The 72,089-nt window shown below is 47.2% G+C and overlaps 1 protein-coding gene and 1 pseudogene across 1 annotated transcript; both read left to right on the top strand.

Annotated features, from left to right (window-relative positions):
* Positions 1–15,111: 15,111 nt before the first annotated feature.
* LOC119443133 (uncharacterized) lies at positions 15,112–16,590 on the top strand. Its single transcript, XM_037708287.2, has 4 exons — positions 15,112–15,515; positions 15,603–15,728; positions 16,207–16,366; positions 16,537–16,590. The coding sequence occupies exons 1-4, from the start codon at positions 15,316–15,318 to the stop codon at positions 16,588–16,590; spliced, it is 540 nt and encodes a 179-aa protein (XP_037564215.1). The 5' UTR covers positions 15,112–15,315.
* A 23,080-nt stretch (positions 16,591–39,670) lies between these two features.
* LOC119443123 (serine/threonine-protein kinase PLK1-like) lies at positions 39,671–66,328 on the top strand (annotated as a pseudogene).
* Positions 66,329–72,089: the final 5,761 nt, after the last annotated feature.

Genomic DNA, 72,089 nt, shown 5'->3' with positions numbered 1-72,089 from the left:
CGTTGTATTAAAGTCGCGTACAATGCTCCGGAGGGAGGGCATAGGGAGGTGGAGCCACAGAACACCCATACAAACTTAGAGAAGGGAAACTGTACCTTCCACAGTGCAACGAAAATAAGCGTAGCGGTGGCGTTGTGAACTAAAGTATGCGACCGAGAGATGGCGCTGGCAGAATCGAAACTAATATCATCATCATTAGGTAGTGAGCAATATGGCTGCTACGGTAGCGGTTCGTAGGGCTGGTCGCGCTGCTCGCTCGCTGGTTTGGGGCGTTTTGTTACCGCTTTCGGGGAGGTATTCGTGTGTACTGTACTCTAACATGACTACAGATATCTTCATTATGTCGCCAGGTGACCGAGAGGCCTCAACTGGCAATAAAACACTTGAAACAAGTAAGCTCACATTGTTTATTGTCAATGATGAATGAGGCAGTACATGATCACAATTTTCGTACAGCTCAGGTGGACTTAATGTTGTCCGTCACTGAGTTTACAACGTACAGAAACACAGATAACCATCTATTTATTGGGACCCAAAGCTGAAATCGAGCGAAGTTTTCTCATCATGTTCGGCGTGCCGTATAGCAGGGAGAACGAAGGTTCAGACAGTGATATTTATGCCGAGCTGCCCTCGTACTTGTATTGCGTACAGTGCTGCTTGACGTTTTATATTCTCTGCGTTCGACGATTTCCGATAGATTAAAGAAAGGAACACAAGAAGTTACTCGGCAAAAATGTACTGTCAGCAAGATAAGCTCGAGCTGCAATGTCTCATTGCTCTCATAACACATTGGCGAGAGGCACGAAGTGTGGGAGGGGGGCGTTATGCCAAATTTGCATCACATTTTCTGCTCTTGATATTTTTCTGCTGCACATTTAGTGTTCAGGTGCGGCAGCAAAGGCTTTGACACAAGTGGAGTACTCGTAGGGAAACCAAGGAACGTTATGGAGACAGCAGTGCTTACAAGGACTTCTGGAAATATTGTGTGAATAAACAAGGACACTAAATCAACATATAAGCAGGCCCAATTAATGCTCACAGATCCTTGGAAAATGGAATTTGTGGTTTCATGTTGAAAAAGAATCTCGGTATAGGTATTCAAACACAGCAAAGAGGTTGCAAGGAGATGAACACTTCAGTTGAGTAACAGAGGTGACCAAGGGAGGCCTCAGCTTGAAGCCAACGTTTCACCAAGCAAACATATTTGTGAGGGCCGAGACGAAGACAAGTTCCCACGCTGAGGTTTCCCTTGCTCGTTCACTGTTGATTACTCGAATGTTAAGCTGAACTTATTCTGCGAGTACATTTCAAAATATTTTTGGGAGCACACTGTGCACAGGTTTTGTCATCTGCTGTTTGAAGAGACAGAAAATTTGCTTTTAGTGATTTCTCAAGTTTGTGAAGTGTGAAATAGGCTGGCCGGTTGTGTGAGCTTGCCTTTTCTAGCTATCTCTTATGGTGCAGTACTAGCCTAGTTATTGATTTCATGCAAACTGTATATGAGCCACTTGTAGTAAACAAATGTAAAATCATGCGCATTTCCAGATCTAATTCTAATCCTAGCACTTGCCATGCTAACGTTCCCTTAGGTTTTGTCATGTCATATAAATAACTTAAATTGGAGCAATAATATAGAGTACGTCATTAGCAGTGCTAATCACAAGCTCGGGTACTTATGGCGCAACCTTTCCAAAGCACCGTCTACTTTAGAACTACAGCTTTACAAGACTAATTCGCTGGAAACTTGAATATGCATCTGCAATATGGGATCCCAGTCGTGTTAATCTTATTACTGCACTTGAACTAGTACAAAATAACTATACTTTTATTTCTAATTATAACCGTACCACGAGTATGACTTCAATGTAAACTGGCCTAGCACTCATTCCACTAGCTAATCGCCGCAAAGTCGGCCATCTTTTGCCATTTCATAAAATTTTCTATCGCACCACACTTCATGACGACTTCATACTGTGCCCTCAGTGCATTTGAAACTGCGTCGATCATCGCAGTAAGGTAGGAAATGATTTATGGAACACGAAGTCTTTCTTTCATGCCCCGTACGTCTCAGAAATGTAACCACCAAGTATCGTGCCATCACAGATAACAAACTTTTTTGCAAAACATTAGCTAACATTGTATAATCAGGAGAATCATTATGTTACAAGAACTCACTGCACGTGTTTGTTTTACTCTACTACTTTGTAACCACTCCCCTCTTTAATACCTGTGGCCCTGAGGGTACTTTAAGCAAAAAATAAAATGAGTTTCACTCAACATGAAGTGTCATTTCCTTAAAATTGCATTAAGCGCTTTTGATCACTTTAAAATTCTTTGCATTTTCATGTAACAAATTATTGTTGTGAGGGAGCATGTGATAATTCGTGGTACTATATAATGCCCGTCAAATTGATTTGCAAAGAGCAGATGACAGAGTTTGTGCATTAGCAAGTAGGAGCTTGCTACATTGTTTCTGTTCTGATCGTCATGGCTATAATGACTGCAAAAGAAACAAGTTGGGACTGAACATGTTACTTCTCCGATCGTCATAAAGCGCCCTTAAAAGCAACTAAGCTTGTATGTCAAATTTCTCATTCCCGCTCAGTATGATACAGAACTGTAGACTGCTGTTTTCCTAATAGGGCTCACATCTCTCTATCTGGTAAACTTCCAAACATTTCATAGTGAGGCACGTAGTTCAAGAGGACCTGTTGTCATTGTGGTGACAGTTGAGCATCTTGTGGCTTAGCGTGGGCAGCTTGCCGACCAATAATCTCTCTTTTGTCCGTCTTCCTGAAAAGAGAAATGACAAAGCCATGACACACATGTAAGCAAAAAATGGTGAAACAAAAGTTAGTCCCATAAATGAAGAGAAATCACGGTTCTAGTTGAAGTGTTCAGAAACATACCCTGTGAGGATTCTGGCCCTTGATGTTACTTCCAGTGGAGACACGTTCCCAGTTGACTTCTATGTCCAGAGACAATAGAGTCCAAAGGGATGAGTACAAATATGAGCAGCGTCTTGGAGGCTGGAATCGAAAGAAAAAAGAGCCTCAATTACTATGCTGGAAGTGTGCGTGAGTTTGTGATTCATGTATGACAGAGAACAGTGCACGAAACGCTTCATGACAGAAAAATGCACAAACACACACACACAACACTGTTTTGAGTGTGCATTTCTTTCAGTGGTGTCCTTGTGTGGGCTGTGCTTAGTCAAGTCTCGATTAGATGACAATTGTTTCTGCCAGATACTAGTAATAAACACAGTCATTTTATTATGTCTCAAATGCAGTTAATCTAACTGTATCACCGGAAGTACACTTGTCACTAATGTGCAGTGAATTTAACGCGATGTATCATTTATGCAGAAACAGCCAAAACTTTTATTTATGCTGTACTCATGTTAGCAATTTTAGCAACTTGGCAAAGTAGCAAGAGCCTCGTTTGAATTGCTTTGGAAGGGCAATAACTTTAGAATTATTACTATTTTCTACTTTTAAGAGATGACGACAGGAATCTGCTTTATTTGCCTCGCATGCAAAGAAATTCAAAGTTGAAAATGCGAAGCACTGCTTTTTTACTCACCGGCTGCAAGGTTAATCCGCTTTCGTGGGTAGTTTTCAAGCAGACTGTGCTTGGTTCCAGCGATGAATTTTCGTGCTGGCCAGCACTTTTTTTTTCGAGCAACCAGACGCAACGCGGCCAGACGCGGCAGATCACAAACAGCGGAAGCCGTGCATGCAGCCGCCAGTGAAACGCCGCAGCTGAGAAAGTTCACCGTCTTTAAACACGTTCGCTTGGTGGCAGCTATCGAATGTTGGACGCATAAACTGGCTGAGGTATTATTGATATCTAATTAAAATGAACCTGCGTGATGCTGCGCAAAGGAAACAACCACCCCGTTCGCAAATATAACCGCCGTACAATTTGAATCGATAAACGGCACAGACTGCAATCGATACCAGTGGGCTGCCGCTAATCACATGTCAGTGAGGCCTCAAAACCTTTATTCAAGTAACAAAGCACGGACTTTAATAACAGAAGTCCAATAAAAACAATAGACTCCTTATTTTGTAAAAAAGTGACACTGTAATTGTGTTTGTCGATTATTATATGTACATTAATAGCTCAAATATTGAGTCGTGTTCAGCGCCCCTAGCAGAAAAAATACAAACTAAAGTATTCGACCAAATTACAGTAGCTCCACTTGCGCGCTTAGGCTGGAACGCGCCGTGGTTGATTTTTCGCCCTCTGTGGCCATTTGGTGAACTCGAGAGTTTCAGGGGCCTGGTGGAGCGTCTTCGCGTTACGGCGGCCGCGCGGTCCGGCCGAGCTGGAAGGCTCCGGGGGGAAGGTAGGGAGGAGGAGGCCGCGTACTACGCCGCGCGCTTCCGCGCGGGCGGCTGTATAGACGGTTTCATGCTCGCGAAAACAGCAGAGAGCGTGCCGCCCCCAAGAAACTTCCGGTCACGTGCCTGATCAGTCTGCTATGTCTTAACGCATGGTTGTTTCTTTGCCAGTTACATTTATCAGCTACGTCAGTGGGCAAAACCGGAAGCAGTGCAGGGCCTATGTTTGTAATCAGTGAAAAGGTCTATATTGAAAGGCATCTGCGCCGCGGGCACAGTCCGCCTTCCATGTGTTTTGCCGCTAATATCGCGTTGATGCGAGCGCCGGCACGAAGCTCAATTCGCTAGCTGCTGCTGCTGCTGCGCTTACTCACTCAAGTGAGTTTCCGCGGTCATCGAGTGAGATGCGTTCATGTTTACTTATGCGCGCATGACACCATGCTTGTTAATTTAGTTTGTGTGCCTATATTTACAAGTTTACAGGCCGATAAAACTATTGTCCTTACTTTCTATGCGGTTCACTAATTTGCTATCGCAATGGATGCTTCGCCTTTCGGGCGAAACTGCGACTTTTCTTTTTTTATTATTACATACTAAAACTTGCAAGGCGACACGCAAGGAGCGTTCTACTGCAAGGGTTTAGGGCTAGGCGAGAAAAAATTTAATTAAATGTTAGGTTACAAGGAATTGGCGAAGCAGTCTAACTCCCTCCACGAAGCAAATCAAGGATCTCCCCCGTTGCATCGAACCGCCCCCTGCAGGTGACATTCCTCTCTAGCATTCTCCCATATTTGAACCAAGCGGTCACCTTTTTTTTAGAGCGCAGCTCTCAGGCTCCCGTTCCTGCGTTTCGCGTAGGCGTCGTTCTTCGTCGTAGCCGAGCGAACGAGCACAGCGAAGGATGGATGAAAGAGCGAACGCGGATCGCAGCGGGGGATGAAATAGGGTGATAGCGAAGAAAGCGCTAAGAGCAAAGTGGAGGAGGAGGACGGTATGGCGAAAGCGTGTGAAGAAAAGGGTGGTCCCGCTCAAGACGAGCTCCGTGGCGACGAATGATACGAGATGTCGCCAGAGTAGCGCGCCGTATGCTGTTCACAGATGGCATGCGGCGAGCGCGTCTACCGATACCATATATGGAAACAAAGGGCTACATGAGAAGAGGTCTTTCGGCGGCGGCTGGAGTGAATCGCGCCCACGCGTCACCGACACGTTGCCTCTCGCGATCTCCCGATTAGCGAGGCAGTCCCGTCGCGCTTCGCTCCGTTTGCAATGTGCCGCATAAGACAGGTGGTCCGCGCCACCCAACATATTGTCGCGAAGAACGTATGCCGCGGCCGACCTGGAGGAATCCCGAAACGGGTTTTAACGAGTGTGTGCACGTGTATAGCGCGGTCGCTCCACGCGCGGCTGTCGGGGGGGGGGGGGGGGGAAGGTTCATTAGGCATGGTCAAATTTGTTATTCACGGTCTATTGTCGCGACCATGTCGGCGTGGTCCCCACAACTCTGGCCCCTATTGCAGCATGACGGCTTGCCTGATTGACTAGAATTGGCGATTGGTGCAGAGGCTTGCGTCTCCCACGGGTCCGCGGGCCCCGTGAATGCTGTAGAAACACATTTAAGGAAGGGGTTTTGGGTCATTTTGAGTGAGCAAGGACACAGCAGCCCACGGCGCCACTTCACCACGGGAGACCAGGCCGGTCAGGCAGGCCGTCGACGATCGGTATGACATCGTTTCGTGTATAAGATGTTTGTGTACAGTTTTAATAAACTAAGTTAATGCCAAGTTAAATAAATCTAGTTTCTTCAAATGTTACTTCTTGTTGTCGTCGTACCTGCCGATCTGCACCTGCCGCTGCCAGAGCTCATCCCCTTTCATCGTCGTCTCCCTGGTGAGCTGATGCAGTCCGAAAACTAACTGCTGCGTCACTTCGCTACAAAGTGGTGGAGGTTGCTGGGTAGCGAAGTCCACGCTCTAATATCATGGGCCGGGGTAACAAACCTCAGGAACCTACCTCTGAGAGCTCTACTATGACCGAAGCCCCTACTTTTATCGCTACCATGTCCGCCCCTCAAGTTAAACCTTTCGTCGGACCGCCAGTCTTTAGAGGCACGCCGGAAGAATCAATCTCCGAGTGGCTGCTTTGCTACGAACCTGTAGCCTCACTCAACAGCTGGGATGAAGTAACCAAAGTAAAATTTTTCTGGATTGTATCTAGCATTGGACGGGGATGCAAAAAAGTGGCACACAACTCAAATTTTAACGGGTGCCCCTAATTCGTGGGTAGAGTGGGCGACTCTCCTAAAAACGTCGTTTACGAGTCGTCACTCAGTTGAGATTGCCCATTTGCGACTGCAAAACAGGACCCAGCTGCTATCAGAGTCCCCTGAGCAATATTACTATGACGTTGTGCAGCTGTGCGCTAGAGTTAACCCGTCCATGACTGAAGAGGAGCGGTTGCGGCACCTCATACGCGGTCTGCGTCCGGACGTGCAGGAGAAAATAAACATCGCAAACCCGGAGAGCTGTTCTGCCTTCCTCCAAATTCTGCAGCGTATTAATCAGGCTGCTTTGATGACCCGTGCGTCCCAGCCACAATCAATCGGCACGCAGTTCTCTGCCGGCCCGCAGTCATGGATCCCATATGGCTCGACACCTCCCGTTGGAGTGACACCCGCTGTAGCAACAATGCCGTCGCTTCCGACTTATTTCACTACCTGCGCCGCAGCAGAGCGTCATTGCCCGCGAGAGGCCATATAACGCGACAGGGACCTAAAGGCGATCGCGGATTCCATAGCCTCGTTATTCGATCGTCTGAAGGCTATTGAAGAAGACGTACGTCGCCCTCCCTTGCTTTGACCAGCGAGAAGTTCCGCTGACGACGACAGCCGACCAAGATGCCAGCTGTGCGGCCGGATCGGCCACCTCGCGCCCCAGTGCTGGCAACGGTTCCGAGAAGACGGACCCCAACTGAGGGAGCAACGCGTTACTCACAGTGAGCAGTTCTACCCCTCGGGAAACGGGGACGGCCGGGCGTAGGGGGCCCGTCCGGCCTACCATTTTGTAGTCTGTCGAAAAGTCCACCCCTCGCGTTACCTGGCCGAGCTAAGGGGCCTGACCCAAAGTTACGGCAGCGCTCTAGCTACGAGCATGGAAACCCCGCCACGCTTGCCCACCTTCCGCATGATTCCGCACCAGTAAGCGAAGAAAACCCGTTACCGTTGCTCGTGCTGGATCACGTGGAGGTTGGAAAAAAGCAGAGGGAAGACTTATGGATGAAGGAAGTGATACAGCACCTAGAGCAGCCGCGTGCGCCCGTTGTCAGAAAAACGAAAAGAACAGCACGGAGCTTTCGGTTAGTCGAAGGTGTTTTGCACAGACGGGCGAACGGCTTTCATGAAAGTCGTACGGCACTCGTTGTCCCATCGTGTTTGAGGCCGGAGGTTTTACGGAACTGTCACGTCGACACTACGGCGGGGCACCTCGACTTCGGGCGCACATGGGGAAAATTCGCCGCCGCTATTTCTGGCCAAAGATGTTTTCGCATGTCAGCAAGTACGTTCTATCCTGCTCTGACTGCCAGAATCAAAAGCTCGCACGCAGAAAGCCGGCCAGTGTCAACCCCTTTGTGGCCTCCAAGAATGAACCGATGCTGCAGGTAGATATAGGACAAGGCGCGCTACGCCGAATGGAAGACGCCAGAAAAGAATCCCACGAACTGCAGCCTCATAAAAAACTAGTGGACGAAACCAGGAAAAAACGTCACGTTGTGAATGTTGCGTGGTTAAAACCTTCCCACGTCCGAAAGTGCTCCGATGATGACGACGCAGACGACGAGTCTGTTGACGAACGTCGTAAGAAAAATAAAATGTGTGATCTTCGTTGTGCTGTGCGCAAGTGACCGTCGCGTGCTGACCAGAGGCTTGCCTCGTGTGATCGTGTGTGTGAGATAGTGGACAACGACAACGACAGAGTGCGCGTAGCAGAAAGCTTGGACGCTGTGACTGAACTTTGCTCCGACTGGAGGACATTCGCTGCTTAGGACACGGATACTGATGTATATTACAGCGCAAGTGAATTAACTTTAGTGATACTTTTCTTGTGTTTCACGGTTGTTCGGGTTTTTCCCAATTTGTTATAACGCGCTTGTTCATTTTTGTTTTATTCTTTCCATTTCTCTTGCACGAACCCCTTATGTATGTGTTTAATTTCTAGAGCCATAATTTTCTTTTCACGTTCGAAGTGCTCTGTAAAAACGAGTGGGACACTCTTTTTCGTAGGGGGAAGGTGTCGCGAAGAACGTATGCCGCGGCCGACCTTGAGCAATCCCGAAACGGGTTTGAACGAGTGTGTGCACGTGTATAGCGCGGTCGCTCCACGCGCGGCTGTACCGGGGGGGGGGGGGGGGGAGAGGTTCATTAGGCATGGTCAAATTTGTTGTTCACGGTCTATTGTCGCGACCATGTCGGCGTGGTCCCCAAAACTCCTGGCCCCTATTGCAGCACGACGGCTTGCCTGATTGGCTAGAATTGGCGATTGGTGCAGAGGCTTGCGTCTCCCACGGGTCCGCGGGCCGCGTGAATGCTGTAGAAACACATTTAAGGAAGGGGTTTTGGGTCATTTTGAGTGAGCAAGGACACAGCAGCCCACGGCGCCACTTCACCACGGGAGACCAGGCCGGTCAGGCAGGCCGTCGACGATCGGTATGACATCGTTTCATGTATAAGATATTTTTGTACAGTTTTAAGGAACTAAGTTAATGCCAAGTTAAATAAATCTAGTTTCTTCAAATGTTACTTCTTGTTGTCGTCGTACCTGCCGATCTGCACCTGCCGCTGCCAGAGCTCATCCCCTTTCATCGTCGTCTCCCTGGTGAGCTGATGCGTCCGAAAACTAACTGCTGCGTCACTTCGCTACAATATCGCGAAACGAGAACACGTATAAAGCTGTGCTCAAATTTCGCATTAGAGAGTATCGTAATTGTTGGTGAATTTTTCTCTCTCACTTCTTGCAGCGGAGCGCATCAGCATTTCGCTGTAATCCCCAAGTGGTTCGCGCTGCGACTGGCTATTTGTACGCTATAGGGGCAATGCACGTGACGCCAAAGCTCGTATCTGTCACATCATCTCCTGAGTCTGCTGAGTTGCTTCATCGAGAAAACGGGTCCGCCTGCTTTTGTTGGTTTCTTCTTCTTCTTTCTGGGGTTTTACGTGCCAAAACCAGTTCTGATTATGAGGCACGCCGTAGTGGAGGGCTCCGGATTAATTTTGACCACCTGGGGTTCTTTAACGTGCACTACAACGCAAGCACACGGGCGTTTTTGCATTTCGCCTCCATCGAAATGCGGCCGCCGCGGCCGGGATTCGATCCTGCGATCTCGTGCTGAGCAGCGCAACGCCTTAGCTGACTGAGCCACCCCGGTGGGTGATTTTGTTGGTATTTTCTGCTATTTTTGTGGCACACATCGGCGTATAACAATAGTACTTTTCCAAAGCGATCGTCACGGCTTGATCAACACGCTTGTACTTTGTAGCGATGCCATTTCCGATGCTACTCCATTTCGCCGACGCTCCGCCGCCGTTATCAATGGTGTCATCGCAGCCCTACGCACCACGCTTTTCTTTTTGCAGTTCCTAGACCTGGTAAAGGGCTCTTTGGGTACCAATATTAGAGTACTAGCGGAAGTTTTTATGTACGCACATACACAAATAGAAAATGAAACAGTGAGTCTGACGTACAGTACTCACGGATTGAAATAGGACACTCGGACCGCGTGGCCGCTGGTACATGCAGCGCCGCCTGTGGGTGCTCATGGAACCAAGGTGTTGCATTGTGGTATAGCGCGAGGGGAAGAGCATCTACGGTGCAGAATTGTTCCTTCCGGTCGCCAACGAGCCGGCCTGTAGTTCACCACACTGCCAGCGAGGCGTGACATTAAAGTCCCTATATAAGAAAAGTTTTCTTCTTACTGATTTCATGCTGCGTCCATATTTTACGGCTTCCTCAATTTTTCCCACGTTATAATTTCGAATATCCCTTACTTTCTTCTTGTTGATGAGTTTTGACAGTTCAGCGAATTCTATCTGATCTCTTGAGTTGGACACATTCATGTTTTGTCGTTTCTTTATTAGGTCCTTTGTTTTTTGGGAGAGCTTCCCTACAGGTTGCTTTGGTGCGTTACCTCCCACTTCAATTGCTGCTTCTGAGATCAGCCTAGTTACGGTTTCATTCATTAGCTCTATGTTATCTTCATCTTCCTGTTCTAAAGCTGCATATTTGTTTGCGAGCACCAGCCTGAATTGGTCTGCTTTCACCCTTACTGCGTCTAGGTTGGCCTGTTTCCTCTTGACTAATTTCACTCTTTCTCTCTTCCAATTGAGAGAAATCCTAGACCTCACTAACCTATGGTCACTGCACTTTACGTTACCTAACACTTCTACATTCTGCACTATGCTTGGATCGGCATAAGTAAGAAGTAAGAAGTAAGTAAGTAAGTAGAAGTAAGTAGAAGTAAGAAGTAAGAAGAAAACTAGGCATAGGACAAGCCAAGATGTATGCACTGAAAGATAAGCATGGTAATATCATCAGCAATTTCGATGACATAGTAAAAGCAGCAGAAGAATTCTATACTGACCTGTACAGTAGCCAAAACAGCCAAGCTGCTTTAATTCGAAATAGTGATGAACCGGATACAGAAGCTCCTTCTATAAGTAACGATGAAGTTAGAAGGGCCTTGAAAGACATGACCAGGGGAAAAGCGCCTGGAGAAGATGGAATAACAGTAGATTTAATCAAAGATGGAGGAGATATCATGCTTGAAAAGATTGCGGCCCTTTATACGCAATGCCTCACAACTTCAAGTGTACCAGAGAGCTGGAAGAACGCCAACATTATACTTATCCATAAGAAGGGAGACATTAAAGAATTGAACAATTACAGACCCATTAGCTTGCTTTCCGTATTGTATAAAATATTCACCAAGATAATTTCCAATAGAATCAGGACAACACTTGACTTCAGTCAACCAAGAGAACAGGCTGGCTTCAGGAAGGGATATTCTACGATGGACCATATCCATGCCATCAATCAGGTAATCGAGAAATCTGCGGAGTACAATCAACCTCTCTATATGGCTTTCATAGATTATGAAAAGGCATTCGATTCAGTAGAGATACCAGCAGTCATAGAGGCATTGCGTAATCAAGGAGTAGAGGAGGCATACGTGAATATCTTAGCAAATATCTACAAGGATTCCACAGCTACCTTGGCTCTCCACAAGAAAAGTAGAAAGATACCTATCAAGAAAGGGGTCAGGCAAGGAGACACAATCTCTCCAATTCTATTCACTGCATGCTTAGAAGAAGTATTCAAGCTCTTAGACTGGGAAGGATTAGGAGTGAGGATCGATGGCGAATATCTCAGCAACCTTCGGTTTGCAGATGACATTGTCCTATTGAGCAACAATGGAGAGGAATTACAAGAAATGATTGAGGACCTTCATCCAGAAAGTGCAAGAATTGGGTTGAAGATGAATATGCAGAATACAAAGATAATGTTCAATAGCCTGGCAAGGGAACAAGAATTCAGGATCGCCAGTAAGCCTCTAGAGTCTGTAAAGGAATATGTTTATCTAGGTCAATTACTCACAGGGGACCCTGATCATGAGAAAGAAATTTACAGAAGAATAAAATTGGGTTGGAGTGCATATGGCAGGCATTGCCAAATCCTGACTGGGAGCTTACCACTGTCGTTGAAAAGAAAAGTGTACAATCATTGCATTCTACCGGTGCTAACATATGGGGCAGAAACTTGGAGGTTAACAAAGAAGCTCGAGAACAATTTAAGGACCGCACAAAGAGCGATGGAACGAAAAATCTTAGGAGTAACGTTAAGAGACAGGAAGAGAGCGGTGTGGATCAGAGAACAAACGGGGGTAGACGATATTCTAGTTGACATTAAGCGGAAGAAATGGAGCTGGGCAGGCCATGTAATGCGTAGGATGGATAACCGGTGGACCATTAGGGTTACAGAATGGATACCAAGAGAAGGGAAGCGCAGTCGAGGACGGCAGAAAGTCAGGTGGGATGATTAGGTTAGGAAATTCAAAGGCGCAAATTGGAATACGCTAGCGCAAGACAGGGGTAATTGGAGATCGCAGGGAGAGGCCTTCGTCCTGCAGTGGACATAAATATAGGCTGATGATGATGATGATGAGGATGATGATGATGATGTTGATGATGATAAAAGTACCGCCATCTACTCTTTCCTCCGCCGCCTCCTCTCCTAATGCGCTTGATTTTTTCTTTACTTTTTGCTTGCGAAAGCCAAGTCGACGGTGGCGCACCTAGAAAGTCCATGTTGAAGCTTTCAGGCCGGGCGCGCGCCGCCGCCTCCGCCGGCGACTGCGGCTGCGCAGAGGACTTTCAACATGGCTCTGAGGCGGAAGAAAAGAAAATACAAAGAAGTGAAAAGCGCGTGCTATCATCGTCCAATTGGAGATACAGCAGAGAGAGAAGTGGCGTTTATGAAAGGATGGCGGTACTTTTCTTATATAGGGACCTTACGTGACATGGCAGCAAGGTGCGTCTTGTGTTCGCCATATATAACTACCGGTGGCTCGGCTTCTGCTGACGTCAGTACGACCAACAATGTCGGGAGTTATCGTTTCCAGGCTGAAATTAAGAAGGCGCTTTTTTGTCGGCCGCTCCACAGGTGTTCGGTGTCCGCACAAAGAAAACTTTCCGTTCTTTTGTGCAGATGTTATCATGTCTACGAACGCACGTAAGGCGCAATCTCGTAGCTGAATCCTGTGTCCTGCTTGCACAGCATGCGTGCCGCATCGCCAAAGCGCGTGTAACGGGAGCGTCGTGCGCTCGCGCAGGCGCGCAAGCAGACGACGCCGCAATATGGGCGGTAAGCACCGCCGATAGCGGAGCCATTTCGGTCGGCATGCGCAGGCGCGCTTTAAGAGCGCAAGCCTTGCTGCGCAACGCTGGCAGTGTGGTGAACTACAGGTTGGCTCGTTGGCGACCGGAAGGAGCAATTCTGCTCCGTGGATGTTCTCCCCCTCGCGCTATACCACAATGCAACACCTTGGTTCCATGAGCAACCACGGGCGGCGCTGCATGTACCAGCGGCCACGCGCTCCGAGTGTCCTATTTCAATCCGTGAGTACTGTACATACTTTCATCCTTCCAGCTTAACACCAACCAAGATGTCGAACGAAACGATCACCTAAACCGAAAATTCCACTGAAACCGCAATGAAAGCTGGAACTAAATCCTAACCAGTTGTGATATTTTTGTACCTAGACGAACACGAAATGAACTATGCAAAAGTAATGCCGGGGACAGCTTCATAAAGACAAAGCAGATTCATGTCTGCAATTGATCTATTTAATTAGCATTCGTTTACGTATAGCACAACGGTTCACGATCTCGAATCGGCGCAGGCGCTGTGTAGTATCGGAAGCGTAAATTGTTGAAGCGGGGACGAAACTCCTTCGCGGCGTTCTTTTACGGTGGCGCTCCTGGGTTGTAGATCCAGTCATTCCGGTATCATTGTGCAGTCACGTCCTATTACCGTGAACAGCAGACATGAGCTAAGAAACAGGCTGAACTTGTCCGTCCATTCGCAAAGCCCACAACATTTTGTATTTCGCGATAATGTGAAGAAGGTCAGCAGAAAAAAAAGTGGTATCCGTATTCTAAGCTTCTAATGAGTACTGCATGTCCTTTTGCTGCGATCAACATTTGTAAACTACGATATATACCAGGAGTTGAAAATAAAGCTTTACGGAATTTTTAAAAATGGCCTGTGGCATCTAACATAATTCATATTGTTGAGCTGGGTGTTTCGAAGAGCTGGTCATTAGTAGCAAAAATTCCCTAATGAACTTCTTAGTTAATTACTTTACGACACAAATTGCAATTTACGAATTGTATACGGTAAGTTTCCAAGATGCATCCACTTGAAATGAATTTCCAGGATGACACCAGTTTCGAGATATTATTTCCCAAATTGTGGGACGAAATATAGGGGCGTTTGAATTACTTTGGTGCTTCAATGTATAAAACAGCATTTTGGTAAAAAAGTAAGTGGAACAAAGGGCATTTTGACGGCGTGTTTGATGGCGCATATCTCCAAACTGGCGTCATTCTGGAAATTCCTTCCAAGTGGATACGCCTGACAAGCTCACCGTCTACAATCCGTACCTTGCAATATGTGTCGTAAAGTAATCAACTGAGAAGTTATTTAGTGAACTTTTGGTAATAGTTGAATATGAGTTTCGAGTTATCGTGCGACTAATGTCGGCCTAATCGAATAACCCAGCACAATGATAAGAATTAATCTAGCTGCCACAGGCCATTTCTAAACATTCCATAAAACCATAGTCCCTAATAGATTTTTCTGGTCAGGAAACTCCCACGTCACCTTAATATAGAGCCAGCGCCTGCCCCTAGGGGGCGCCATAGCATAAGAAAGGCCACCTAGCCGAGTGACCACCGCGGGCGGCGGCGGTATTTTGTAGCGTTAGCTACACTGGCCTAGCCAAGCCCGTTTCGCGCGGCACATCAAGAGCCGTGCGGCGCATGCGCAAGGATCAGTGATGTCACACGGCTTGCGCACCGGAGCCGGCACCTCTCGCGCACTCCGCCGCCGCCGGGCGCGACTCACCGCCGCCGGTCTGCGCATTCCAGAGGAGTGACGTCGTAGCCGTGGTAAGGTACGTCCACACTAGCGACAAAAACGCGCGCGACACGCCGCGCGCGGCAAGCGCCCGCGCGGCAGACGCGCCCGGGCAAGTCCACATTCGCGTTTTGCGGCACGCGACAACGGCGCGTGGAGTCCCGCGTTGTCTCGTTCCATTCGATACTTCTCGTGACAACACGCTCTCCCTTCTGCCGATTTCGTGTTCCATTGGAAGTGTCTGTGTTTCTTTGCGCCACTGCCGGTCACGCTCAGGCATGTCGGATCCGGACGAGGAGCTACTGGTGACTGTGAACACTATAATACTTGTTTGTTCTTTACTTGTGCGACGTCGACGTGCCAGACAGCGGACGAGAAAGTTTTGGGTGCGCCCTATATGGCGGTACAGGGACACTGAGAGCCATGCGCACACTCTGCTTCCCCGCCTGCGCGCGAGAGACGAAAGATACTTCAGAGAGTAAGTGATCGTTAACTACTTCTTCAATTCAGTGCTTGCAACCTGCATATCGTAGAGGCTCACAAAAGATTGTGCCGTTTCTTGTAGCTACCTGCGAATGCCGCCGAGTGTCTTCGACACTTTGCTCGGTCTCGTGCGGCCCCTGATTGAGCGGCAGGTGACACCGTTCCGCGATCCCATTTCTGGTCATGATCGACTAGCAATGACGATACGGTAAGATTTATTTAAACCCTATTTCTTTCTGTAACGCGGGAATACCGAATATCTATGCTACACTTGTACTGACACCTAAATGAAATCTTATTTACTCGCGGGAAACTTAGCGCACAGCGCATAGTTTCATTGCGAGATCGACGCACCGAAATGCCTCTGTACCGTGCATTGGTGCACGCTCAAGAACCGTAGGCGACCAAAAATGCCCCCCCCCCCTTTTCTGCACGCTTGCACACACTTACTTATGGCGTGCCACATTATCAGTTCGTTGTTCTCGCACGTCAAGCCCGAGTTTATCTTCATTCAGTGTTTTCGGTTGTGCAAAAATGAACAGGCCAGTCCGTAATTATTTACTTAGCTGTTTATGTTATTATTGAAACTATATTTGCATTTTTAGTGTGGAATACCCAGAAAATATTTTGTAGAGCACAGTACTGAGTGTTAATTTAAAAATAAAAGTTTAAATGATTTTTTACAGGTTCCTTGCGAATGGAGACACCTTCAGGAGCTTATCCTACAATTTTCTAACAGGGAGGTCAACAGCATGTGAAATTGTCAGACAAACAACTTCCGCCCTTTGGGACGCTCTTCAGTCAACGTATTTAAGATTTCCAGCAACTTCCCAGGAGTGGCTAAAGGTAAGCAGAGAAGCGGTGTAATTTATGTTGTCTGGAATCTGAGCAACCAAGGTATAGCAGTGCTTTCTAAGGATACCGTGCAATAGTTCAATATGACACCGTTCTGTATTATGAGTTTGTGCTGGTCGAGTGCGTAATATGGGTGATAAATTTGGCTTTGCTATTTTCAGATCGCTGCAGACATGGAAGAATTTTGGCACTTTCCCAATTGCATAGGTAGGTAGCATCGACGGCAAACATGTGCACATCCAATGCCCAGACAACTCAGGATCGAGGAATTTAAATTATAAGAAAACATTCAGTGTTTTCCTCCTTGCTGTGTGTGATGCACATTACAAGTAAGTGAATTCTGTCAATGCTTTGAACTTTACTGTGTTGATTTCCTCCGCTTGCACTCAAAAGGTCTCATGTTACCACAGCAAGCTCAACTGTCAGTGTGCTCTAATTTGCAACAGACGCCTTTGCGAACTTTGTGTGTTTATTATAAACTTAGAATAACGAATGTATTACACAATTCCGTAGACAACTGCAAAATAAATAGAGAATGTACAGGGGTGTGTTCTTCATTGTACTAATGTGTGTCTACTTCTAGGTTCACCTATGTAGACATTGGCCATTACGGCGGTGAAGGTGACAGCGGTATATTTCAGCGATCTCCTCTACTGGAAGTGCTGGAAAAGGGTTTGTTGGGCATTCCTCAGCCAAGGAGCATTGGCTCAGTAGGTCCCATTCCATACCACATGGTTGGCGATGAAGCTTTTCCGCTGAAGCCATTCATGATGAGGCCCTATCCAAGACGAGGTCAGTTGGAAGTTATTTTCACTGCATATCTCTGCCATTAACACACTATTTATGCTGCTTTTCTGGTAAATTATGGTGTTCTGCTCCGTTTTTATAATGTTAATTAAAGCTACATTGAACTCTGCATGTAAATTGCAACGTTTTCAATTGACATAAATCAATGAGATATTAGCGTACACCATAGATAACACTGGTTTAGCTACTTAGCACGTGGCCAAATGACGAATGGCCTGTGATGTACTGTTTCTCTTTTTGTCAGATCTGCAGAAGTTCAGGAATGACCCAGCTCAGCGGCAAGAGTACCTGAAAAGGGCAACGTTCAACTATCGCTTGAGCCGAGCAAAACGGTTGATTGAAAATGCCTTCGGAATCATGTCAAGCAGATGGAGAATTTTTCGGCGACCGTTTCGTGCATTGGAGGAAACGACACAAAATATTGTGAAGTCATGCGTTGTATTGAACAACTTCCTGCTGAGTTCGCCGCAATCGCGATCTGCATACAGCCCTCCGGGTTTCACTGATCATGAGGACTGGGAAGGCAACATCGTAGAAGGATCCTGGAGAGCTGGCAGTGACAGCCTGCCGGGCATGGGGGATCTCGTCACTATGTCTGGATATCATTTAGCAAGGTAAACTATCTCTCAAGTGAAAGCATGCACAATCAAGATTCCCTTGTTGGGCCACTGATGGTGTTGCATTTTGTTGCTTTTGCAGGACAGCTATGGATATGCGCAACCACTTGGCAACCTACTTTATGAATGAAGGACGAGTGCCATGGCAGGAGAGGATAGTGACCCGCGCGGGAATAGAGGTAATGATGCAGTTTTTGAATCATTTGCTCAAAAGATATGTTGCAGGCGCATAAATTCACAATAATGCTGCACAAATTGGAGTGCGTTCTTTATTGCTGGAACATAGCTCAATATACACGTATTCACTCGGGAAGCTCCATCTCGGCCTCAAAAATAAGGGAATGAATTTTAAACAGTATTTCAGAACGTTTTCTTGGCGGAAGCTTGCGCAGTTTTGTGGCCATCCAAGTGGCCGCCTCCTGGCATTCATCTGGTGGGCTTTGGCCACTGGGAAATGCAAGCTCCCTTGCGCTCTGAATTCTACTTAATGTGGTGCTGCAGCTCCCCAACGCTTCTTGAACAGCTTGTTCAAATGTGTCATTCTTTCTTCTTTTACGTTAATGACAACGCCGCAGTTTTAGTGAACAGTTACACAGACGTAAAATATTTTGCAGGAAAAATGAACAGCAGAGCTACCCTTACTGTGGTGCCACGGAAAGTCGCGCTTGGGAGGGCTGCGCTGGTGGCTTCGCTGGTGGCTGCACTCCGTTCGTGCCACTGCTGGACCTTGGTGGCGCATGAAAAGAAAATTATCATCTGTTAGGAGAGGTACAACGTAGCATACCTTGAGACAAGCTCACCCGGAAGATGCTTCAGCCTCACTCAGTGTTGGACTGAGCAAGCTGAAATACATAGAGAATGTGTTTCGATAAGACAACAGGATATGAAGCGTCCAGTATGTGGTGCACAGCATTTTACTGCCAGCAAGACAATTTATGCTATACATTGTTATCCGTCTTTGTAAGTAATAAAATATTTCATTTAGCAAGTGTGTTTCATGGATGTGTGTTCTATGATTGATCATTCATAATAAATTCACAAGTACCCACCCACAGCTCTCCTGGTCGTCCGAGTGGCACATAGGTGTTCTCCCGGAGCATCTGCATTAACATCAACAAATAATAAACACAAGTACACAGACGTGTTAGATGGTAGTGCAAACAAAATGTGACAAAGCATACATTTCATCCAGCAGTTCTTCAGCAGGCGATGGGCTGGGCCAACTGCATATAAGATTTATTTATGCTGAATCAATATTTGTCAGAGTACCTCATGCAGTTCCAAGTACGTAAACAAAGAAACAAAATACCAATCGCCTGCAGCACTACTAGTTGGGAGTGCCTCTTCGGCCTGCTGCAGGTGTCTGTGAGGGCAGGAATCATTGTGTAAACACCTAATTTAAGTCTTCAAGGACATCTTTAAATATAGGATTACTACCTACCCATTCTGTAGCAGTGGGATATTCGTGGTTAATCTGAAAAGCAACCATACATCGAGTATTGTATTCCACGATACACGCACATAGGTTAACATTTCTCAATTATGCAGCTATATCTAAATAATAAAACCTGTTCTGCATCGTACAGTAAAACCCCCGAGCAACAAAATAAGGAAACGAAAAAATGACAGTAATTTAGTAACTGCTTCGATAATGTCGGCTATGCGAGAGCAGCGAATTAGGAGTTTGCAAGCACGGGATATCGCAGCCACAGACGAGGGCAGGAAAATATTGAAAATTGGAGTGATAGGTAACAAATGCAGTCACTAAATGCTGCAACATGAAGAAAGGTGGCGGGCATGGCCGGCAGAAAACAAAACCGCGAGCTGTTATTCAACCGCGTTTAATATTTCTACGTGAAAATGATATGTGTGAATGTGTTCTAGGATCAAAACTCCTTATTTAACGAAGAAATACAGAAATACGTCCGGCCGTGCGCTGCACGAATTCGCTTCGTGCACGGCGCGCGTCGGTCACATGCCTCTTCGAAGTATTGAACAACACAGCACCATTTTTGAGCATGATAAGAGATCGGCCGTATTCAGAAATTAATTTCGCGACTGGACTTGGTCTACAAAAGATTAAGAATCGCCTGTAATGAACATGTCCGAGAGGGTCATTTCGTTTCCTTCGGCGCGTCAGCCTTTCACGTGAGCCACGGCAAAACTAAGTCGCATTTCTGAACACGGTAGTACATGTACCCGTGCACTAGCGAGCATACATTTACGCAGGGAGCAAATATTGCAATATATGCATCAGAGAGGTGAACGACACTTCACAAGTGCACCTTACTTTTCCGCGTAGTACGGTGTGCTCCGCAGGATGCTGTCGACAATATCAAAGTACGTCCACTCAGTCTTCACTTTCCCATCCTTGCCGGGAGCACCACTCTTGCAGGCTTTCTTTTTTTCAAGGGCTATTTTGAGCCAGCGGTCGCGGAAGTTCTTAAATTTCCCCGCTGCTTGCTCGCCTGCATGGTATGTACAAACACAATGACATGCTCGCACATGTTCCGCAACATTAAGAAAATTTCACCAATTACTCACCTGTCATGCCAAACTGCTGTCCAATAATGTGCCAGCGGTTGGCGCGCAGATCCTTGTCTTTAAAATCGCCGTTCGACTTGTCATACAGGCACGGATATCCCCGAACTGTTTCCAAAAAAGCCTCCTTGCCAGGCGACTTCTTCGTCGACGTCTCGGTGGCGGTGTGGGAAGGCTTAACAAAAACAGCCCCCTTGACTGGAAATGGCCTCTGAGATTTTACGGCGTGTTTGTCACTGTTCGATCTCAGAGCCCATACATTATGATTCTACGCTTGTGCGACAGCTGGCGCCACAACAGCGCGGCGCGCTTCTGATTGGTGCTCGTTTCGCGGCTGCCGCGAAAAAATGGGTCTCGCACCCATTCGCGCGTTTGCCGCGCGTTGCTGCCGCTTTTCGTGAATCTTGCCGCGCGCGACAGCACCGCTTGCCGCGCGCGGCGTGTCGCGCGCGTTTTTGTCGCTAGTGTGGACGTACCTGTAGACGCACTGGCGCCGGCGCGCGCTCGCTGTGCTAGGGTGCCTCGATGCCAGTGCCGCCGGCGGCGCTGGGCATCGAGGCACCCTACGCTGTGCAGTCGCCGTCTGACACTGCGCTGGAGCCGCTGCGCTTCTGACTGGCGTTTGTGTGTGTCATTGGAGCAGCAGTAAGCATGACAATCAAGTTAATCCTTGACAATCTAGACAACCAGGAAAGCTAAGAATAATCAGCTGAACCTTTGCTAACGCTACGTATATCCTGGCATAGCCGAGCTAAGCCACTGCAACATTTTTTTCTTCTCTGGTCACGTTGCGGCCTAAATCCCAGCTTATTTTCAGATTTATTTACATTATATTTTGTCGTAGCAGTTACAGTATCCGAACTTGAACATCTCAGAGTGTTTTCTAACCGAAATCAAGGCACGTACGAAAAGTAAACAATCTCAAAGTCAGCTGGCGGCTCCGTGTCAGCAGACGACGCGCGTTGAATTCTTCTTACTGAGAAATATGTCGTTAGTTGATCCAACCGGCTTCGATTAAAAACTTTTAAGCGACTTTTATGCGCTGTACAAAGAATAAGACATTAGCGGCGTGGCATTGCCAGTAAACGACAACCTGACTTCAAGGTCGTGTGCTAGCTGTTACCGAATTCCGATTGCACTCGAGCCGTTCAGGCGATGGTGACATATTCTAATCGCACATACCATAAAATGATCTAGGATGTCAGAATAGTTTAGAACAGGTACATCTGGAGATCGTAGCCGTGAATGAAACGGTTTCTTCAAAGAAAGTAGTGTCATTTTCGTGTATCGCAACCTTTGCTAGTTTTCGTGCGTATTATTCCAAATGTGCGACAAAGTTTTCAAACCCGATTGTCGTTGTCCATATACCCTATAAAAACACATACGGATTAATAGGCCCGACTGACTCAGCACTGACCTTATTAATCTCTAACTCGCACGAGCAGAGTGACGATGGTGACGGCCCGTTGCACTCAGTACCATACCTCCTTCGCCAACTGCGACGCATAATAGTTTTTGAATCGCGAGCTTTATTTGAAGCAAATGTAGAATCACGCACGCACACGCGCGCGCGCACACACACACGCATGCTTGCGCACACACACACACACACACACACACACACACACACACACACGCACGCACGCGCACGCACGCAAACGCACGCACACACACCCAAATATATGTGTGTATATACAGTGCGTGTGTGTGTGTGTGTGTAAACATGTTTCTTTATTATGCGTCTGTAATTTTTGCGGACCTTCGTATAGCGAGTTGAAGCTCAGATTTGCCATTGAATTGGGTTCTCGAATGCAATAGTCCAATTTTCAAAATACGGATGCTTACTGAACGGTTTTAGAATACTTTACGCCGTCGACTGTATACAAATAAGCATGAAATTAAAGCAAAACTGTGATATTTTACATCCTATTCACAGTTGACATAAGATACTAGAGCAAACTGCGCCGTTTAATCAGGCGGGCTTTTCTTGCTTTGCACGATCACCACTCATTATAACATGTTGTTTACACACTACATTCGGCCATGCTTATTTTTAGGCATTGTGTAAAGATGCGGCACCTTTGTCCTCCTATCGGAATAACATAGAATAAGTTTCATTGAAACATACATTATTCAATTGTGGCAACAATGGCTGCAACTATGCGAAACTGTTCTTTTTTCTTGTCTTTTGGCGTTACCGCAAGACGACAGCACTGCCTGGTCGCCACGGTATATACAGATATCAATTCAAACACAAGGTCATAGCTCTATAAGAATTATACGCTAGTGCATTAGCACGTACTCTCCTAAGGCCCCCAGTTTGCGAACAATCTGCTTAGTTGTTAATGATGAATTTGTGCACTTAATGAAAGACGGTTAATAATGTTCTTCTTCTTTGTGGGGTTTTAGGTGCCATGAAATGTGCAATTTATTTGCAGCACATTTCTAATTCGCGGTTGTACTCACTATTGTGCACTCACTATTGGCATATGATGTGTTTCATTTGCCCAAGCCGTCTCCTCTTTCCGATTCAACGAAATAACCTGTTTGTCAGCTCCGTATTTCAATTCTCGTGCCAAGCGATCAGATTACGAGGCGTCTTTGATATTCACGGTGATAATCCACAGATGCAGCTGCCCTTCGTCGAGTGTGAACAGATGCAGCCAAAATTATTCGCAGCCTTATTCACGCGCAATGACAGGTGATACGTGTAGCACGCTTGCACAATATACTGCGTTCTCTTTCCGTAGTATTGTCGGAGCTAAAATCTAACACAGTGGTTCCCCCGATGGCCTTTATATGAACTGGATTCACGTACCTATTTCACTGAACAAGCTAAAGCATCTCCAAATGCTGCACACTACGCCATTGAAACGATTTTGCACGTTGCTTTTATTATAGTGTGTTGCTTGGCTCGTTGAGCACAAGTTCGCCCAATAATGGATTAGATTATATATTCACTATTTTCTTAGTGTTTCTCCCTCTTGACCGTTCCTAAATCGTTTTAATAGAAACGCGGTTGTAACGAAGTAGGTTGATTGGTCATACGCTAGATGGGGGTACTTCGACCTTACTTTTTAAGGTTGCAGGATCGTGACGAACATACGTTTTTCTTTCTTGTCTGCGTAATCTGCTGTTGGACACTTGGAGTATTTTTGGGCTCATTGCTGTTCGGGAACGCATGCAAGGGTTTGGAAGGTTACCGGAGCATAGAAAAATTATGACACACGTTGGACCCAGCATTGCGTGTTTTAACACTTTAAATTAAATTTAATAAATATGGTTAGAAAATAATAAAAATAAAAGAAATAATGTCAATCAACTGGAAGGGCATAATAGAATCCACGCGACATACGGTCCTGCATAGCGGCGTAGGCACCCCGAACTTGCCCCATCTGCGGGACGCACGCAGCCAGAAAACCGCGCCGCTGTGGCGAGCGGGTGCCGCCCGTAGTATCAATCTTAGATTTCCTTGGTCAAAACATGGGCGCTTGCATGAGGCTTGTGCGCATCACGAGCACCGCGAAGGTCATCTTCCACCATGGACACTTTTGCCACCGCAAAAGAGCGGGGGCCCATGCGAAGGCAGTCGGTCTTGGTGACGTCACCCTTGTGGTCGCACTCGCACATCCGACACTGACGATGGCGTCTTGGCCCCGACAGCTCAGGTAGGGCCTCTGCACGAGGCGATGCACGACGTCGCAGCAGGATGGTCAGAGCCGGACAAGTTGTGTCGACCCTGTACACCGGCTGCGACTTCCCTTGGGGTCGAGTGTTGTGCCGAGCGGCCACCGACCAGTGACGCCCACAGTCATGGACTCGGTTGGTGGCTCGCAGCAGTCGTCCATTTTGCGCAGGTAGAGAAGGCTGATGGCGATCCTTCCGACAGTTCTTGTGTCGATAAGATCCAGCATCCGAAGGCCACTGGCGGAACCAGGTCTGCACTGCGGCGGACATCCTATCTTTGATCGCTTCCACGAAGTACCTCGCTGTCCTGGAGAGGCGGGGCGACGGCCTTTTTCGAAAAGGAATGGCACGATTCAGTTAGACAGGCAGCTCGACGCGGCTGAGAGTTCCATTCCTTGTCGTCTTTATCGTCCCCTACAAAAAAGCGCGTGAGGAACGCCGCCTTCCAGCTAACGCTCGTAGTTGTACTGATAAATAAAGAAATAACAAAAATTTCATAACTAACTACAAAAGCATCAATTAAGTTATTTTTTGCAAGCACTTCGTATTTTGTCAATCCCATAATATGGCCCATTATTGCAGACCCTGGGACCCTGCAAACCGTTTTTGGGGGAAACACAAAAGCCGAAACAAGGTTGTTTTCAACAAGGCTTTAGTGAAATTCATTCTCAAAAAAGGCGATTATTTTCTGTGCTGCAAAACGCCGTGTAGAACACCAACAGTTACGTGCGCATTACTACGAAGGGAAACAGCACAAATCTTTCTGATGGAAAATCAACGCGAAACGTTTTGTGCACGCAGTTGTTAATAAAATGATATTGCAGGCGTCATTGTAGCTCTAATTTGCATGTTATTTATTTCAAACATTTCAAGAGGCCTTCGCTTGACCTAGAGATTTCAGCAGGTCCTTTGGATGTGCCGACTTATTCCACATATATTACTTCGAAATCATTGCGACGTCGTCAAAGTGGAAAATATTGTCTGTCATTTTTTCATGCAAACTAAAGATTTTCTTTTGCGTGTGGTAAAGAAGATAGGATACGGGTGAATATTCTTTATTGTCAGATAGGCATGCCTTGACGATGGCTATTATTTACCCTTTTTTAAACTGTGGCAATTGACGATTACTCTTTTTTAGTTACCATTTTGGATGCCTTACGGTCCTTGTGCTGAAGACGCCCATTATGGTAATTGCAATGACAATAAAGGCATATTTTGTAAATGAAACAAAGGAAATTACCCAGACAAACTTCAATAACGCTATGTACCTAATATTTCATTACCTCTGAATAAGGATTGAAGTTTGATTGTGTTTGAACTTCATCGCTAAGGATTAGAACCAGGACGTCGAACGAAACCTGTATTTGCGCCAAAAACCAGCTGAACCAAACCGTAATCTGAGCCGAAGAGTGATATTGACCGGAACAGATATTTTTGGAAAGTGTCTCTATAAGAACTGGGTTGAAGAGAAAAAAGTGATTGCAAACTGACGTTGCATGATCCCTGCTGATAGCCTCGTATATTAGGTTTCGCATTAAATTAAATTATTCAGTTTGTCGAGTATAATACAAGAAAAAATAAACCCTTTATAAAAGTGCACACTTTAAAGTGTTGTGGCTTTATTGTCATCTAAAAAATATTTACTTGCCATTTCTCAACATAACAACACTGAGCCATTTATATCAGCAATGCAAAAACACAACCCTGAGGTCGGAGGGGGGAGGGGTGACCCTTTTTTCAAAATATTATGACCCTCAAAGGGTCAAACGCGTTATTCCCGCGCTCACGACGCCATGTCGGTGGTGAGGGTGGCATTATCACGAAAGGCCGGCAAGAGCGAGATCAATGTCACGCTCTGTCTGAAAATCAATTTCTATTTCTGTGACAGCCTCAAGTTGAAATAATTGTTCACCTGAGACCCTCGAGAAGTCTGAAATTCTAAATTTATTTTTTGGCTAGATAATGCTTTAGACGGGCACAAAACTGCTCGAGTGCATTAGCCATTAAAAGTATCATTACTTAAAAATTACATTTATGTAACTAATTGCTATAACCCGCCATGGTTGGTCAGTGGCTATGGTGTTGGGCTGCTGAGCACGAGGACGCGGGATCAAATCCCGGCCACGGTGGCCGCATATCGATGGGGGCAAAATGCGAAAACACTCGTGTACTTAGATTAAGGTGCGCGTTAAAGAACCCCAGGTGGTCCAACTTTTCGGAGTCCCCCACTACGGCGTGCCTCATAATCAGAACTGGTTTTGGCACGTAAGACCCCATAATTTTTTTAATTGCTATAAATAGCTCCACAGACTATTTAGTTCAAGTACATAATCACTGTATCTTAGATTGCTTTAACGTTCTTTTCACGCGATTGCTTTTTTTAGCTCTTTCGGATGATTTTGGGGGTGTTTCGTTGTGCGTTTGTCTTCTAACCTCATACGAAAGCCTCATATTGGATCATAGAGGAGGAGACGGCTACGAAATGTGAAGAAGGTGTCGCGGAGCGCAGCGAAAAAAGCAGCAATGGTAGAGCTGATCGAGATGATAGAAGGATAGCGAAGGTTGCATTACTTGGCGTTTACCCTGTGCAATAACACAATCCCAAACGCTGAGCAGAATTGCTGATATCAGGGCTTGCGAGACCTCGGCCCCAGCGCCAAACATCTCTATCTATTGACTCTGAGCGAGCAGTAAAGTGCCGTGCCTTTGTAAGCGCTAGTGCGGTGAAATGTGGGCGCAAAGAGAACGCTAGATATGATGGCGTGCCTCCCTACGGGTGTCAACATGTGGAAGAAAGGCCGACACACATTAAGCCCGTCTGCCGGCAAAGACTGGGGTTCCATCGCCAGGCCTTGACGCCCGGAGCGAAGCACCATCCCGAACGCCGAGGACTCGATGTCCCCTTACATCTCAATCTTTCAGGCGAGGTTCGGAAGAGCTGCAGTGTTTTGGAAAGCTGTCATCTAACAATTGAATTTCTGTAATTATTTTCTGAAAACGGCGTGTTACTGCACTGCAATCAGCGATTGCACTTGAGTCGCAGCGCCACCTCTCTCACGCGCCTACTCCAATTTAGGAAATATTCTTCTTATTGGGGTTTCCTGCTTATGTTTTTACACGATTATAGTCAAGCATTTTATTCCGGCAGAAACTATATGGGCACTCCAGGCGCATTTTTGCGGTCAGCGTCGCCGTCGGCATCGCCGTGATGTTAGGTATAAAGGCCAAGGGCGATAAAATCATCGCAGCACGCCATATGCTGTATGTGCGAGTGAAAGCTCTCGAAGGTTAGCCGACCAGGGCGGCTAAATATCGCGCGTGCAAGGACATAAATCGAGGAGGAGGCTCGCGTCTTCCGTCCCGCAAAGAGCGAGAGAGAAAGAAGGGGAAGAAAGACAAGGAGGTTAGCCAGTGTAAATACCGGCTTGCTACCTTGTACTGGGGAAAGAGGTAAAGGGAATAAAAGGTGACAGAAGAAAAAAAATTGAAAGAAAATTCGCGCAATAACGCGACCCTACGCGCTACAACGTTCAAAGCCGGTCGCACAATTCACAAGCCCTCAAGAACTTCAGCAGAGCCCTTAAGGCCTTGAGTGCCGAAGCCCGTCTATACCAGTGTCCTAAACTTTTTCCTCTGTGAAGGGGCGATTGTGCAGTTTTTCAAGCGCAGTCGCGGGCACTTTTCTTGCCACATTGTAGCGGGGACAGTCACAGAGGAGGTGCTTTATTGTCTCCTCGCAGCCACAGTTGTCGCAAGCAGGGCTGTCGGCCATTCCAATGCGGAAGGAATAGGCGTTCGTGAATGCCACGCCGAGCCACAGGCGACACAGAAGTGTTGCTTCCGCTCGTGGTAACCCTGGTGGAAGACGTAGTTGCAGACGTGGATCCAATCTGTGGAGGCGTGCATTGCTGAAATCACTGGTGTTCCACAGTCTGCGTAAGCTCGCGTGCGAGGGAACGAAGTTTTGTGGCGGCGTCTGTTCTCGACAGTGGTATCGATACGATAGGGGCACCATCGTGGGCCGATCGGGCAGCGTCATCCGCACTGTGATTTCCCGAAATTCCGCAGTGACCCGGTATCCACTGGTAGATGATGTTGTGCCCCTTGTCGGTTGCGTGATGGTGAAGTAGTCGGATGTCTGCGACTAATTGTGCGTTAGGTCCGTGGTTGAAAGGGGACAGCAGGCACTGGAGAGCTGCCTTCGAGTCACAAAAGATGGAATATGACTGTGATGATTTCGGACCAATAAATTCCAGAGCAGCACTGATAGCTGCGAGTTCTGCAGCCGTCGATGATGTAATGTGAGATGTCTTGAATTGGATGGTGACAGATTTCACGGGAATTACCACTGCTCCCGCTGAACTTTTGGAGGAGACAGAACCATCCGTGTAAACGTGGGTGCGTTCTCTGTGCTTTTCATGCATGAATGAAAGCACGGTTTGTTTGAGGGCGAATGACATCTCCGTTTTCTTTTTGTTACCGGGAATTACAAGAAGGGCTTGGATTGGATGCAGGCACCACAGTGGTAGAGATGGTCGTGCTGCAGGCCTGAAGTTCAACGGTAAGGTTCCATGGTTGGCGGCAATAATCCTGCTAAACGCTGAACGAGGTCGAGCAGCAGGAAGGGAGGCGAGATGATGCGATGGAAGTCGGGCGAAGTGCCTGATGTGCATCCTTAAAGCGTCGACTTGAATGTGTGTATTGATGGGGTGGTCACGCGCGATGGCTATTGTTGCTGTCGTGGATGCACACCTGGGAAGGCCAAGACATATTCGCAGAGCTTGAGCTTGCACAGACTGGAGGGCACGGAGGTTGGTCTTACCGGTCCCACTGAGTACAGGTAAGCTATAGCGTAGGAGACCCAGGAAGAGTGTGTTGTAGAGTTGTAGGATCGCCCTCACAGATGCACCCCATGACTTTACCGCGAGAAATCTGAGAACATGGATTACCATGGCCAGCTTCTTTTTTAGGTAGGAGATATGAGGACTCCAGGAGAGGTCTCGATCGATTATCACTCCTAAAAAACGGTGCGTCTTCTCGTAGATGATTGGCTGTCCATTAATTTTGACGACATACGGTCTCATTGTTTTGCGCGTGAAAGCGACCATATTGCACTTCTCTGATGACACCTCCAGACCTCGCGCTCGAAGATAACCTGATGTTAGTGTGGCCGCTTTTTGGAGTCTGGCGCGCACCTGGGGACGCGTAACTCCTGATGACCAAATGCATATATCGTCCGCATAAATCGACACATGGACGGATTGTGGAAGGGATTGAACCAGGTCGATGAGCACTAGATTAAATAGAGTGGGGCTCAAGACTCCACCTTGCGGTACGCCACGGTAGGTGTTGTTCTGCGATGTCACACCATCCTCTGTTTGCACGAAGAATGACCTGTCGTTCAAATAGCTGAGTATCCATCGAAAAACAAGGCCACCTAGGCCGACATCGCACAAAGCGTCCAGGATGGCTCGATGCGTTATGTTGTCCTAAGCGCCTTTAACGTCCAGGAACATCGCCGCTGACAGTCTCTTTAGGGTTTTTTCGTGCTGAACTGACGAGACAAGATCTATGACGTTGTCTATAGAAGAACGTCCGCGTCGGAAGCCTGCCATAGCGTCAGGGTATATCTCGTACTGCTCTAGGTACCACTCCAGACGTGTCAGTACCATCCTCTCCATCACCTTTCCTAGACAACTGGCCAGAGCAATGGGACCGTAAGACGCCACGTCTAGAGGTGATTTGCCTGGTTTGAGCAGAGGCACAAGGCGGCTGGACTTCCATGCAGCAGGAACCAGTCCTTCACGCCACGAATTATTGTACACGTCCAGAAGAGCATGCCGGGCTGTCTGACCGAGGTTGGCAAGAGCTGCGTACGTCACCCCGTCAGGCCCAGGCGATGAGGAACGTCTGCACGCTGCCAATGCCGCTTGCAACTCCTCGATCGAAAACAGATTGTCCATACGAGAATCCCTCGAGATAGGAACGTCGTAGGGATCATGCGCGGTGAACGAGGACGGTTGGCCAGCAACCTTCAAACAGAAATTCTCCGCTACGTCGATCTCTCGGCGACCTTGGTAGAGAGCCAGGCATTTAAAGGGGTGGCGTTGTTGCGGCGATGTTCGAAGACCGCGCACCGTCCTCCATATCTATGACAGGGGTTTATGTGGGTCAAGGGAATCACAGAAAGTCTTCCACCTTAGAGACTGCAGTAGGTTGATCTGACGCTGGATCTTCTTCTGTATGCGTCTCGACTCCCTTAAGTCGTAGATGGACTTGGTCATTCAGCGCGACGGCGAGTTGCTCGGAGGCGTTCCAAATCCGCTTCGAATTCGGAAAATTTCGGTAGAGGCCTAAAAACGTTTGTGGCCTTTGGAGCAGCGTCATTATTTAGCTCCTCGATGTTTCCAGGTACACAGTTCTGAGAATTTTGACACATCTGCTTTATGAGGAGCGTGTATTTCGGCCAGTCGATGCGATGAACTGTGGTATAGTTTGACTTGCCGATGCCTTCGACCTTGACATATGTTAGGACATGGTCACTACCATGCGTTTCGTTGTCTTAGAACCATTTCACACTGCTACTGAGGGATCTTGAAACAAAAGTTAAGTCCAGGCAGCTGCTGTATGTCAATCCCCGCAGAAAAGGGGGACTTCCATCATTTAGGCAGCAGAGTTCATGGTTCGACGCGAAGGTTAGCACACGTCGTCCTCGGCAATCCACCTATAAGCTTCCCCATAGCGGATGATGCGCATTGAAGTCGCCGGTAACAATCCATGGGCCAGGTGTCGCTTTTAAAATTGCACTTAGTCTTGCGTTGTTAAATCGGCTCGAAGGTGAAATGTAGGCACCTACGAGCGTGAGTGTGACCTTCTTGAATTTTACGGTCAAGCATACGTACTGATTGTCGTCATCAGGTGCCACTGGGTGTAAAACATAAGTGAGATCACATCTGACATAAACGATGGCTTCGCTGTGGTCGCTACAGGTGCCAGACATGAAAGCTTCATATCCTGATTAACGGATCGCGCTCTCAATGTTTGGCTCACAAATAACGATGATCGGAAATTTGTTCTTAAAAACAAAGGGACGAAAGTCCGAAATGCGGGATTTAAGGCCACGGGCATTCCACTGGAAGATAGACGCTTCATTTACTTGTTTAAGATACGAGTGCAGAGGAGCAGCCATGGTGCTTCTCAAGACTGGACAGTACCGGATTCAGCGCATCCAGTATCTGAAGCGCACCTCGAGCCGCCGGAGTGTGTATTGACGTCAGGAGAACACGGAACGTGTTCATAATGGCACTTCTCATGGTGACAACTTGTTTGTCGTCTTCTTGGCTGCTGTCCGAAGGTAAAGCATGATTTGGCAAGCGTGCGTCATGTAGCTTCTCCGCTGGTTGGTCTAGCCTCGGCAGCGGAGGCCACTCCTCGCGTGAGGTAATCACATTTGAGACTTTCTTCGCAGGATTCTCGCTGCTAGTATTGCTAGTTCTCTGTGGAAGTGTGTGGACTGTCGGCGGACGCGGTGCATCCTTAGCAATAGCAGTGGGTTTCTTCGAAGATCTCCGGCGATGTGAACGACGGCGTCGCACCTTAGCGGCAGCCTCCCTGTGCGACGAACCATCCCTGACCATTTGCGTCAAGACTTTCATCTCCCGCAAAGCAAAAAGCACCGAGTGAGAAAAGGGGAAGGGGCGTTCTACTCCAGCAGCTGCTGCGCTCTTAAAAGCAATCTTGTACTCATCGCTGATTTCTGTAGATAATCTGCACTCATCGCAGATCTTGAAAACGATCTGCGATGTGTACAGAGTCCAGTGTGCATAGCTTCGTCCAGTACCCCCTCTCTGCAACCTATGAATCACAACATTGAAATTTTCCGATAGTTTGCAACGTATAAGTACCGCAAATTCTGCAGAAATTGGCAGGCAATTTGTTCTGTTGAGGAAATATTACAGAGCGGCAAAGTGGCAAACTGGAGAATGTAGAACGGTAAAGTGGAGGTGGGAAAATCATTGATATCAAATCTTTGTATAGTTGTTTTCTGGACACTGTGTAGAGATACTCTGTAGAAAATCTAACCTTGAGGAACTGTACAGCGAAATATACTTCATACATAAAACCCCACAAACAAGGTCTTTCAGAATATTGGGATGAAACTAGCAGATTGTGTAATGCATTGAATAAATTCACTTGTATGAATGATCGTAGTATCGGGTGTGAAGTATCTCGGAAAAAGAAGAAACGCCAAACAACCTGTCGCACATATAGATGCACTAGGCCAAGTCCGCCAGCACATACGGGTCTAAAGATATTATCTCGTCTCATAGGCTCAAAGGTGGAGGACCACACAAAAGTAGCAAATATTCTATGAAATCGATGAATATAAGTCCGGGCACAATGAAGTATTTGCAGTACATAAAATATTTTTGTAGCCAGGAACAAGATACAAGCTGCCGCCCTACCAAATATAGAAAGGCGGTGTGGCGTAAAGGTATCCGCATGGCATTGAAGTGCCGGTACACGTTCCCGCCAGTAATGTGCACTAAGCTTATGTGCATCAAAAGGTACACCAAGGTATTTAAATGGCTCGGTTGTCCATTCTATACCAGCATATTGGGTCGGCGTACATCCCCATAAGCCAAACCAAGGACCTGAGCTTTTTGACCAATTTATCTGGGCACTAGAAGCCATACCAAATTTTTCAGTCAATCATAGCACCTTGTCAATGCTCGGTTTGTCTGAGCAGAAAAAGGCAAGATCATCTGCGTAAGCTAATACTTTGAGTTCATTGCCCAAAATGTTAAAGCCATGAATGTCACTGCGTTTTAGAATGCTTATACACAATGGCTCTAAATAAAGGGCAAATAGAAGTGGTGATAACGGACAACCCTGTTTTACAGAGGAAAGAATAGACACCGGCTCGGACAGATTTACATTGGTAGAACAGTTAGCGTAGCACATGCGAACACCGTTGTAACAACATTGGCGTGTTCTAAAAGTTTGAGAAGGAACGTGTGATTCACTCGGTCAAATGCTTTTGCTAAATCGATCTGAAGCAAGGGAAAATGATCACAGTGGGACGAGCAGTACTGAAGAGCTGTTCGGACTACATGCAAATTTGTTTGCATGGAACGGCTTTTTAATCCGCAAGTCTGGTGAGGTCCAATAAGTAATGCCATTGCATACTGGAGTCGATTAGATAAGACTTTTGCATAAATTTGGTAGTCTACATTCGTCAGTGTAATGGGTCTATAGCATTCTACAAACCGCAATTTTTCTTTCTCACTACTTTTAGGGAGTAAGATAATATGACTTTTAGTAAAACATTGTGGTAGGCAATCTTCATCAAAACTAGCAGTAAATATATTATGTAAAACAGGGCTTAATATAAATTTAAAGGCTTTATAAAATTCCCCAGAAATTCCATCAGGACCTGGTGCGAAATGCGAAAACACCCATGTACTTAGATTTAGGTGCACGTTAAAGAACTCCAGGTGGTCCAAATTTCCGGAGTCCCCCACTACGGCGTGCCTCATAATCAGAACTGGTTTTGGCACGTAAAACCCCATAATTAAATTTTTAAATCAGGACCTGGTGTTTTGGAAAGCGGTAACTGATCAATGGCAAGTTCTATTTCTTGTTGGGTAAATGGTGCACTAATAACAGAACCATCATCCTCTGAGAGAGGGTTAACTAGGGAGACGAAATGTGTCAGAACATCAGGATTTGGCGTATGAGCTGAGCTGAACAGCGTTGTATAATATCTTTGAAATTCTTTGATAATCTCTTCCGTTTTTGTCACAAGCACGCCATTAGAATATATATCTGATATGTGTTTTGAATTTGCATGCCGACACTCATCAAGTAACGCCTGGCGCGTTGGTACTTCTGAGTGCAAGGCACGGGTTGTACGAGCGCGAATGCGAGCACCTCTATAGCGTTCAGCATCGTATTTTTGAAGGTGGCTTTTAACAAGAGTGATTTCATTTATATGTGTGCCAGGTGTTTCAGATTCCAGCTCGTGATGGTTATAAAGGCTTTTCCGCAACATTTTTTCTTCGCACTTTTTGACATACGACCTTATCGAGCTAATTTCGATTGCTATGTCTCGAATTTCCAGTTTAAACATTTCCCAGGCTGCAAATGAGTGTAAATTCTTAGAAAAGCAAGATGATGGCAATGAACGTACTCGAGATATGAATTCTTTATCGCTAATTAGGCTTACATTAAGCTTCCATAGTTTCCACTTTGGTTTGAAATTAGCGCGACCATTATCACCAAACCGGGCAATCACCATGCAGTGATCAGAGAATGAAATAGGCTGCACTTCACATGAAATCCGGCAATTTAGGAGTGCTGAAGAAACATATATGCGATCCAGACGAGCATGGGAACGGCCTTGGAAATGTGTGTAGGAGTACGAACTCCTAGCACAAGACCAGCTATCAATGAGGCCAGCGTTATCAGTGATGCATGTTAGCACTTCAGCACTCCTATCCCGCCTCTTCACTGACTGAGCACGATCAGATGGATTGCATACACAATTGAAGTCTCCCATGAGAACGACAGAACGATCGCAATCAAGCACGTTACCCATAGTTTTAAAAAACTTAATTCGATTAGCTTCATCACTGAAAGCATAAACATTAAGTAAACGCCACAGCACACCATGCAACTGAAAATCGGAACTTATGAAGCGGCCTTGGCTGTCGACGTTATAAATGAGAGCAGAAAAAGGAAGATTTCTCTTTACAAACAAAAAAAAACAACCCGTGGAAAGGCCAACACAGTGTGATACGCAAACAAAGTAATCTGTGAGGAAAGGCTGCAGGACATTGCCGGTCATCTCATCGCTCTCCAACTTTGTCACCTGAATGGCGACAAAGTCAAAGAGGCCATGAGATAGTAATCGGCGCAGCTGTACCTGTTTCTGTCTAGATCTCAGCCCTCCTACATTCAAAGTAGCAAAGCTCAGTTGCTCTGACAGCTCCATGGTTACTGACAATTGCTTTAGGTATGTTGCATCGAGTTCGGTGACGCCTCTCGAGAGGTGACACCTGGGCTTCTGGACCTTGATCGTCGAGATCCTCCCATCTTCTTAGATGCTTTACGACGAGGTCGTTTCAAGGAAGAATCGCTGCCTTCCGTCGTCTCCCCTGACTTTGTCTCGCACATCGCACGACGCTTTGCCACTGTACCAGAACCAGGCACACCTGCAGTAGGATGCTCACTAGGCTGTGGCCCAGCGCCCTGCAGATCAAGCGCAGGCACGGCAGAGGCACTCACAACACCACTTTCTTGCGGAGCAAGCGATGACACGGTAGAGGAGCGCACATCACAACTTTCTTGTGGTGCGTGCGACGACACGATTGAGGCATCCACTACATCTTGCTGAGGACGGTGGGAGGACACTGTCTGCACAGCTTCAGACACGTCCTGTTGCGGTGGTGCATGATCTTGAAGCGCGGTTGATGCAACTCCGCTTACTTCCTGCTTAGGCAACGCTGATGTGCCTTCAGCCACATGTGATGTCGTGGATCCGATTGCTCCTTCTGGTGACAAACCTCCTGTTGTGTCGAGGACTTCTGTCGCGTCCATGAGATGTTCTTGGACAACCTCATCAGGGGGACGCGTGCCATGCCGGAGCTTATCAGCATACGTCAAAGCGCATTCATCAGCTGAGTGCCCAAATCGGCGACAACTATCACACCTAGGCGTACGACATTCACGGCGTATGTGTCCCACTTTATTACAGCGAAGACACAGTGGTGGCCTTCCGGGGATTAAAACAAGACATTGTATGCCACATACTGTCAAAAGATGTGGCACCTCGCTGACAGAGACACCATCATTCAGTGAAAGCACGACGTCCCGGTTCAAAGTCCGCATGTCTTCCATGTCTACGACTGTCCAATTTTCAAGCTTGATTGACGTAACTTTTCCATAGAATTGAAGTACTTCCCTTATATAGCCATCTTCTAAATGCTCAGGAAGCCATAGGAGCTTCATTTTCACGGCTTTTGGCTCGGGGTCTATCACCATGCAGCGCCGGTTTTTAACTAGGAGCTCCCCATGGTTCACAAGTGTTGTTTTTGCCACACTGGTTTTGCACGTCACTATCCAAACATGGGACATCTGAAACTGTCCGATAGAGATGATCTCTTCAAGGTCAATGGCGTTACGTAGAGTATCTCTGAAATCCTGGGCACGGTATGGACGTCCAGCAAGGCCGGCATGAAGAAAGACGCAATTCGCAACAAGCTTACCCGTAGGTAGACGGGGAAGAACGGTCCGGTAACTATTACTACTGGCTGACGCCTGAATAGTACCTCGGCCTAAGGCCGATTGATCCTTTTCGGTGGAGAGCATCAGAAAACACAGCCTTTCGAAACGGCATCTTCTTTGAACATGCAACCACGCTTCCATAGCGTGCCTACATGCGTACCAAATGATTGCGTTCGACCGTCGTCGTCTTCGTAAAAGAAAAAAAGAAAATGGTAATACGTCATCGACGCGAGGCCCAGCCCCTGCACGGATTTGTTGTGAAAACAGTCGCACCTATGCACAGAGCGTGTTCCTAGTCCCTAGGGGCGTAAAACAAAATACCTAGACTGATCTAGGGAGCGTGTGGCTTAGCGCATCGGCCCTCGGCGAAAAAAGTACCTAGAAACATGGTACGCGCGAGTGGCGCATGGCAGTGCCAGTGGTCGAGCACTGGGCTTGGGCGCAAATAGAAACACGCATCCCGGCCACGGCAGCCGCATCTCGATGGGGACAAAAGGCGAAAACGCCTGTGTACTTAGATTTAGTGCACAAGAACCCCAGGTGGTCGAAATTATTCCGGAGTCCCCCACTACGGCGTGCCTCAATATCAGATCCTGGTTTTAACAGGTAAAGCCCCATAATTTATTACTCTGAGACTTAGGTGTTTTACTCTAGGAAAGGGACACGCAGATACGCCCTCAAAGAGAGTTCCCGGAACTCTCTTTGTTTTTAGAGTGTAGAGTTCATCACGCTCTATCTCTTCTGGCCGGCCGCATACTGGCCTACAGTTCGGGTCCATTGAAGATATTGGGCATAGTTTGCAGCTTTGCCAAGCAAAAAAGCGCTCGCTCGCCGCAGACCTATGCGCATGCTCTGCAGGAGCAGCTTATCGCCGCGCTGCCGCGGGCCACGTCCATTGCGCCTAACCATACAGGGGGCAAATTTTTGGCGATACTGGTAAGATCGCTCCAATGGCTCTAGTGTGGACATTCCTCCATCTTATTCGAAGCGTGATGTACGCGCGACGCACCCAAAATTGCACTGATAGCCCTGTTTTGCTTTCGTAACGTGACGCAAACTTGACGCTTTGCCTAGGAAACTGATATAGAGCTACTGAAGCTAACGTTCTTGAAAAGCAGTATTTCTCCTCAGTAAAAATAAAGCAGCTAATTCAAAGTGTATGATTATTCCTTCCAAAACGCCTCTCGCTTCCGCTGTCTGCTGCGTACACGCCATCGTATGCTTCATTAAACAAGATTCATGTCCCCGCGAAAAGCCATGAGACATTGTATAATGGCGCCCGCGCGTTGGTCTTCTACCTTGAGACAGCATACACGACCGACCAGTGGTGATGAGAGCACGTTCGAGGCCGCGTTATCACTATCTTGCGAATCGCAAGTCACTCAGCCCAACCCATTTGGCTAAGAAGCGGCCGAATATCACCGACAGCGTTGGGCGCTTCACAGGCACCCGCTTGCGCAACGCAAGCGCCGGTGCTGCTATATCTTGTTCACTTCGCTGCTTACTCGCTTCATCAGATGACGTCACGTTTCGTCATCTTGATGAAAACGCAAAATCGCATTTTGCAAGACTTCCGCTTCGCGGCACACATTTCAAAACACGTGACCTCTCGACAGCCAATCGTGGAGTTAACGTGACGGATAATGGCGGCCGTGCAGCTAGCCGCCATGTGTGTCGAGAATAGAGCCCCAAATTCCACTGACGTCACCAGAATAAAGCATCTGACTTCGCCGGCTGTGAGCCTGCTGCTAGAAGCGCTAGCTAGTTTAATTGCTGCTCGGAGGGCTTAAGATGGGTGTTGTTGTTCAACCTGGTCTCGACGAGGGAAACGGCTGCAAAGAAAGGGAAGAGACAGCTAGCGCATTTTGTCAATGATCGTCGCTTGACCAGCGAAATACAATGGGAGGATTTAGTGCTAGTGGTACGCGCCTGTCGCGGCAACGGTGCCGAGATTAGGCAGAGGCGCAGCTCATGACATACCAATTATACCTGACACGTGGTGAGGCGAGTAGAGCCGGCTGGCACTGAGCAAACGTAGATGGTGCGTGACGAAGCCATTAGCACCCAGGAGTACACAAAGCGACCTAAAGAAGAGGCAATATGGGTGCTTCGTCACGTACATCGCGTGCAGTCGCCCTGACAGCAAAAGCTTAGATGTTCGGGACTGTCGCTGGCTCCTGATGTGCGCGTGCCGGGCTTGTAATGGGCACGGAAGGCGTGAACGCAGTACTCAGGCATCTTTCCCATTGTAACCGTTCTTGCATTTCATTTCGGAGACCGTTGCCAATTGACCATCGTGAAAAGCTTCTCCGAGCAAGCATTTCCTGAATAGGGGTACGTGAGCCCAAAGTCTTGTTTGACAGCTTTCATGAACGTATGGCCCACAACTACTAGGCTATCGGTTTTTCCAATAAGTGCGAGCGGGGAAGGGGTCACACCAAAGGTCAATCACTTTGGCTTGCAGGTGCTGCCTGCTTACTAGGATTTTATTGAACCCATTGTGCTGGGCGCTGTGGCTTGCTTTGCCAGGGAGCACGCATGCTATGCATCTGTCACGCCCCCCCCCCCCCTTTCTTGGAGCGCTGTTTTTATTTGCATGTTCTTTTGAGGGAGAGGGAGTAAGACACCGTAAAAGGTGATAGAGAAAATGGCGCTGGGGAGAACTCCACCAGCAATGTTCTGCGACTCCAAGGCAGCCCTCCTGAGCCTGCAGAGGCCGGAGAGGGTGAGCCTGGGGGTCGCTCTCCTCTCAACGCGACTGGCGGCACTACAGGATGCAGGTTGCCCGGTGTCCCTGCACTGGATCCCTGCTCATGTAGGCATCCCGGGCAACGAGGAGGCTGATGCCCTAGCCAAGAGTGCCCACCACGGTGACGTCCCCTTGAGTACGGCAGTCACAGCCGCGGACTTCACAAGGCTCCGGCTTCAGCGGTACCTCCAGGTGTCCCATCCTGACAAGCGCGTGTCCTTGGGACACCCCCCACGGCAGCTACCGCAACGCGGCCTTGCACGGAGGGAGAGTTCGCTGCTACTCCAGCTGAGAATCGGCTGTTGCTGGACAGCCGCACGACGCCATCGGCTTGGCCTCATCGCCTCACCTGCCTGCGCCTCCTGTGGTGAGCCAGAGATGCTGGAGCACCTCCTGCTGGCCTGCCCGGCACACAACCAACCCCGTGGACTGCTCCTGCAGGAGTTTCGCCGCCTCGGACTTCCCACCACACGACAGGAGGACATCCTCTTCCCACGTCGAAACCACCTCCCGGCCCTGCTCAGCGTAGTTGAGTACCTGGACTCGTCAGGGCTCTCAACAACTCTCTAACACCGCCAGCACACATGGATGGCCTTGCGGCCATCCATGGGTGCTGGCTCCTTTCTTCGCAGGCCCTCCGGCCCTGTCCCACCACCCAACCTTGGACTGGCTGACCACACCAGGCCAGACGCCAGCTGTCAAGGCCCTACCCTCCGGATGGCGTGACCCCGTTCCTGCCCGCCGGTCTGCTTCGCCCCTGCCATGGCGACACCTACACCTTCCTTTCTACCTCCTTTTCCTCCCACTCTCCCCTCCCCATTGGCGCTGAGCCGTGCTCCCTCAATGGCTGCAGAAGATAGCGCCAACCTTTCCTTCCAAATGAACCACTTAGTAGTAGTAGGGGAGAAGCACAATACTGGAAGTGCCGGCGAACAGGACGATCCTTGTACAGGATTCGTGATTGGTGCGTCGGCGGACCACTCATAGCCACTCGGTGGCGATTGGGTGGTAAATGCTTGGGGCGGGGCACCGGAGTGTAAAAAGCGTTGCCCCGTTGCCCTGACCAAGCGTTCTGGACAAACTACGGTGCTATGCACCATCAACTATGTCGATATAGGGTCGCACTATGTGTACCAGTTCCGTCTTGTATGTGTTTTGTATTTGTACTTCTTGTAAATAGTTGTAAATAGAAAGTGTGTATTTTTTTTTCTCGTCATCTCTGTGTCTACTTCAACCCAGCGAACCCGTCGCCGCTATCGTTAGCGGCAGAACTCCTCACTTGCGTAAACCGGCTCTGGCGGTGCCTCTCGGACGCCCAAGTAGAGGAGTGGAACCGAAACGAACGTGGACTTTACTGGCGCATTCGACAAGGACTGGTTTGCAGGACAAAGACATCCGAAGACGAGCCGAACACAAGGAAGACATCGCCTTGGGCGAAGAAGGAATTTACAACGGAAGACGTTGTTCGATCTCCGGTCGACACCGTCTACACGGACTTTGCAGCAGGAAGCTGTAGCGGCTGGACGCCGCAGACTCCAGTGCCTTCGCGGACGGCAACGAGGCGCGGCTGGTTTAAGGCAGCCCTCTACGAGTCACCTCCAGCAGACCACGGCACCAGCCTTCACCGCACATGGCGGAGCTGCCGACAACGGAGACAGACGGGCGAATGGGGTGAGTTGCTTTGGTCTCATTTTATCTCGCTCCTGTTGTCGTGTTCGAGCCAAGGGAAATGTCGCTAGGCTGATCAGGGAAGTTTCAGAGGTACGCGTGGCCAGAATGGATGAGCGAGAGCTGCGTGGGGACAGGCAAGCTCTCGAAGCTAGAAATGCAGCCCACTTTGGAAAATGCGCAGGAGTACCGCCAGCAGCTGGAACGTAAGCTAGCATTAGCTAAATTCAAGCAAGCGAGAACTTTGCAGCAGGATCAGAGAATTGAGGAAGAGCCGTCAAAACTAGAGGGTAGACCTCGGTCATTTGAGGGCGAAAATCTCCCCAGTTTCAGGATCATACTCGATTGCGATGATATTGGAAGGAAGCCGCCGTCCCGTAGCAGGAACTTTCATCAGGACTCGCACGCCTCTGCTGAGGTGGTTTCAGAGGAAGAACTCTTGGCGTTGGTTGACGCGTGCGAGACAGGGCGTGAGGGCGCGGTGGTAGTAGAGGCGGAGATCGAGGCACTAGATGAGATCGACGCAACACAGGCCGGTGAGAGTATGGAGGTGTCGGAGGGTGGTTATTGAGCTAAGGAGAGCTCTCAGCATGAGAGTGCTTCTCTCATAGACGAGCACGATCCACAGGCCCAGTTAGTAGCTGCAAGCGCTGACCCGGGCCGTGATGGTTGTTGCGGCGCTGAATTGACAACCGCCATACAACAGCGGTATCACCTGCCATCATCGTCGCCGACATTGAACATATGTCGCGCGACGAGGATGAGGATGCCAGTCGCGCACCGGGGACAAGTAATGTAGCGTTGTCTTTCCAACCTGCCGGCGTGGGTTACGCAATACAGCAGCAGGAGGCTGACAAAGGTCGCCCTTCGGACTCAGATGGGGGACAGCCGTGCGATGGCAGGCTGTACATGATTTGTCAGCGGAGTAAAGGTGCGGCGATCCTGACAAGCACTGACGCGAGCAACGCGGTCACGTTAGCGGTGAGCGCGCCGCGCGCTCTGCTGGACGAGGCACCACTGGCACCAGCTGCGCTTTTCGGCGGCACGGGCAGCCGCAATTGCATCAGCAGGATTAGGCAGCTGTCGAAAGATGACGGAGCTTCGTTGGCTACTCGAAGGCGGCAGTGCGCGTCGGGAGCTAGCTCGCAGTGGGGGTTAGGCTTACTATGTCGCTCCCTCCGCGTCCGCATGTTCATCGCGACTTGGTCTGTGCATGTATTTGACCCTGGGGGTCAATGAGCGAGCGTAGAAGCTGCTTCCACCCGTAATATCTTAAGTAAGCCGGCAAAGGGACAGTGATCTCTCCAGATTTCACCAGTCGGATTTAAGTAGGTCTAGCCCGAATTAGAGTGCCAGCTTTAGGCACGTCACGGCTCGACCGCGCGCAGGAGCGAGTGGTGAGACGGGGGCAACTTCAGTGCTTGAAGCGCAGGGCAATAGACACGGGGACATTGATTGTGCTCGCAGTGTGCGGATTCTTTTTTTTTTCTTGTTGTGTAAAACTTTAGCGTTGCTTACTTCCATGTGTATTTATGTGGTGCATAATACGCTGGGCGCCTTTGGAATTAGTTGGTTAATAAAATGTTTACCTGGGCGCGGGTCGTTGTTGAGTAACCGCCAGCGCTTACACGTGTTGCTTTGCAGTGCATTTTCAAGAACGCGTTTTTATGTCGTTTCGGCAGTGTAGCGGAGGCTCGCAGTACGCGAGCAGTCGCAAGTGTTGCACGATACTCTTTATGCGTCACGCTGTATTTTGTTGGGTTAGCTTTGTGGTATACTACAGGCTATTTATCATTTGCGGAGTGCTGTTGCATCTGTAGAATGGTTCAGATCTGTTGCGTATGCTTGTTTTAAACTGGGGACGTTCTTTTGTTCTTACAATGCCCCACAAGTGGCACCCGAAAATTTTTGATGCGGGCAGCTTGTGCTTGCCCTAGTTGTGTTATTGCATTTGCACTATGTTGTCGCCTAGGATATTTTTTTAGATTTTCATGTTCTACATGACATGTCGCGTGGTTCAAGTGTCACGACAGTGTTACAATTAAGCTATTCTTTTGTGTGTGTGTGTGTGTGTTAACTAGTGCAAAAGGTAGTTCTTTGTTTCTTTACACCGCAGGTGTAGCACGTGTGAAATGATTATTCGGTAGGAAGGAGCTAGTCGTAATACTGTTTACGGCAGTTCTGTAATTTTCCTTTCTTTGTTTTTTTAAAGCTGCTGTATAATTGCTATGTTACATGCAGCCGGCTTTTTCTGGTTTCGGCTTCGGCAACACTTTAGACAAGTTGTTGCCTAGTCTTGGGGGGGGGGGGGGTGTAAGCTTGCTGCTAGAAGTGCTAGCTAGTTTAATTGCTGCTCGGAGGGCTTAAGATGGGTGTTTTTGTTCAACCTGGTCTCGCCGAGTGATACGGCTGCAAAGAAAGAGAAGAGACAGCAAGCGCGTTTTGTCAATGATCGTCGCTTGACCAGCGAAATACAATGGGAGGATTAAGTGCCAGTGGTAGGCGCCCGTCGCGGCAACGGTGCCGAGATTAGCCAGAGGCGCAGCTCATGACATGTCAATTATACCTGACACGTAGTGAGGCGAGTAGAGCCGGCTGGCACTGAGCAAACGTAGATGGTGCGTGACGAAGCCATTAGCACCCAGGAGTACACAAAGCGACCTAAAGAAGAGGGAATATGGGTGCTTCGTCACGTACATCGCGTGCAGTCACTCTGACAGCAAAGGCTTAGATGTCCGTGACTGTCGCTGAATCCTGATGTACCGGGCGTGTAATGGGCACGGAAAGCGTGACCGCAGTACTCAGGCACCTTTCCCATGGTAACCGTTCTTGTATTTCGTTTCGGAGACCGTTGCCAATTGACCATCGTGAAAAGCTTCTCCGAGCAAGCATTTCCTAAATAGGGGTACGTGAGCTCAAAGTGTTGTTCGACAGCTTTCATGAACGTATGGTCCACAGCTTCTAGGCTATCGGTTTTTCCAATAAGTGCGAGCGAGGAAGGGGTCACACCAAAGGTCAATCACTTTGGCTTGCAGGTGCTGCCTGCATACTAGGATTTAATTGAACCCATTGTGCTGGGCGCTGTGGCTTTGCCAGGGAGCACGCATGCTATGTATCTGTCACCCCCCCCCCCTTTCTTGGAGCGCTGTTTTTATTTGTCTGTTCTTTTGAGGGAGAGGGAGTAAGACACCGTAAAAGGTCATAGAGAAAATGGCGCTGGGGAGAAGCGCAATACTGGAAGTGCCGGCGAACAAGACGATCCTAGTACAGGGTTCGTGATTGGTGCGTCGGCGCACCACTCATAGCCACTCGGTGGCGATTGGGTGGTAAATGCTTGGGGCGGGGCACCGGAGGGTAGAAAACGTGGCCCCGTTGCCCCGACCAAGCGTTCTGGACGAACTACGGTGCTATGCACCATCAACTATGTCGATATAGGGTCGCCCTATGTGTACCAGTTCCGTCTTGTATGTGTTTTGTATTTGTACTTCTTGTAAATAGTTGTAAATAGAAAGTGTGTATTTTTTTTGCTCGTCATCTATGTGTCTACTTCAACCCAGCGAACCCGTCGCCGCTATCGTTAGCGGCAGAACTCCTCACTTGCGTAGACCGGCTCTGGCGGTGCGTATCGGACGCCCAAGTAGAGGTGTGGTACGAAAAGAACCTGGACTTTACTCCTGCCGCTGCCAGATACGCTGGAAACACCGGACTATATCCCAGCCTTTAGAGATACGTCTCGCGTTGGCACCCACGACAACTAAACTCCTATGTGAGAAAAAGCTGGATCTGGCCAATCAGAAATTCTTTTCCTATGCGCCGACCAATGATATACTTAGTTTTGGCACGTGATACAAAACAGTCGAACGGTCCAACATTCAAAAGGCGGCTCTGGTACGGCGTTGTAGTAATTGTAGCGCTGTAGGCTGAATGGTAGTCGATTGTTGGTTGAGGCAATTTTGAATTCATGCTTACGCGGCTCGCAATTTTAGGGGCGCTGCCAAGGAAAACTGGTAGCGAAGTTTGAATAGGAGCCCGGTGTATACCTTAGGTATACACCAGGGAAAAGAAGGTGAATGCAGGAGATGGCGATTCAAGACGATGAGTAACACGAGAACAAGGTGAGAGCAGGAGCCAACGTTTCAACAAGTGGACTTGTCTTCTTCAAGGCGACATATGCTCTCCTCGGCGCAGTACATATAGGTAGGGTTCTTCTAAAGGGGAGAGAGGGTAAGACGGGTGGGTGAGGTAACGAGCGAGAGTGTGTCAGCGGCGAGGGTGTAGAATTGAAAAGAAATATAATGCACTACTGATAGTTGGTGGAGGAGTTTGAGGCAGCGCCGTGTGTTAGCAGGTTGACGTGTCATGGCAGGTTCTTCGTTTCATGGAAGGGGTCTGCACAAGGAGGGGGGGGGGGGTGTAGCCTTCAAAAGAAGCCTTCAAACAACTGAGCAACCACGCCCATTACAGCAAACTCGACTCTAACCGAACTTCGGTTTACGGCAACCTTGTCCAATGTACAATAGCGCAGCTGCTCTCCCAGGAACTAATCACCCGCTCTGAATATCGCTTCATGATGCCCAATAACAAAGAAGCCGGCCGCTTTTATCTCCTTCCTAAAATACATATGGCTCCCGTAGAAGAACTATTTACAGCGGAAATCCCAGGCATGCCTATAGTATCAAATAACAACACACCCACCGAGTCACTATCTAAATTCTTAAATCACCATCTGTCAAACATCCCAACCACCCTACCATCATTTGTTCAAGATACGCCCCACTTCCTTCGAATTATCGACTCGATTAACGCTCACCAAATTCTCTCCGATCATGCTATTCTAGTAATTTTAGATGTTTCTGCTCTGTATACTAACATACCCATGCGGGAAGCAATTGAAGCCGTGTTGAAGTCCCCCGCAATATATCCTCAAGCGCGCGCTCCTGAGGTTTACCTGTCACTTCTAGAGTTAGTTCTTACGCTCAACTATTTCGAATTCGATTCTATTCACTACCTACAAACTTTCGGCACAAGCATGGGAACACCGTTCGCTCCCACATATGCCAACATTTTCATGGGACAGCATGATGCAAACCTGATAAAATCATACCCTCTAAAACCCCACACCTACGTGCGTTACATTGACGACATATTCATAATATGGGAACACAGCACAAACGCGCTAACCGACCTAATTCGCCATTTCAACCGGTTTCACCCGAGTATTAAGTTTACTGCTCACCACTCTTCTAGACAGATCAACTTCCTCGACACGATGGTTTACATAGAAAATGGAAAACTGATAACAACACTTTACCGGAAGCCTACGGATAGCCAGCAGTATTTAGACTACACCAGTCATCACCCGCGACATTGCAAGCGAGGAATTTTTGTCGGGCAAACGAAACGAATAAGAATCTGTATATAGTGACGACAACGATTATATCCATCACCCAAATGACCTTAAAGTAACGCTAGCGAAACGAAACCATCCACAAATTCCTCTCGACCAAAATGACACAAAATGAGAACAAAATGACGTCACTTCTGTTTTTAACGGATATGGCGTCACATTTTTTTCCGCCGGAAGTGTTCCCTCCTCACACCGATGGCACAAAGCCCCATGCACAACCGATGAACCCCAAAATTTTGAACGTATGGGCTTCTATCGAAGCTTCGCTACCAGGTGTATTTACGTTGGTGTAGCTGTGGCGCATGCGCCGGCCGCAGTTGCGTAGGAGGCGCTGAGGCTCAGGGGCGGATGGGGCGTGGCTACAGCGAACACGATCTGGTCGCGCGGTTGGGCATAGTGTCAACACCTGAAGTATATATCTTGCACCGTGTCCTCACCTAAACAGTATATATCCTACACCGTGCATAGGAGCCAACATGCAACCATCGCCATCTGTGTGTCGTGGGCACAACTGTAAAAAAAAAACGGGAAATGTACTACGTCCCACCCGGAAATGCAGGTCACGTCAAGATCCTAAGCTGATTGGCACGAATGTGAATTTTTTCGACATGCCATATATGCTTTCGCCTAGACATTTAAAAATTAAATTAAATAATGGGGTTTTACGTGCCAAAACCACGATCTGATTATGAGGCACGCCGTAGTGGGGGACTCCGGAAATTTGGACCACCTGGGGTTCTTTATCATGCGCCTAAATCTAAGTACACGGGTGTTTTCGCATTTCGCCCCCATCGAAATGCGGCCGCCGTGGCAGGGATTTGATCCCGCGACGTCATGCTTGATCAGCAGCCCAACACCATAGCCACTGAGCAACCAAGTCGGTTTCGCCTAGACATTTAAAGCTTCGCTTCAAAAAATTCGGAAGCAACGGCCGCGTTTAAGTGAGCAACGCTATTCCGCACGACATAATAGCTGGCTTGCACAGGCCAGCTATTGCGCCAGAATCACTAGTTGGTAGGGGTCATCAAGAACGAACTAATAAATTGTGAAATAGAAATGATTAAATTTGTTGTTTTAGTAAAGCCAAAATATCTGAAACAGTATTCTGATTAAAAATTACCGACCACATCTTTTTTACGCAGGTTTTCTCGTTTCAGTGTTTCAATCGTGCAGCACTCTGGCAATAGGTTTTGGCACGCTTTTCGTTCCAAGCTTTTCTAAATTTGTTCAGTTAGCACATATGTAAAATATGCCCCAATCTTGGCCAATCCCCAAGAATGGGTATGTGCCAAAGACCTTAAGGTCATCACCAACATCACCATCACCTTGGTGCTGCCGAGCCAGGGTGCCTAACTGACCAGAGATTTCAGCAGATTCTGCCGGTGATTCGGCCCTTACTACCCGATGTCGTCTTCGTCCAGGCCTACCAGGCCTGGACGGCACTGCTGTGACCGAAGACGTTCCCGAGGTTATCGTCGATACAAAAGCCAACAAGGAATATGTCCGCGGCAAGTTCCTCGGAAAGGTGGGTGGTTTGTAAAGCGACGCTAGGCCTATATGGGCTGCCTCAGCACCGCCACAGTCGGCGGTCCTGTTGATGCGCATTCCAAGGTAGACTGCAAACGGCCCTCGGTGTACGGATATTGCCGGCACTGATTTTACGTTATGAATAGGCTCCTACTTCCTTGCCGTTTCGCTATCGGGCAATGTTGTACGACCTGCGGAAGACGCGAATGCGCTCTGCCCAGTACTCTGGCAGGCGATGCTATGCCTCCAATATCTTTCATTTCCTATAGCTCCCGGGAACAGGGAAATGACGCTCTTGCTTCTCTAGCGTGTTCTCTCGGGTGCGTGCTGTCGGAAAAACAAAAATGTGGCATGTCATGTCTCGTGCAGTTGACGCGTTACATAACTCCTATATGCATGCACCGTGCGTCAGCTTTAGCCCCGGACTGCTATCCCGTGATCTTGTATTGCCGTTGAATTGTTGGCATTAACGTTCAGGCAGTTTTCATAGCACGTAACCACACGTAGCTTCGTTTGACCGTTGGTGCTTCATTAGGTTCATTGTTTGGTCAATCGTATAGTCCGCCTATACCCACCGCCACCCTTACCAACGTTTCCTAAACTCCTTTAGCAACACCACCTGCCTTTCACTTAATTTTCACTACTAGCCGCCGTGGTTGCTAAGTGGCTTTGGCGTTGCGCTGTAAGCACGACGTCGCGATATCAAATTCCATCTGCGGTGGCCGAATTTCGATGGGGGCGTGTAACGATCCGGCCGTGTTCATGGAGGAGAGGGGGGGGTGACGACCCATCCGTCATAGAGAAAACCCGCAGCGCGATCATGGTGAATGATGACTGATCGCGAGCAGCTGTGCTCGTCCGTGTTTATTTGGAGAGGTGATGAATGTTGCCCACTAAACCTGGCGGGCCAGCGAGTCTGGCGGGCCAACGAAGATTACAGCTGGGGCGTCGTCACGTGCTCGTCACAGAGCGAAATTTGCCGTGCATTGTGTGCACGGTAAAGAACCCCAGGTGGTCGAAATTAATCCGGAGTTCCCCACTACGGTGTGCCTCAAAATCATATCGTAGTTTTGTTACGTTAAACCGAAGAATTAAATTTAATTTTCACATCTGTCAGAAATGCTTATGCGCGGTCATGTCGTGAAATTAATTAGCGGGCGGCATTCCGTGGCTGCCCGATATTGTTCCTGTAACATTGTCACGCTGTGTTGGCGATGCGAGATGTCTTGCGGACCGTATTTTCTAATAGATCAACAGAACACTTAAGGAACTTGCCTTGGAGTTGGCTGCTGTGGGCTTCCTTCTGTTGCATTATATGCCCTCAGAGAAAGAGGAAACGCCCACGTAGTCCTTGACGCAATGGCATACTTGACAAACTTAATTGCAGGCCGAATTATGTCTGGAGTGCATCTTACCATATATCTTAGGGGGTGTACGACTCTACTTCATGCAAATCAAAAGCATTATTATTAACTTGGGTCATTCCGCGCCAAATCAACCAGCGTTTTTTCGACCGTCACAGATATAATTGAAAGAATTTCCACATGTTTGTTGAAGTTAAAATTAAATTATGGGGTTTTACGTGCCAAAACCAGTTCTGATTATGAGGCACGCTCCGTAGTGGGGGACTCCGGAAATTTGGACCACCTGGGGTTCTTTAACGTGCACCTAAATCTAAGTACACGGGTGTTTTCGCATTTCGCCCCCATCGAAATGCGGCCGCCATGGCCGGGATTCGATCCCGCAACCTCGTGCTCAGCAGCCCAACACCATAGCCACTGAGCAACCACGGCGGGTTGTTTGTTGAAGTTCAAAACTCATTCTGCTCGTTTATCTTTCTTCCCAAAAATTTTCTAGAATTTTAGCGAAAATTTATTGTTCTTGACCAGCTGTGCCTGAAGGCATCATTCAATTTTTTGAAAGGAATATTGTAGGGTCCAGCCATTCAAATGGTGTGTATGGCAAGACAATGAGGTGATGTGACTGCCAAAATAACCAATATTTCAAATATTTGAATGTTTCGTGTGCTTTTGGCACTGGCAGTAGCCGGGAAAATTGCAAAGTTTGAATTTTTTTCTCAGAACACAGGAAAATCCAGAAGGCACAAAGTAAATATAGAATGGTAGCTCAGTTAATATATTTTAGCCGGAAAATTTTGGAGCTTTGAAGGTTCAGCAGATTCCCTTGTAATATGCCAACTTTTTGCAAAAAGGTGCTTAAAGTAAAAAAGTTGCTGCGGTGGTCAGAATAAAAATGTGTGATACACCATTAAATAACTCTACATGGTCTGCTAAGCATGTGAGAAGTTACAAAGAGGCATTTTTAAACGCGAAACATTATTTTTTAAAATGTGCATACGTGGATCGCCCAGACAGCATAAATATATGAAGTGTTGCCGTCTACCAAGGAGATATTGTTAATAAAATGATACCGAGAAACTGTTAAATAAACTGCGACTGGCTTTTTTAACAATATGAAGACAAGCGCCGTCAAGAGCCGCAGCCTCGATTCGTATTTTATTTTCTTTCCAGGAATGCAAAAAGTGGACGCCAACCACGTCTGAGCATATCAGCCTGAACAGGGCACATATAAAATTTACAACCGAGCATGTCCAGGCTGTCCAACAGCGGTAACACGCCACACCACAAGACTTTGTTAACGCTCGTGTAGGCTTTCAATTGTAATTATGAAGATGCTTTCTACATGCATCGTCTTGTAACATTTTTTGGGCTCCAGGCAGCAATGCACAAACAATGTGCCCTGATACCTGTATTTCGCATTGCATGTCGCAATGCATGTTGATATGTCGCAATGTATTGCAGTCCTAACTTTCAAATGATTTGCGTGAACAATATCAGCACTCTTTCTGGATTTCCTGGCTACTTAAGTGCAAATGTTTCTTTTAATAAACTGCACGAAACGTACCAATTAACTCTGCAGAACTCCCTGACGAACTTAACTGATTGTGATACCCTATGTGATGTGCACTGGCTGTATGGAACACCTGGCCCACACCAAGCAGAAGCCGCATGGCGTTAGAGCGTCTGTGTCTTGGCAATAAAACGTAGAGCATGACACCATTTCTCTGTCATCTGCGTTGCAGACGAAACTAGATTTGTCGCCTGCATCCCAGGCCGGCAAGCTTGGGCGCACGTGAGAGGAAAGCTGGTGCTTACACAAAAAATAAAAAGATTAGTTTTCGCGTATAAAAAATACATTTTTGTAACTTCCAATATGCATAGCAGACATGTAGAGCTATCAAATGATGTATCACACGTATTTTTGGGCCAAACCCCAATGCAACTTTTTGACCTTGAACACGAAGCTTTTTGCCACAAGAGCGAACTTTACAGTTCTTTTTCAGGCGATCTGCTGAGTGTTCAAAGCTTCAAATATTTTTCGGCTAAAATCTGCTAACCGGGCTACCATTCTATATTTTGTGCCCTCTGAATTTACCTGTGTTCCGAGGACAAAAATTCTAACTTTGCAATTTTACCGGCTTTTCCCGGTGCCAAAAACACTAGAAGCGTTCAAGTATTTAAAATATTGGTTACTTTGGCAGTCACATCACTCCATTGTCTTGCCATACAAGCCAGTTGAATGGCGGGATCCTACAATATTCCTTTGAAAAAATATTGATTGGTGCCTTCTGGCACAACTGGGCACGAAAATATATTTTCGCCAAAATGCTAGAAAGCTTTTGGGAAGAAAAATAAACGAGGAGAATGAGTTTTGATTCTCACCAAACGTGTGGAAATTTTTTCAACTTTATCTGTGACAGTCGAAAAAACGCTGGTTGATTTGGCGTGGAATGGGTTAAGTGCAAGTTCAAAAAACTCAAGAAGACGGAGACACGTGGAGGAAGGACCAGCGCTGTAGCACCAACAGAAGTTTTTATTTTTTATTTTTATTTTTTGCAGACCACGTTTAAGTGTTAACAGGATAAATTACTACTTATTGTGGAACGTAAGCATGAAGCATGTTCGTGTGTGGAAGGCATCACGTGAGACTAGCTGACCACAACAAAACCAACCTGAGTGCCCTACCAATAAGAAACAGCTTTGCAGAATAAGAATCCTGGCACGATTTCATAAAAAGTATTTCTATATTGTCGTTAAAAAATAAAACAAAGCTCAACCTTGCTGTCAGTAAGCCATCGATACTTTCCAAAGACGAGGTTGCCTTTCTGGAATGACATGTTTGAGTTACTGGATCCTAAGTTTTTGCATGTGTGTGTTTTATTTTTTTTTCACCAAATGGCTACCATTATGCGTGTTCCAATGCCGCCTTATATTTTTTTGCATCGATATGGCGTTCTCTCCTCTGCAAATGTCATATATTCATTTTTTGTCTGCCGTTCTTAGAGTATATGACCCCTTAAGCAATCTTTAACGGTGGTTTGGATGTGTTCCGCCGCTCGCTTTTACTTGCTGCTCACGGGCTTCATCCTATAGCGCCTTTTTAACGCGACAGCTTTAAGGGCCCCGTGTCGCAGAAAATTCGGTGTCGGCGATGGTGTAGGTGTCGGCGTGGGTTAGCCGGCGTCGTTGGCGGAAATAATCATCCCGAGCCACATCATCCCGGACCACCCGGACCGGGCAGGCCCTCCGCGTGACACAAGGCGTTAGTGAACAAAAATTGAATTCCACAAAGTAAAATCAGTCAGAAAAATCGTAAAGTACGACTTAACCACAACCTAGAGATGTGATAGCGTCGGATTGTCATTCGAATATACGAGAAAAAAGCTTGATGAGCAGCCAGGAATCTTTGAATGCTATCGCGTTCCATTCTTAAAGGCGAAGCTTAAGCTTCCTCCAATTTTTTTGTTTCTTGTCTTACCAGTTGTCTTGTTTATAACGTCATGCATACATGTTGGAATTATTTCAGCGTGGTCACCTCCAAGGCTTTATCCTTGATGTCATCTTTATTTTCTTTGAGTAATTTTGTCATCTTATTGATGTCACCACCAGGTTTATTTCAGTTTATGTGTGCTGTAGTCTTCAAATTTAATGAATCCATGCCAGAATTGTTGTACTGTGACAGCTGCCTGTTGATAGAGCAACCAGCATCAGCCAATTTATGTCCACCGCAGGACGAAGGCCTCTCCCAGCGATATCTATATCCCCCTGTCTTGAGCCAGTTGACCCCATTTTATGCCAGCAAATTTCCTGATTTCATCACACCACCTATCTGCCGTCTTCAACTGCGCTTCCCTTCTCTTGGCACCCATTCTGTAACTCTAATACGCCACCAGTTATCTGCCTACATGTGGCAAGGTAATGTCACGCAATTCCTGACACAGTAACATGTTTTACGCTGGCTTTCAACAATAGATAGCATCATATCTTGCCATGTGAGGGGATTGCAGTTATAAAACATGACCGTCTAACTAAAAATTCTGTTGGTGGTACCGCACTCGACCGTATGTACGCGTGTGTCTTCGTCTTTTTGCATCGCATAAACGTGCAGTATGTTTACCAACTTTCCCAAACGAAACTACTCCACAGATCCTATCTTGATGTAAAGTAATTAACAGGACACAATCTTTACTTTCCCTATGTGCCATGCTACAGAGTTTGAGCACAAGGTTTTGAATGCTGCGTAATTGCTTTTCGTTGCAGCCTCCTAATATTTGCTTTTCCCTCTGAAACGCCTCGAAGCTATCGCTCCCTGCAACGTTTTTTTTTCTTCAGAAATCGGGTTCCAAACTTCGTCCGAACCGGAAACCTTAACCGTAATAGAATTTTGGCAAGCACTGAACTCGAAGCGACATCTTGGAACAGGCTTGAACCTGTGTCCCCCCCCCCCCAAAAAAAAATAACAAAGAAATAAAATAACGGTTAGCAGTCTCATTCGCGAATCTACAGAGCATAATTTGTCATCGTATATGCCCAATCGCTAACCGTTATGTTTGTTCAGGTTCATAACGAAACGGTTCTAGCATATAAGGCAACAACGGGTACTCAACAGATTCGCGATTCTTTTATATAACTACTTCAGGCGGAACCGCTCCATTAACAGATTCTTATGCCTCGCTATAGTTTAGTTGTGTGGAGGAATGTAGATAGACGATGGGTAGGCGCTGGTAACAACCTCGTCAGAGAGCTTGCACTTCTGGACTGTATCATACCAGTTGTGTTCCGCCGCAGAAACCTTGTTCCAGGAGCTAGGCTTATCCCCCATCTCTACTGAAGCTCAATCGCCATTTCTGTTATCCACATGGTAAACAGTAGCCGTGAAGAAAAAAAAATTATGGGGTTTTACGTTCCAAAACCACGATCTGATTATGAGGCACGCCGTAGTGGGGGTCTCCGGAAATTTAGACCACCTGGGGTTCTTTAACGTGCACGAAAATCTAAGTACACGGGTGTTTTCGCATTTCGTTCCCATCGAAACGTGGCCGCCGTTGCCGGGATTCGATTCCGCGACCTCGTGCTCAGCAGCCCAACACCATAGTCACTGAGCAACCACAGCGGGTCTAGCCGTGAAAAGAAACTTGCTACTATATCTGGGCAAACCATACGTCGAGTTTCATACAAATAATTCTCGGGGTACAATGTGAGTGCTTCCATTTTTTAGCTGGCCCTTAGCTAACGCAAGACTTCGCGGCGGCGTGCAGTTGCGTAAGAACGATTGACATCGGGTTGCAATTGTGTATCATTCAGAAGCATCATGTTCTCGCCTGCTTCTGTTAAAAATATCCAAGTCAGCTACATGTCAAGCGTTGACTTTTTTCATTGATGCGGACTAGAAGTTTGGTGTTGTAATTTCGGTAATGCAATGTGAATTCTCGATGTCCGCGAGACTACGCACCATGTGCCACAGTTCACTGACCACCAGCCCAGTGGTAAACATATGAAGCGAAAGCAAAAGTAAATGACTGCGCTGCTGCCAAGTAACAAGGCGTGGAACCTGCAAACATCCTATGAAGACAACGCGATTCTCACTACATATCTTTATTATGGCAAATCAGTTCTGCGGAATACCGCAACATGGAGATAGACGCGTTGGGTGCCGTGCCACGTGCCGTTCATTCTAGTGACATCATTGCTTAATATGGCGGACTTTGTGTGTCTGCTGTGACTGTAGCACAAAATTTCTCATCAAAGCAGTTCGTACCTGCATCCTCATGACAACTTGCGCATGCTCCATGCGAACAAGTCAGTAGCAGTCTGCAGCGCGCCGCCATATAAGGTGCGAGTGGACTGTGCGGAACCGCTGCAGTGTTTTGAACTGGTTGGCGAACCGTTTCCGAACCGGAACTGAACCGGAACAAAATCGATGATTATTTTTGGTTCGACACCCGGCCTCTAATTTACACAGAGGAATAAGTGCTCACCATTCACTCTTTTGCAGGGTGGTTATGCTACATGTTATGAGCTAACGGACCCACAGACCAAGACCGTCTACGCAGGGAAGATCGTCTCGAAGGCACGCCTTTTCAAGCCTCACCACAAGGAAAAGGTGACCCTCCAGAAGGCTCTTTATCTTTAAAGGAACATGAAAGGGAATTAAATCAGTTGAGACAAAGTATTATTACTACACTGTTTTCGACAATTTCGCGATTGGAGGCCACTTGCTAGAATTTAAAATAACGCAAAATTTCTATTTCTATTGATCGCCAGCTGGCTCTGCTATCTCAGTGGGACGTCATGACCCTATAAAGCGAGCTGACAATGAAGCCAGAGGAAGCGTAAGGGGACATGCTTACGGAACTGCAGAAAAAAAGGGCAACGAAACCCTATGAAAAGCAATGGCTAGTCGCTGTTATTTTCGTGAACTTTCACTCCCGTTTTCCGTTTTTTTTTTTGCAATGGCAATCATACACACACTCGAGGGCGGTGCGTGCGTGCCGTCGTGGTGTCATGTTATGTAGCACACCTGTGTAGAGGATTAGGTCTCCAGAGGCACGAAAAATACGCAGTCCGTTTGGCTGCGTAAACTACCGAGCCAAGTGGATACGCCGTCACGCTCCGCTCAGTCGACTCTCTATGGGCGTCGCATCTCCAGGCGTCGCTGGCCAGCCAGCAGCAGTTGGCTCGCGCAGTACGTTGCGCCAACGTGCCCCCCCCCCCTCGCTAGCTATCGCTATCATTTTAATCACATTTGGGATGTAGTGGCACAGACATACTTGTCGAAACAACTAGACCCGAGAAGACACCGTCAAAATCCACCACGTCATAGTAAACCGGGGCGAGAACTTCAAGGCGGCGTCAGCACGTGCGAGGCTTCTATTGCTTTCTAAGCATACTGCCATGGTAAGAGCCACTTTTCTCGAATTGTAGATTGAACTTTTATCTTTGGTGACTCTAAGTGCACTCAAGCACATAGCTCAGTGTTCTGACCTGTTGGAACAGCTAACTGAAGCTCTGACAAGTGCGCTATATACACAAATCTTAAGATGTACAAGTTTTGAAAATGGTTTCCCTAGTGAACTTCTGTAGCCTTCGTCTCAGCCGGCACACTAATCAAGACATTAAACTCTAAGAACACTATTTAGACAATGAAGTGCAAGTTATAGCAAAGTGATATTCAATCATTTCATGCTCCACCATCAGAGCCCTATTTCTTAATATCGCTGTTTCTTCATCCTCACGTTTTCTGTTGCTGCTAACACTGCGAATGCGAAAGCTTTATGTTCAGTTATATTTTGGCTTGCTGGTTGATTGACTAAATCCCATGCTGTCGTCTATAGTTCACTGGATCTGGCATGTGCAGATGGCTCAGGAGATTCAGATACACAGAACCCTGAAGCACGCGAACATCGTGGGCTTCCACACGTATTTCGAAGACGAAAAGAATGTTTACATCATTCTGGAACTCTGCAGCAGACGGGTATGTATTTGTTGCAAAACCACACCCACATCTCTATTTGCAAAACTAACCGCCGTGTTCCGGAATGTCCCTCCATCCACACCATAGCTTCCTAAAATGATTACTAGGGCCAACTCTGGCACTGCAATCGTTCAGCCACCATGGGAATGATGGGTAGTACATGGAGTTGATTCATCTTCGTGCTTGTGGATTGAGACATCCTTGTGACTTTGTTTAGTACGCCTTATTTGCATTCTTCGTCCTAAATTTAAAAGCAATGTATACTTTTCTTAATGCAGAATACTCTGCGAACACGCACAAATGCTACTAAGAGCAGCGGTTCAGTATGTCGATGTGTCCAAATCGAAACGCCCCAAGCGTGTCAACGGGCTGAAACATTCATAAGGATTTTCTATGCCGCTTGTCGATGCATATGTCAATGTCGTCATGGTTTCAATATCGGGATCTGGTGATAGAGGTCCTGAGTTCAAATAGTGCCATTGGACAATATAAATAATGTTTATTTAATTATTTATTGCAAAGTATCTTGTTGAAAATAACGAGTTTACAGAGCCACGAAGCCGTCTGAAGCCAGAAAGACGAAGTTTAGGTAAATCCATGTAGTCATCATTCCCATGCTGACTGAACCATCCGCTTGCAGCTCGCGTAGACACTCGCGCCACAGTTACCTCCAGTTATGTTTGAAAAAGCCAAAGTGCACTACATGGCAGCGCCGCGTCCCGGCTGAAGCAGTAGTTCACTGACAAACGGCGGTGACTCCCTTGTGAGTGGAAGACGTGTTCTTCTGGAAATTCCTCATCGTAGGATCACCGAGAGAGGAATTTTTATATGCAGCGTCTTCTTTAGGGGAGGGTCGGCGCTGTGTTTTGCCAGGTGCTTTACCTGGAGTCCGCACACGTACGGTGGCCAACCTAGCCGTTTCCCTGCTAGAGGAGATCTGTGACACCAATAAGCACTACGGTCGCGATAAGGTGTACTGTCGCGAAATTTCTTAAAAGGGATCCCGCGAAGCCTATAATGAAGGTTTTCAAATGTGTATGGTATTAAGCCCTTTCGTGCAATATATGAGCGAGATGTCCCCCAATGTTCCTGGTAAAAACAATCGCGGACAAAGTCCGCTCATCGACTATGCTGTTCGTTTTCTTTCATTTCCTTTTCTGTCAGATTCTTTCATGTTCTTGTGTAGTAAAATACAAAATCAAAATGATGTCTCCTCGATAATCCATGCAACACAAAGTGTTTTTTAAGCACTACATATATGAGTGACATTATTGGTAACGAAACAACCGCTCATGCCTCCCTTCCATACCCTACACCCCTGACCTTCTTTATAACTGAATCGTTAGTACTGTGCTCAAACAGCACCATTGCGCCAACACAAAGTAGAGCTTCCTTTGTTGCACTCATCATGGCACTGATCGTTGGTTTCAGTCCGTAAAGTCACTCTTTATTGGCTAGTGTACTATAGGCATCGAGGCGGTGTTTCCTCCTATTCTACGAGATGATTTTTTGTCCAGACAGAGGCACTGTTGAAAACTAGTCAACAACCACCATATTTATCAGTACTTCGCTATGAACAAACCCTGTGGCGGCGATTTTAGGACGAGAACTGCAGTGCTGCAATCTTCTAAGCAATATTGTAGGCTTGGTGCTGGAACGTGTGAGAGGTTGTTGTGAAGTCACGGTCCGAGCGGCCACGAAAGTACCATGGGTGATGCCGTGCCAGATGCCGGGAGAAAGAGAGGTCCCAAAGTACGACCAAGAGATGAGAAAAAGGTTTATAGAAATGTATATGATAGTCTACCATAAGGGCTCCTTGATCCTTGGAGCCAACTACATGCTAAAGTCTTTGCATGTCCGAGCGCCTCCACAACACTCAAGCTCCGCTTTTTGTGCAGTTCATTTCCCCTCCCCCTTCCATTCGACGATGGAATTCAATGTCCTTCCTTCGGACATTGTGGATTGCTGCAGAGTCCCCAAAATACCCATGGTGTTGCACCACACCGCCGGACCCTGCCTGTGTCCAAGCTTCAACCTGCCCTCGATGCGATGAAGACGCAATTTCAAGTGAAAATGGGGTCGACGCTGTTCCAGCGCAGTCGGTCAGCGTAGGCTCTTTGGAGCGATTAGCAGTTTGCACCTGGCCGATGACCGCTTCACAGGTTGGGGTCCCAGAACTAGTCTCGTTCGCCAGCTCCAGGTTGTTGAACAGACGAACACGCGACAGATAATCGCGTGTAAATTATCTTGACGTGACGCGTGTTTCATCTCCAGCTCTTTGGCGTCGAAAAGAGTAGGCGTGAATGGCTTTCAATAGCAGCGCGTTCGCCGGTTAAGAATTCTTTGTCCATAAGGACCGCCAGGCACAACAGCGTTGAAGATAGCATCGCGTAGCTTCCAGTAGCTAATATTAGGTTAATTCAGCGTAAAAATGTCGCAGTGTCTCTTAGATCTCACTTTGTCACAAGGTTTCCACTGCAGTCACTATGTTTGCAAGACGGAAGAATAACTTAATTGATACACTACGCCTAATCAACTCCAGGTTCTTCATGTCTTCACGTACATCTCAGCACTTCTGTGTAAAAACACTGCTTAACGTATTTTCTGTTCTATAAGGTTTGCAATATGTCTGGTTATATGTTTACTGATGGGCAATCTTGCACTTGTGCATCCATGCGTTGCCGGCAAGGGTGCTGACCCCGCAAGAGCGGATTTTGTTTTTTGCGAACAATAGTAAGCTGGCGTACTTTCTTGTGACCTGAAATGTTTCACAAACACCTGTAAAATAGAAAGGTCTCTCGAAACCTTTGCAAAATTATTTAACTATTAGGAACTGTCCAACTCTTCGAAACTTCGTTGGAACGACTGTTTGGATTGTAGTGTTCCTCCACTGATGATGTGCCATCTACTATACCTTACCAGCACTCAAAACATGGTACTTGGAAGTGCGCCTCCTCACACTGCTTACACGAGCTCCTGGTTCCCTTGCGAATGTTCTTCCAGTTGCGGTCCCATTTCGGGTAGCAGATGATGCAATGGCGCGCTCACTTCGGGATCGCTAGCTGCGGTTTTGCGTGAAAACCTAATAAAGGCACAGGTAATAAAACAGCTACTTACTCTTTTCGTACAGATACCCAGGATGGTGTGAGCTAGGCGTAAGACAAAAAGTCGCAACCGCTTTTGACAAGCTGAGGTCGCAAAAACGTTTAAAATATTAAATCGACATAAAACTGATTGGTGGTACATATTTGCAACAACGCTGCCGTTGTGCCAAATAAATTAAAATATTTTAAGCGCTTTACATATCTAAGCTGATTTACTGCCTTTCTTTACGATCCCTTTAAAATTGGCCGCTCTAATGCCTTTGAAGTTATACATGAATATAGGACGCCTAGTTCCACGGATAGTAAAACGCATTAAATTGGCTCCAGGTGGAAGACCCCTGTCAAAATCTCGGATGACATTTTAAGGTACAGTCGGACCTTGTCATGAAAACACCTCCCTTATTTCACAAAATCAACCTCGTTCTCTTCTTTCATTCGTTGGCCAATGTAACATAGCAATATTATTTCTAATCATTTCTGGTATGGTTTCGGAAAGTTATTTCTTTGTATTTCATGTGTTGTCTCCGTCCGCTGTAATGCGCCCTGTGGAGAAGCAGGTGATAACATTTTCTGTACTGGAGTGCGGATGTGACATTTTTCTTTTCTAGTCGCTCACAGAAATGATACGCCGGCGAAAAACACTGACAGAAACCGAAGCCCGCTACTAGCACCAGCTGGTGCTAGCCTGCCGTTACTTGGTGGAGCAGAAGGTCGTACACCGAGACCTCAAGTTGGGCAACCTGCTGCTCAACGACAACAAGCAACTCAAAGTTGGTGACTTCGGTTTCTCCACGCGTGGACAATGACGGCGAGCGCAAGAAAACCCTGTGTGGCACCCCCGACTACGTCGCGCCAGAAATGTTGGCTCTGAAGGGGCACAGCTTCGAGGTTGACATATGGTCCATCGGGTGCATCCTGTGAGTGTTCGGTGCTCTAACATACGCAATCTCAATTCCATTCAGCGGAGTAATGGATGGGACTTGTCAGACAATCGGTAACAAGAGCCAGCTTGTGTTGAAGAGACGAGAGGATGGCTCCCTATTGTGCGTTACTATAACCTCTGAGAAGCTTCGATTCAGTCGTCATACAAGGGGCGCTCATAGACGGATAATGGAGGATCATTCCTTCTGGTTCTTTTTTCTGTTTTTTTCTGGTTAGCTGCCGCGACCCATAGAATGCGCTGTACTGCAGAATTCACGAGATCTAGTATAGGTGAAGCTTAGCCCTTCGCTCTACAAAATTTTTTGCATGCACAAAATATCTGTATAAAATTGGCGTAACGTTGAATGCTTGTTCTAGTCGCCTTGCGGTGGGTACAACTGCTCAGGTAATAGGCAGCTTGTAAGCTTCTCATGAGCCCTATTCGAAGCTAGCGTATTAGTCAGTACTCACCTCTGGACTAGCTTCTTAAGTAACTTTAACGCTGTGCTCATGGCCGGAATGTCAATACGTCAATGGCAATATGTGTTAGGTGTATGTGTAGTCTTTACTTTTTGCCTGCCTTTGAAATATTATAGTGAGTAGTCTCGCTTCAGCAACACGGTGGAAGTGTTGCAGTAATTTTTGTTGCCTGTCCGGCTTAGGCCACCCTTCATATTTATGGCTTTTTCGTATTACTTATGTATTTATTTATTTAAAAATACCTTACAGGCCTTAATTGAGGCATTGAGTAAGTGGGGCAGTACATAAAAAACAACAGAAAATACATAGCATATATGACATACACAAAACAGTAGCGATTGACATAACTCAACCGGATCCTCAACCGGAGTACTAACGCAACATAGTGAGATAGCGGTAAACACGGCGACATAACGATACCACCGCTACAATAAGGGGCAAGAACGTAGTGTAAATACAAGAATTCGTGGTGCTACAATCGTTAATTTTCACATTTTAATAGACATGTAGTCTGTCAAGGCGTCACGGAGTGAATCATGGTTGGACAGGCATGCGATATTATCCGGGAGAGGATTCCAAAACCTGACGGCAAGAGGAAGGGCAGAGTATTGGAATACTCCTGTAGAATCGTAAATGCGGGCATAGCTGAAGTGATTATGAAACTTGTGTGACGTGGAGTAGGGTCGTTTCAAGCATGCCGGTGCTCGAGTGGAATGAATGAATTTGTGAAACAGTGCTAACAGGGCAATGTCTCGGCGAGTGTTCAGGGGTTGAAATTAAGGGATTGTAATGAACATTACTTTTCACTAATCATAACAAGAATGTGCAGAAGGGATGTAAAATGCTTATCCAGAGAATCTCCGTTTCTTATCCAAAGTAACAGCACAAATTTTATGCGAAAGATCCACCCTCAATCGCCATTCCCCTCACTTGGCGCTGTGCCTTACAACTTGGGGTCAGCCTTTGCACAATAACTTCTAATGAAAAGGGCTTCAATGATTTCTCTGCAAGCTGGAATTATCACTAACCAGTTTTCTTAAAAACTTGACATATATGCTTAATAAGACTGACGTAACTTGCGCACGGCTGCTTGGGGCATACTTAGCTGGCCAGGGTTTGATCTTCTTTTCCACTTGTCCTTTTCAGACAAATGACAGGTTTTACTAGACTGCCGTGTGACATGTATGTGCTACAGTGGCTATGCTTGGTCTTTCTTAGTGCGCAGCTTGCCATGCAATGAACTGTATATTAATAATAGGCGTGTGTTGATAAGCGTAGATGCTCTCCTCATGCAGAACATGCTGTAGTGCCTCAGCGAAGTTATCGTCCGCAAGCCAGCACTCCTGTAACTGCTTATATTATTCGAGTCTTGTTTCCACTATTTTTGCAATATGATCTAGATTCTCCGCACGTCTCCTGTTCCCTGCATAGGTACACTCTTCTTGTGGGACACCCACCATTTCACTCGCCCTCAATGAAAGAGACCTTCATCAGAATCAAGAAGAATGAGTATCACCTACCTGCTTTTCTGAGTTCCTCTGCCCGCAACCTGATCCAGAGACTACTCCAGTTAGAGCCGGAGAGACGCCCCAAAGTTGAAGCCATCCTGGAGCATGAATTCATAACCTGTGGTACGTTTCTCTGCGTAACTCTAGTTCCTTAGCCAGACACTTCCCAATTTTTTGAGCGCTATTTCATGTGGTGGTGTTTTGACTATAGAAAATATTTGCGCCCTCAGAATAAGGTGCGCTGTGGAAAAACCGAGCTGAAGTTGCAAATAATTTTACCTTTTTGAAGCAGCTAATATCTTTTTTTTCTAAGTGTGTATAACCCGTGTGTAAAAATTGTTGCATGTGACAACGCTGAATTCTTTACAAAAAACAACTTAGATGTAGTTTACTAGTATATTCAGTCACCACCAACTCTACTCATGTGTGGAAATGTAGAGCGGCTGCACGGATATCAGTCAAGTCTTTAAGCCACATTTGAAAGCTCAATTTATGTACTATACACGGACACCTCCAGTCTGCTATGAGCCATGACGTCTTGCAGACAGGTCGGGCCTTTTAATGGACAGGAAATAGCACTTCTATCTCAAGAATGAAGGCAGCGTACTTGCACTTGCATAAATTAAAATTCTGCAAACATGCGATAATGGTTTCTTGTCATGGTCCGAAAAACTACCCTCAGTGATGCGATATACTGGCGCAATGAAGCTGCAGGTCATTTCCCTCGGAATTCATTTCTCTATTTATTTGCAAGGGCGTCAAAAAAAACGTAACGCTCGTAACATGGCATACATTGCTGAAAAGGCATAAAAGGGTTTACCGTTGTTTTAACTTGTTTACCGCGTTGCAGGACCCCTACCTCGAAGTCTGCCAACGTCTTGCCTGGCCGAAGAGCCCCGATTCGACGCCCTTATTTCCACCCCGACTTATAAGGGATGCAGCCCTCTCTCGGGGCAGAAGGAAGGCCGCGGTGAGTCTATTCACCATCTCGATTGATCCATCGCATCAGAACTGTGATTCATCAAATGTGGGACGATAAAAGTGTGGCCAATATGGAAAGCTAGAATGTAATCAAGGCTCTGAAATATTGGAGGTATACTTATATCACATCACCATCTGTGTCAATATTCCGAACAAAGCAGTGTTTACGATTAAGCTATCGCTGCATTAGTAACAATTCTTCAAGTGAGCAGCAAAGTAACGGAAAAGTAACGAAGGTGGAGGCCACTATTGTCATGAAGACATGCAGTTGAACGTTCAATTCACAGCCCCTGCGAAAGCAGTTAAGAGGCAAGATTGCTAGACAGCGCCGCGCATATTGTAGTGCAACCACCAGGATGGCTATTGCATTCTTCTGTTAGGAATATTATATCAGATGCGGTTGGTGATGACAATATTGGGGCTGAGCTCTGAAATACTCCATCCACAAATAATAGTACTTGGTAAAGAACACCAGGGACCATAATTTGTCGTTATCTATTTAGTTCTTTTTTAGGACCCAGTGATAACCACAGAGCAGCAGTATCCCGGCCAATGGCAAACGGGTGAAGAGTACAAAATGCATTTTTAGAAAAAAAATGACCCGTGTTACAATATTATTTCAATGCGTTCAACTCTCGTGTAGGACATAGCGCGGTGTAGTGTTTGGACTTAATACCCCGTAAATCACCTTAGCATTCTGCAGAGTGAAACTCGCGTGCTTGCCGCCACATAGGTGTAAAGAAGCAATGCGTAATTGTACAAAAGACGGAATTTGCATGCACATACTCTAGGGCTGTGAACATGAGCAACGCTTTTGTCTGGTACATGCGAATTGGCCTCGGCGTATATTTCCCTAGGCAATGTCAAACTACACGAAAGCGAAAAGTTATCCACCCGAATGTAGCGCGAAACTAGAAAGGAAACCCACACACTTTTAACAGAAGGAAACGTTGTCGTGGTCCGGGGATCAAAACCTGCACCAACGCTTTGCCGAGGTGGTCGTCTCCAACTAAGCCAACCAGGAGGTAAGCAGACAGCAGAGCGAGGGCGAAATAATTGAATAATCGACAACTCGAAGCACAGAGTGATGTAGTGTTGTTGTAGTGACTGTAGGGTTGTTGCAGAAGAGGGTGCTTCCTTCCACAACGCATAACGGTGACATGTTTGTCATCCCTAACGTGTTCGCATTTAACAGGACCCCGTTTCGGAGAAAATTGGGCGTCGGCATCTTTGTCCGTTTGGAGAAAATTATATTTAGGTATGTATATATATATATATATATATATATATATATATATTTCAGGCCTTGCTATATGGCATGTGGTATAGGCTGGCTATATTGCCACACCATTCTATCACGAAAGTTGCTCATACCTTTTCTTACATTCTTGACAAAGTTATTCATCGGAATTTTGAGAATGACAGCCCGCAAACCAATGTCATAAAACAAAACACCAACAGCGCATGCCTTTTATTGTAAATATTCTCAGACTGAAATATTAAAATTGCGAAACAATATCAGAAACTTGAAAATTATGTAATTTTTTGTGGGTGTGGCTCTGCACTACCCTCGGGCTCAGCTGACCGAAGAGGTCGCGCTTCTACCAGAAAGCTTGACTTCGTGCATAGCGTTCAGCGCCAGCGTTTCCCGGTGAAGATTTCGGTTACATAAGCTGCAGTTGCCGGGATACGTGAGATGCAGTCAGGTGTATTCGAATGCTATCGCGTTCCAATCCTAAAGGGGACGCTTAAGCCTCCTTGAAGTATTATTAATCCGCGTGGCGCTCATCGGTTACTGTTGCAATGAATGAGCTGGTCCACATTATGCTGTCCTGTCGGCAAAACTGCTGAGAATTGTCATTTTCTACTGAGAGCCTGCACTGTCCAAACATTTCCCACCCGCAGATTACAAGTCATTGCAACAGAAATCGACCTTATGCGATTAGCATTATTCGATACACTTATGTCCGTGCCGGTACCTAAGTCTTTCATTCCATACCATCGGTCTACTGTGCAGAGGGAACTGGGTTTCACACCAACCATCTCAGCAATTTGGGTCTCTGGGTATGAGCCACTGAGTGTGTGCCGCTCTCCAATGGCAAAAAAGAACAATCGCAAATTTTCTCCGGTGGTACGCTGTATGGAAACCCCTTAATAACATTCAATCTTGTCTGAACAAATATGGCGCCGCGCGTGGACTTCGCGGCGGCAACACTAGATGGCGTAGCATGTCCAGAAAAAAGCGCTAAAGTGCCTGCTGCAATACACGTCCCATGCATGACGCGGTCCGACGGTGGCAATACGATTCGTCGTTTCAGTGCTTTAATACTAATCGCATTAGCATCGACAGTCATCCTTAAACAGTTTCTTCCAGTATTTTCACTTTATTTTGAAGTCAGCTAGGCCTTACTTGTCTGAGTTCAAATTATGCGCTGATACTCGCACCTGTCTGGTCGCTTCTGGCACATCTGCTCAGTGTGACGGTACGATGATGGTAGTTATACAATGAGGCCAAACACTTTATGCAGTAGCTGCACAGGGAGGTATGCAGATGGCCCTGGCAACTAGCCACCAAGAAAGGGGAACTCAGCGAAACGTGTACCTTAAGGAGCTGCAGTGCCTTGTGTGGTGTGTGTGCAACGCTCGGCCACCTGAGCTGCCTTTAGAGCATCCTGGCATGGCCGAAGACCCGGCCTCGGTTCCGGTGTTCTGGGTCAGCAAGTGGATTGATTACACCGAGAAATACGGATTCGGCTACCAGCTGTGCGATAACAGTATCGGCGTGCGCTTCAACGACAGAACCAGCGTTGTCCTCCTGAACAATAACTTGTGAGTGCTCCTACCTTCATTCAGTATGAGGCAAAAAAGCAATCTGCATTGTGATGAACCTCCTTCGAGTGTGTAATAATTATTCATAAATAAATCATTCTTAAGATTCCTGCCAACAGCAACTGCCGCTATCTCGCAGCCTTTGGAGAACTCTCAAAACTTCGCATGCTGATCCAGCAGACGAGTTAATGCGACTCCGGGCAGTCACAGTTAAGGGAGTGTGAAAGCGTCGAGTATATTCAGTTCTTCGCCGAAATTGAATTCAGCAGAATTGTATGTGAAAACGGTAACTCGCAGTGACACCGTATTTACTCGATTTTATCGTGTTGCGTTTCCTCGAAAAAATGGTTGCCAAATTACCTGACTAGTTCAATCGGACGCAACGCAGCCGTCTTTGCTGCATTTGTAACAGATGGCGGTAGAATTTTTTCTCACGTAGTATGGCGAAGATGTACCACTTTCAGTCTTTAATTTCCAAACCTTATCCAAACGATAATGTATTTTATTGGCTAAGCAGGTGGCAACAGTTGCATCAGGTGTTTAGGCGCACCAGTGAATCGCAGGACGAAATTGCAAATTCCAAGGGGCCACCGTCCCGCTTGCTCTTGAGGCAGAGTGGTGCACGAGAGAGAAAAGCGAAGAGGACAGGCAGGGAGGTAAAAAAAAAGCGAGTCCGGTTTGCTACTGTACGCAGGTGGAAGGGGGTAAATAGATTAAAAGAAAAAGCAGTACTTGTAGATATGTGGAATACCAAACGCAATAGACCCCAAGGAAGACGACATGTTGTGGTCCAAGAGTGATAATAAAGGACCTCGACTGTAAATTTTCAGTGTGATGACAAACAGTGTGACGGTGTGATTGACGCGAACGAAGGCGTACTGCACTTGTGTTCTAAAATCGTAGTGCGCGTTAGATTTCGGGCCTAGTTTTATTCTACAAACCTATAAATACTGGCGCGTGTTAGACCCAGGGGTACATTAAAATCGGCTATGTTCTTCCAAACAAAGCAGTGCTAATTAGGCGTTCCCCGCAGGGGCGTCTGTGTCAGCCGGCGTTTGGTGTGTGGCGACGCCACGGACCCGAGCACACAAGGGGTGGACCATCCCGCGTCTAACTGTGCGCGGCTTAGCCATGTCCGGGGAAAAGGGGATCCTGGGGGTTGAGCCAATGCCGAGTGCTTGGACCTTTATGGCCCCTCGGCAGAGGCAACACGCCCCTTTGGCCTCGGCTTCACGTAGACGCCCCCCCCCCCCCAGACTGACCCACCCGGGGGAAATCGGTAGTTACCTTTTGCTGTCTCTCTTTCCCTCCAACCTTCGTCTTTCTATCCTACTTTCCACCTCTCCTGTCTTCTCTTCGCTTCGTCTTACTTCAAATTTTTCAGGCAGCAAGGGTTAACCTGGTGTAATTTATCCAACCTTGGGTCTATTATATTAGGTTATAATGGCTATGTACAGCTGGCGTCTGCGTCTCCTTCGGGTCTCGTAGCGTCCCCTTGTTGGGCTCGGTGGTGGGCGGCTGGCATAGCTACCAAAATCATCGCTACTTTTATGGCTTTTTCGTCATTCCCCCGAATCCCTGATCGCCCTCATAAACGAGGGCGCACCCAAGAAGTTTTCAAGTTTTTTGGCCGCCAAGTTGATAATTTTACAAGATTTCATGTTATACATTCTGAGAAAGCAGAAAAATCAACAAGAATCGTCTCACCTTTCCTGGTTGCGAAATCACTGATGGAAGCTTTTGGCCCCAGTTACAAAACTTCAAAGTTGGCAAGCGGTGATGTACTTCTTGAACTCCGTGACAAAATGCAATATGAAAAGCTCCCTAATCTTGTGTCTTTCGGGGCCATTCCAGTGAGCGTCAACCCACACCGTTCTATGAACACGATTCGTGGTGTCATCTCCGATGATCATCTGATAGAGCTAACTGAGACTGAACTTTTGCAGGGATGGAATGACCAGAATGTCATCAATGTGAAAAGAATTAAAATGAGGCGTGATGGTAAAGAGATTAAAACCAAGCATATAATCCCAACATTCGACTCAAGTGTGCTTCCCGAGATTATCGAGACAGGCTATGTAAAGATCTGAGTCAGGCCCTATATCCCGAATCCCCTCCGCTGCTTCAAATGCCAGAGGTTTGGCCACAGTTCTCACAACTGGCGAGGCCGAATAACCTGTGCAAAATGAGCCGATGAGCATCCGTCTGAATCTTGTGAGAACGCGCCACACTGTGTGAATGGGATGGGGAGCACGCCGCGTATTCGCGGTCCTGTCCATCTTGGAAGAAGGAGAAAGAAATTGTAACAAAGTCAAAGAGAACATATCATTCAGAGAAGCGCAAAGGCGGGTGTCCTACCGGCCGAAGAATAACTTTGCCGAAGTGGCACGTCAGGGGGCAGCGCCACAACGGCCTCCGGCGGCGGTCAGGCCCACACACAGAGAGCCGGCGGTGTCGCCATCCGCCCCCTCGGCGGCTGCAGCTAGCGCTGCGCCGCCATCCCAGAAGAAGGGGCCATCGACCTCCGCGCTGGTGGCCTCAAGGGCCAAGTCTCTTGAGACGAGGCCTCCACGTCCAACACAGCGGTTGCAAGAGCGCGTGTCCAGCGCCTTGCAGGCGGCGATGGACACAACAACCAGCCAGACGGCGCCATCAGCGCCTAAGGAGCGGCGAGATTCTCGCGATCGCTCCAGCAAAAAAAAAATAAAATTGCCGCGTCACAGGGCCTGACAAAGGCTGTGTGAACTGATTTGCACTGCCTGAACACACAGCACAAACTCCTCTCCAATATCAACACGCAAATATTACAATGGAACGTTAGGGGTCTCCTTCATAACCTTGATGATGTCAAAGAGCTCCTTTTTAAATATAGTCCGAGGGTGCTGTGCGTCCAGGAGATGCATCTCAAAGAAGAAAACACAAACTGTTAAAGGCAATATGCCATTTTTCGCAAGTACCGCGACGACACTACTGCCTCGTCGGGCGGTGTCGCTATAATAGTCGATAAAGGTGTTGCCTGTCCGTAATTAAACCTCCGAACTTCCTTTGAGGCAGTTGCTGTCCGAGCAGTACTGTTCGTTAAGCTAGTCACAATCAGTTCGATTTACGTCTCTCCTTGTTATCAACTTTCCAAGACACAGTTTCAAAGGTTCATTGATGGACTTCCTCCGCCATACATAATTGTTGGCGATGCGAATACTCATGGCCCCTTATGGGGCGACTCTCGTTTCGATGCGCGAGGACGCCTTATAGAATTTTTTTTGTTTTCTTCAGGCGCATCTATACTTAACAAGAAAGAGCCAACTTATTACAGCGTTACACAGAACACATACTCAGCCATTGACGTAAGTATAGTATCGAGTGCTCTAATTCCGTATCTGGAGTGGTCTATTCTCAGGAACCCCTTTGGGAGCGACCATTTCCCAATTATGCTAAACTTAACGAAACAAGATACATGATTGCCACATTTTCCTCGATGGAACATGGACTCGGTCAACTGGGAAATGTTCCGAGAGCTTACGTATTTAGGCAGAGATGAAATTGCTGTTTTTAATGTAGAAGATGCTGTTGCATACCTAAGAGGTTTCATTGTTGGCGCTGCGGCTAAATGTGTTAAGCAAACTAGCGGACTAGCTAATAAGCGTCGTATTCCATGTTGGAACGACGAATGTCGGAAAGCGCGCAAAGATCAAAACAAAGCTTGGAGACTGCTTCGCAATTCTCCATCCGCTGAAAACCTCATTCATTTCAAACAGATCAAATCACAAGGCAGGAGAACACGTCGACGAGCAAAGAGGGAAAGTTGGGATAGGTACATCTCCAGCATAAATTCATACACCGATAAAAGAAAAGTCTGGAGTCGGGTAAATAAACTAATAGGTCGGGAGTCACATCCCCTACCCTTAGTAAGTACACAGGGTAATAGCCTGGAAGATCAGGCGGATTGTCTAGGCGAACATTTTGAATATGTCTCAAGTGCATCGCGCTATACCGAAACATTCCCGAGATTCAAAGAACGCGAAGAGCGGCGACCCCTTAATCGCAAAGGCTCATCGAGTGAGGCCTACAATTGCCCATTTACTTTATCTGAACTTAAAGCATCTTTCTCTTGTGGCAACAACTCGGCGCCAGGTGGCGATCGTATCTTGTACGAAATGATTAAGTACTTGCACCCCGAAACACTGAAAACACTCTTGTCTCTTTTTAATGCCATATGTATGGCTGGCTGTATTCCGTCATCATGGAAAGAAGCCATAGTCATCCCGATACTTAAACAAGGTAAAGACCCGTCCTTATCCAGCAGCTACAGGCCAATAGCTCTAACAAGCTGCCTGTGCAAGCTGTATGAAAAAATGTCGCAGTTTCGCCCGAAAGGCGAAGCATCGATTGCGATAGCAAATTAGTAGAGAGCTATTCGGAGTAGGGATAGTAATTTTATCGGCTGCATAAACTTGGACACATTGGCTTACTAACTGAATTAGCAATCGTGGTGTCAGCGCGCACAAAAAAACATGAATAGATCACACTGAATGACCGCAGCCAACGACTGTCAAAACGCAGGCAGCAAGCGCAGGTTCGCGCGGTCTATCACTTCAACGGAAACTGAGCGGCGAATGCACAGCGCATACAAAGGTCAGTGCCGTGTGGAGATAAGAGACGTTGCGGGCGACCAGCACCGCCGGGCAAAGGGCAGCGGAGAAGTTTTTGGCAGAGGAGAAGCTGCCCCCCCTCCCCCCTCTTCCCGTTTCTTGCTTTCGCGTGGGAGATTGAGTGGCAAGATACGCCTTTGGTGCCGCAGCACAGCGCCGCTCCGCCTCCCTTCGTCCCATAACCCCACGGCCTTTCGCGCGACGGTCGCGTTTGCTTTCCGCCATCCGTTCGCCCTCTGTGATAGCGCGCGTCCCCCGCGCGCTTTCGGTCTCGCATACGGCGCGCGGCGACGATTTTATCGCCCTTGGAATCTATACGGAACCTCACGGCGACGGCAGAAATCCGGTTGAAGTGTCCATATAATTGCTATCGCAATAAAAAATGAAAACCGGCGCTTAATATGCTTCCTAGAAAATAACAAAATACTGGACACCTTCCAGTGTGGTTTTCGAGAAGGTATGTCTACAACAGACCACCTTGTCCGCATTAAGACATATATTAGAGATGCTTTCAGACATAAGCAGTTCTGTCTGTCTGTATTTCTAGACCTAGTGAAAGCTTACGACACATCATGGCGCCTTGGAATTCTCCGAGATCTTTCAGCAATGGGTGTTCGTGGCAATATGCTAAACACAATCGAAAGTTACCTCAATAATCGTACATGTCGCGTAAGGGTGGGCAGAGCTTTGTCTAGGTCATCCACACAAGAAACTGGTGTGCCACAGGAAGGCGTGCTTAGATGCACACTATTTATTGTAAAAATGAATTCCCTGCACACAGTCATTCCACGCACAATGTTTTATTCCGTTTATGTCGATGATTTGCAAATAGCCTTCAAGTCATGCAATATTGCCATCTGCGAACACACGTGCAGCTTGTAATAAACAAATTGTCCAAATGGGCAGATGAAAACGGTTTTAAAGTAAATGCCCAGAAGAGCACTTGCATACTCTTTACGAACAAGAGAGGCGTAACGCCAGTCCCAAGTATTGGAATCGAAGGAGATGCGCTCTCTGTGAGCAGCGAGCACAAGTTTTTAGGAATCATTTTAGATTCTAAACTCACATTTATTCCTCATCTTAAGCATCTGAGGGCAAAATGCCTGAAGACAATGA

Source organism: Dermacentor silvarum, chromosome 1 (assembly GCF_013339745.2).
Source record: "Dermacentor silvarum isolate Dsil-2018 chromosome 1, BIME_Dsil_1.4, whole genome shotgun sequence".
Taxonomy (NCBI): Eukaryota; Metazoa; Arthropoda; class Arachnida; order Ixodida; family Ixodidae; genus Dermacentor; species Dermacentor silvarum.
The sequence above is the reverse complement of the archived record's forward strand: the minus strand, read 5'-3'. Positions and strand labels throughout refer to the sequence as shown.

Bases quoted from the DNA above. Each gene is read 5' to 3' on its own strand.
- LOC119443133 (XM_037708287.2), top strand. From the start codon at position 15,316: ATGTCGGATCCGGACGAGGAGCTACTGGTGACTGTGAACACTATAATA. The intron at 15,516-15,602 runs GTAAGTGATCGT...CGTTTCTTGTAG, and splicing joins GACGAAAGATACTTCAGAGA to CTACCTGCGAATGCCGCCGA. The intron at 16,367-16,536 runs GTAAGCAGAGAA...TGCTATTTTCAG, and splicing joins CTTCCCAGGAGTGGCTAAAG to ATCGCTGCAGACATGGAAGA.